Consider the following 72,089-nt stretch of genomic DNA (forward strand, 5'->3'; position numbering starts at 1 on the left):
TCAAAGATGGTAACTAATCAGAGCAGGAGACCCAAAGCTGTCAGCGCATGGCTCTATAAATAGAGCCTTGACGCCCAAGAAAAAGGGAAAAGGGAAGGACAAGATGGTTGAGGCAACTCCCACCAAAGAAGTTATAAGGATGGGGAAGAAGGCATGCAATGACATGCTATTAGAGATGAGATTCTTCCCAGAGCCAGCACCTTTACTCGAATACATCACCAACATAATTGTAAATATTAGATGGGAAGATTTCTACCAAAGCTAAGCCATTATGATTTCTAAAGTTGTGTGTGCCTTCAACCATGGTCGTCTACATGATAACAAGGATGGTGACCGTTGAGGGTTGTAGTGTGCCTTTCTGAACCCAAGACATAAACGAGTTATTCAAGCTAAAGGACAATCTCGATGCATCTGGCAATAGAACGATAAAGGCACCAAACAAAGAGCACATGGTTGATGCACTAAAAGTGTTAGCCAAACCTGGCTCCGACTAGATAATCTCTCCCACGAGAATAAATACCTTGGCTTCTGAATGTTTAACTCTCGAGGTGAAGCTGTGGGTCTATTGGGTCAAGAAGAGGTTGATCCCTACAACATATGACAAATCGGTATCAAGGGATCGTGTGATGGATGCCTATTGCATAGCAAAAGCCTTCCCCATAGATGTTGAGCGCATCATTGCAGCTCAAATCAGGGGATTGTTTGGCAAGCCCCGAGGCTAGATCTTTTTCCCTTGGACCACCACTAGCCTTTTCTATATGCATTGGCTTGGGTGTTGAAGAAGAGCCTCTAGAGGAGGTGAACAGAGTGATCAGCAACCAAGTCCTGTGGCGATTGTTGAAAAAATCCCCCCTACTAGCCAGAGCCAACCAAAGCCACCAAGCGTCCAACCCTACTCATTGACCTAAATTCTCTCTAGCCTCTAAAAGCCAAACGAAAAAGGACAAAGTCTAAGGTTGAGGAAGTGGTCGCTAGGAGCCCTGAATAGTGCCGCTGCACAGCTTCACCCTCGCAGTTCTTTACTTTTGTCCCCTTTGCTTGATCCCCTTAGAATGCTTCCCCTTCCCACTGATCCAAAAGCAAATTCTCCCTCATCGTAGAAAACCCCTTTCGTTGCATAAATCCCTGAAAGCACCCAAAATGTGCTATTTTTTTTTTTTTTTTTAATTCTAGGTCGTTACTATGTTTAATGTGTTTATTTAATGATTTTATAGGCATCGAGCATTTTGGAGATAAAATTAGTCACTACGAGTTGTTCGGGATTAATTTGGAGCAATTAAGAGCTAATTTGAGCAATCAGACTTCAGAAGGATGTGAAATGACAAAAATGCCTCTGGATGGAGCGCTGCAACGCTACAAGATAGTAGCCTCCATAATGCTAAAAAAACAGGTAGCGTTGCAAAGTTACATGTAACAATGCAATGCTCCGAGTTTTGGTGGAGGCATGCGCAAGGCCTCGCAGCGTCGAGATACTACGACTATTGTAAAACATTTCTTCTTCGTTTTAGGGTAGAAAAAGAAAATAATTGACCTCCCAATCAGCTCCATCTGATTTCTTCATCTTCTCATCTCTCCCACTTGTAATTTTCTCTAATTTATTCCTTCCTCTCATGTAATTAGTTGAGATGGATCCTAGATTTGTTTTCTTCATCCCATGGGAATGTAAGTTTTAGGGTTTTCTCTAGTTTAGAGGATTTTGGATTGAACTCTTGGTAATTTTAAGAGGTTTATTTGAATGCAATTTTATATATCTTGATCATGGGTTTCCTTTTTGATTAAATCGCTTTATAATCATACTTCTTTTGATTGTCTGACAAACTACTTCAAGATTTGTGGTTGAATGCTTGAGATTATCTAGCAATATGTGACATGAAATTGTTAGTGAATCTATATAAAAAAAAAAGGTTAGATAGGCTTTCGATTTGTTGTCTATAACGAATAGCATTGTTCCTATTGACCTAGGGAAAACTGTATCGAATTTTTTATTAGACGATGGAAACTAAATATTCATCCTTGCATAAGTCCTAGAGCATAATGCGGCTAGGTAAATGTGTTTAGTATGGATTCATCTAGCATGTTTAACTAATTAGGTAATTAAGACCATTGGTTGGATGTTTAATCAATTGGGCTAGGTATAGTTAAGAACCACAAGATTGCATTTGAATAATGCGACAAACAAGATTACATTGAGTTATTCTGATATTCGTCCTCTAAGCTAGAGTGTCTCTGTTAATTGCATTTCTACCTTTTATTTTCTTGCAATTCGACTTATCCAATCCACGCCAACCCTTCTTTCCCCCTACCACTTTAACTAAAAATGTGCTTCAAGGAATTAATCTTCTGTGCTTTCTTTAGATTCGATCCCAGACTTGCCACTTGTACTGCAAGTTAGTATAAGTAGTTCGTTCGATGATTAGTTATACTATTATTAACTAGTTGGGGAAGCCAATTGGCGTCGTTGTAGGGGATATCTAATCATCAAATAAACTCCGAACTAATCATCAAATGGGCAACGATAAACTCCGAGCTTATCAAATTGGCGTCATTATAGGGGAAGCCAATTAGTTCTTCTTAGTTCATTTTTAGTTAAAGTTTCCTTTGTTTTGATTGATTTATTTATTTTTCTGTGTCAGTTAAGCATGACATAATTTCCAAACCAATCTTGGATGTCAGAAGTTCAAGTTACAGATCTTGATGACAAGGTAAGTGGGCTTGACCGTCGAATTACCGAGTTGACTTTCTTAGTTGGCTAATTAACGAGAAGGAGTTTATAGCAGGCCCAAGGTTACAGTAGAGTCCAGTACCATATGGTCATTCTGAGGAGGGATATTATGGCCATTTGGACTACGAGCCTTACAATTCTTGGTGGGAGGAGTCCTTTGACCATTGATACTCAAGATGGTGGAAGAGCTTGGATAACCAAGATTTCACAGCGCTACACAGTTGACGCATGCTCAGTCTTTAGGGTCAGGTAAGTCTTTAGAGGCTTTGGTTATAGAGCTTGCTGGAAGTACTTTTGAGTTTAAGTAGAACACCCTTCGAAGGTAGCAGAAGTTCGAGCGCTTCCAATAGGATAGTCTTTGCCCCGAGGCAAAGGCCAAAACGGACTTCCAAATTCTGAGTGACTTTGTTGTTTAGCTTGCAAATTCAGTTGGGAAGTCGGACAAGCCATTTCCAGACCATTCCTTGGATTTGCCAGAGGCTCAGAAGTTTGAGGTAGTCCACGTCGACGCGGTGGAGGAGGAAGAACCACTTCATGGAGATTCGAGCCTAGGTATGACTTTGGAGTTCTTAATTTCTGACTTTGGAGTTCTTAATTTCTGAACTTGCTAATAGCTCTCTTCAGTTTTAGTAGGACATTCAAGCTCAGTTGCAAATCATGACCAACCATGTTGCCAAGCTAACAGAGGTCGTGTAGAGATCAAAGAGCATGTCAGAGCAGCCTATCATTGTACCTCAGAGGCAAAGTTCCTTATGGAGTGCTACTACTCTAGTGAAGATAAGGATTTCATGCATGCTTCCTAGTTTGTGAGGCTAAGGAGGATCTCGAGCCTAAACCACACGACATCCAGGTGATAGAGTTAGAGATCGAAAGACCTCGCCCTGTTCTAACTCCTGGTATGTCGTATATATTCGACTTTTGTCCTTTAGTTCTCACGAGTCTATTGAGTCTTTTGTTTGTTTTGATTCTTTTGGGTCATTTAAGTCATTTGATTCTTTCTTTTTCCCTTTTTTGCCATATACTACAAATACCAAATTTGACCCGTCAGGTTCTCTTTAAAAGATGAAGAGCCTTATAGCCTTACCGAGCTATATTGACTCATCTAAGAAGAGACCAAATAAATACGAGAATTTATTTGTACCTCGACAGGGGATAGGTAAAGTCGAGTAATTGACCTTAAAAAGTTTTCCTTCCTGGAAGGAATCAGGTTATAAAATTAACTACTTTCCTTTACCGCTTTCTAGTTTAACTTATTGTTTTTCTTTTGTAGGTTCTTTCCTTTTGCCCTAAAAGAAGAAGAAAACCAATTAACAGTAGCCCTCTTACCACCATCTCGTGTGCGAAAACGTCATTAGGGGAGGTTTTTTGTTCTCTTGACTCTTTTATTTTATTAGGCTTAGATTAGAGATAAATTGGTGAATATGTATCATTTTAAGTTGGGTGGTGGGATATGTTGTGATAGCTTGGGGTTCTTGAGTACTGTGGTCGGACGATGTTTGTGTGCTTGATTTTCTTTCTTGCTTTCTTGCTTGGTTTATTATGATGAATAGTTGATGACACACCCTCTTTGTGATTAGGTTTGCATGAAATTATGTTTGAAGAGTATGATCATGATTTTTAGCCCGTTTGAAAAAAAAGTTCTTATCTCTCATGCATCTTTAAGTCATTTGTCCAACGAAATTAGGTCTTGCATGCTTAGAATTGTATTATGTGGCTTATGTTTTTATTGTCACCTCTGAAGGCCTAGGTGATAGGTGTTAAGTGACTGAAATCTCAACCTAGTATGTCTAAGTTTTTGGCCGAACTCTTATTTTGTATTGTAAAAGCCAGGTGTAGAGCATTTAGTTGGGGGTGTGTTAACACAAAATATGTGCTATTTTTCTCTTCTTAATTCTAGATCGTTACTATGTTTAATGTGTTTATTTAATGATTTTATAGGTATCGAGAATTTTAAAGGTAGAATCAGTCGTTACGAGCTAATTTGAGCAACTGGACTTCAAAAGAATGTGAAATGACGAAAATGCCCCTAGATGGAGCCTTGTAACACTACAAGACAGTAGCCTCCATAATGCTGAAAAACAGGGTAGTGTTGTAACGCTCCAGTTTTGACGAAGGCGTGCGGGAGGTCTCGTAGCATTGCAACACTGCATTGCAGGGTAGCGACACTGGGATTGCTCTATAAAAGGTTTCTTCTTCATTTTAGGGTAGAAAAAGAAAAGAAGCGACCTCCCAATCGGCTTCATCCGATTTCTTCATCTTCTCACCTTTCCCACTTGTAATTTTCTCTAATTTCTTCATTCCTTTCATGTAATTAGTTGAGATGGAGCCCAGATTTGTCTTCTTGATCCCATGGGAAGGTAAGTTCTAGGGTTTTCTCTAGTTTAGAGGATTTTGGATTGAACTTTTGTAATTTTGATATGATTATTTGAATGCAATAATATATATATTGATTATGGGCTTCCTTTCTGATTGAATCGCTTTATAATCACACTTTCTCTTGATTGTCTGACAAACTACTTCAGGATTCTGTGGTTGAATGCTTGGGATTATCTAACAATATGTGACATGAAATTGTTAGTTACTCCATAAGAAGAAAATGGTTAGATAGGCTTGCAATTTTCTATCTATAACAAATAGTATAGTTCTTATTGACTTTGGGAAAATTGTATTGACTATTTGATTAGACGATGGAAACTAAATATTCATCTTAGCATAAGCCTTAGAGCGTAATGCGGTTGGGTAAATGTGTTTAGTATGGATTCATCTAGCATGTTTAACTAATTAGGTAATTAGTGTTGGGGTTGATGCCCTAAATCTCTAGGGTCCTATAGTTTGTAAACATTGTATGAACAAATATTTTAGTGATTATATGATATTTTATTCACTTTTGTCTATGAAATATATGATATTTCAGTTGCATTAATCACAAACTAATAAACTAACATCCATGGTTATTGTTGTAACTTAAACATGTATGTGGAGACATACAGGTGGATCTTGTTTAAGTGATAACCTAAATGTTGGGTACCTTATCCGGGTGACACTACGAGTATGGCCTGCTTTGTTGGTGTTACAAATCTTGTAAAGTGCTATAAATGATCTGATCTTGATCATTCATGTATTAGACATGCGAGCGGAGATATTCTATACAAGGGTGTTTGTATAAGACCAAACCACGAAATGTTTAGTCTCGCTATATAACGCTGTTCATAATTGAGACTTTCATTTCACTAGGATGACCATAAGTAACATGACCTTAATCCTGAGTGAGTTGTGAACTCCTACTTATGAGGGCAGTCCTTTGATTTGTATGGGTGGGAGTGGCCAGATTGCCGACTCAACAAGCCTACCATTTTGAGGATTCGTCTGATTAGGGAGCTGAGAACTCAGCTACATAAAATATAATTCACTCATTCCCCGAAGCAGGGGTAAGTAGATAAATTGCTCCCTTAAGGGCTAATTTCGAGTCTTGAACAATGTGGCGCCACACCCTCTCTTGGCCAGAGAGGGGTTAGTCATAGTGAGACTATGATCTATTGTTCATTAGAGGGATCAGTGGTACTTTAGGAGTTAGATGTAACTACAGGAACAAAATGATAATTTGGCCCAACTCTACTTATGAGCAATTTGTGAAGGGTCATTGTACTGTTGATTGGTTATATCCAATGAACACTGAAATATATCTGTAATGCGAATAGTGCAATTGTTGGTCTTTAGTGGAGTCCCTTACAGTTAACAGATGATAGATAATGTGATTAAAGAGTTTAATCAGTTATTCACGGACCATTGAAGCTTCAAGCCACAAGTTCATAAGGTCCCCTTGGTAGCTCAATGGATTCAAGTTGAGAATCAATTTTTGGGTTAATTTGAAACGTTCAAATTAATAGGAGGAAATTTAGTTATATATGATATAATTAAATTAATTATATAATTGATATAATGTATTTGATACATTATTGATTAATTGGAGGAATAAGTATTTGAATATGATTCAAATATATTTTCTATGAATAAGATTCATAGTTGTTAAATTTAATATAAATATGATTTATATTAAATGCCATAAAATAGAGAAAAAGAACTATGACTTATATATTGTATATTATGCAACATTAAAACTATAGGTTATAAATATAAAATGATAAGTTGATTATCATATTTATTTATAATTTATTAATTATTTGATAATTAAACCATTTTTCTCTCTAACCACCCTTAATGGGAAGTTATTTAGTTTTTTGGCAATTGGGATAAATAAAATGTGATTTTAATTATTCCAAGAGACAAATATTCACGATTTAGAGATCTTATAGACGATAGACTTTGAGAGACTATACGATAGCCTCATCGCCTAATCAATCAAGAGTGTCTTGCTATACGATAGCCTTGCTTCCTCGATCATCTTTCTCCTCCAATTCCAAACTCCCCTCTAACCAAAATTAGCCAGAGCTCACCACTCCTGGATTCTCACACCAAGAATACCAAGGTCACCAAGTGGTCATGTCCTCCTTTGGTTCGAGTTTTCTATTTTCAGTTTGGAGAGTTCGTGACTTGTTTGATGCATTCGTGAATGAGTTTGTTCGAGGGATTAACTTGAAGAACAGTTCTTCAAAGGTATAATCTCTTGTTTATTATTTAGAAAGCATGTTGTAATTTATGTTTATGATGCATAGTCTGTTCTCTTGATTGTTAACGATGCGTTTAATCGAAATGGAATTTGGATGATTTGCTTCCACTCAAAGGTTCTCTGTCAAAAGAGTTCCTTCAATTAGGACTATTGGTTGGATGTCTAATCAATCGGGCTAGGCATAATTAGAACCACAGGATTGCATTCGAATAATTCGATGAATAGTATTACATTAAGTCATTCTGATATTCATCCTCTAAGCTAGAGTGTCTCTATTCATTGCATTTCTATCTTTTATTTTCTCGCATTTTATTTTCTTACAATTTGACTTATCTAATCCACGCCAACCCCTCCCCTCCCTCCATTTTACCACTTTAACTAAAAATACACTATGAGGAACTAATCTTCCGTGCTTCCCTGAGGTTCAACCCCGAACTTGCCGCTTGTACTACCAATTAGTATAAATAGCTTGTTTGGTGATTTATAAATATTATTTGACTAGCAAAGGTTTATGGGCGATGATAAACTCTGAGCTTATCAATCCCCGCAACCCTCCCACAACCAATTTCATGACCCACTCGGTTTGGGCACTGGCCCATCCAACCAGTCCCAAAATGCAGATGGTGAGAATTTGGACATTTCGCCACACCATTCTCCTCGCCGCTTCCCATCACTGCATCATTTCGCACCATCCGTGAACTTTGATGAACTTAAGGACTTCCATCATACAGAGATTAACTACAAGTTGTGGCTGATAACTTATAGAAATACAAGTTATTATTCTCTCAAAGTTAGAATAATTAGGATTTTTAATGATGTAAACACTTTCATTGCAAAGAAAAATGCATGAAACTCTACATATGTGATAAAATCGTACAAAAGTATCCTTTTAAGTAAAAGTTGCTTCACTAACGCACTTTGATGTAGGAATCAGAAAAAATCCGCCAAATGTAACAAACGAGGCTAATGCATGAGGTATGCATCTGAGGCTACTCGACGCATGAAGGATTCATTTGGCTCGTGCATTTTACGTCAAATTACAACTTGAAGGCATGTGGATCTGACTAACACCATCTGATTGAATCAGAGTGGTAGACGGCTATCTCAGAGTATGGAATTTAATGCAATCACATCACCAAGTTACTGAGAGATTGCCCTATTGAGTTTTATGTCCTAAAACTTATGGTTTGTAAACAACGAACTTATTCTGTTAATCAATATAGATGTTATTAAAGTTTGATTCAATAAAGTTGTTATTGAATGTTTGAATTGCTCATTTCATTTTAGAAATAACTTAAATCCAATAAACTAAGATTCATGGCTATTACATGAGTACTTGAACTTTATATGGAGATATGATAGTGTATCAAGTTCGAGTAAATAGTCAAAATGGTCTATAGTATACGGATAAGGTTCGGTACCTTATTCTGGGGATACTATTGGATGCGGTTCGCTTTGTAGATGTTACAATTGTTGTAAAATACTACAAACGAAGTGTTCCTGATTTGTTCATGTGGAGACATGCGAGTGGAGGCGTCCTATGCAAAGAGTTTGTATAAGATTGGATCAAGAAATATGTCACTCTTACTTTACAACGCTATTTACTGTTTAAGACTAACTATTTCAAAGTGATGACCTAGGTAACTTGACTTTAATCCTGAGCTAACTATGAATTCTTGTTTATTCAGGATTATCCTTAGAGTTGCATGAGTGAGGGTTGACTCAACAGTGTCGGCTCAATAAGCCACCCATTTCAAGGGTAAGATCGGGTAGATAGCTGGGGACATAAGGTGCAAGATGGAATTCGCTTCTACCTGCTTTTAGAGATAGTAGATAGGTTGTTCCCTTAAGTGCTGACTCCGAGTCTTGAATAAGGGGCCCCACCCTCTCATTGACCCGAAAGGGACTCGATTTTGTGATTGGATAAAAAACCAATTGTTCATTAGAGGATCAGTGGGACTTAAGGAATAAAATGTAATCTCGGGAGTAAAATAACTTTTAACCCAACCGTTATTACGAACAACCTGTGAAGGGTTGACTTATTGACTATGGTTATATCGAGTGGACACAATTATATCTACAATGAGGGGAGTGCAACTATTGGGCTTTAGTGGAGTGACTCGGTAGTTAACAAATTTTTGTTAATTCAGGTTAAAGAGTTTAGTCGGTTAATCATGGATGGTTTGAACCCATGATCTGTAGGTCCATCAGGTCCCCCTACTAGCTCACAAATGGATTAAACCTTAGAATAACACGATGAGAGAATTTGAAACGTTCAAATTCAAATTAAGGAAATCAGTAATTATATACGATACAATCACATGTTTAATTATTGAATTAAAAAAACTGGAAAACTGGAAAATATTTAAAATTAATAATTAATTAAACAATTATATTAATTTTATTCTTCAACTCCTCTACCAAGTTGGTTAAAACAAGCCAAAGAGGACAAGAGATTGAACTCTGCGACTTGACTTCTTCCTTTTTACTTCACCTTTCCATCCACTATTCCATTCAATTAAACTAAGATTGTTTGTATCAATACTTATTATCTTTAATTAAATATTATTTTTTTACCATTCTTCACTTCTCCATTTGTTTACTTTCAATTTTTTTTGTGTTTGCGAACCTTCTGGCTTGATGAATGCATGAAATTTGCTACTTGAGTCTTCTTGATTAGTATAATGAAGTGAAATAGTGGTTAAGTCACTCGGGAGAGTAGTTTAATTGTTGAATGCATCAAGTCAGGGCATAAAGTAATTTTAAAGATAAATTTATTCATATCTTTTGCTGTTCTTTGTAACTAACGCATGCACCTTAGAGATAGGAATATGTGTGGTATTAACATCGAGAGATGTTGAACATAAAAGGAACTAAAGAATAGATTTCCAACGCATAGCCAATACACTTATATTGTAAACAAACATCTGTACCATCTTCATTCCATTATCATTATGCTCATATAAGCTTGTTGTTCTTACTAGGAAATCAACGCATAGCATTTACACTTAAAACCACTCATCCACGAACCCCTTTTCCCTCTCAAAACTCCTATTTCCCTCTTGCATGCGTGCCATTAGCTTAGTGTAAATAACCAACACCTATCAGCTAATTAGGAAACCTTTGCATTAGATCCGAAAACAAATTCTACGTTAGTATACTTCAGAATATTGGACATGCTTGATAACCTTTTGTACTCCACCCAGATAGGTCACTGCATGTAGAAAAGTCATTAATAGTCCATAATAAGGTGGCATATAGTTGAAAAAACTCACTAGTAACAGAATCATAAGTTCGCATACCAATTGTCCATAACTCTTTGAACTCTTCGATCAACAGCTGCAAGTAAACATCAATTTCCTTTCCAGGGGATTTTGGACTAGGTATGAGCAAAGACATGAAGAAATTTGGTTCCTTTATGCATTTTCAAGGGGGCAAATTATAAGGAATTATCACCATAAGCCACATACTATAAGAAGTACTCATATTTCCAAATGGATTGAATCCATTTGAAGTTAATTCCAAACGAACATTTCGGGGATCTAAAGCAAACTGAGAAAATTCATGATCAAAATTTTCCACCCTTCTGCCTCAGCTGGATGTCGCAATACATCCTCCGTTTCAACTCACTTATCTTTATGCAATCTCATGTCAGAAGCGCCTTGTTTTGATGCAAACAATCGTTTTAATCTCGGTATCAATGGAAAATGACACAATACCTTATGTGGTATTTTTTTTACCCTTGCAATGATTAACATTGTATCGAGACTCACCATCAATGGGGCATTGTTGCGAATCTGCAAATTCTTTCCAATACAATACACAATCATATTTGCACACATGAATAGACTCATAATCTAGGCCTAAATCATGCAATTTTTGCTTAGCTTCATAAAAGGAAGTAGGTATAGTGGTGCCAACTTGAAACACTGCTTTAACAATTCCAACAACATGTCAAACGATTTGTTACTCTAGCTGTTGAGAACTTTGATATGCATCAACTTCACTAAAAAGTTCAAGGACGAAAATTGCGAACAACCAAGGTATAGTTCCTTATGTGCTTCGGTCATTAAATCCTCAAATAAGTTCGTGGTATGTCTTTCTTAACCATTAGATGAAATTTCATTCTCAATCCCTTCTTCATTTGCATCTTTGTTTTCAATTGGAACTTGTAGATCATTTATAAGATTCAACATCTCATTTTCTTCGACAACATTACCCTCTATACTATCTACTTCAACATTATGTATTGAATGTGTTATATGACTTTCAAAACCTCTAGATAAGTTTACTAGCTCCACATGATATACCCATTCACAGTATGGGGGAGATATTCCATATATTAATAGATCTCGTTCCACGATATCTAATTTTTCCTAAATTGAATTCATATAATTCTTGCTTGAACATCTTATTCGTCTGGAATCATTAACATGAAACTTCGCCATATCTAAAAACTGGGATGCTCCTTCTCTATACTCCACTGATAACTTCGCCATATCTTAGTTTAGAGGACAAAGTACAAAGTCTTTATTAAACATCAATTTTGATTAATCTAATAAACAATTCCATGTTTGTTCAGATAATTTAAAATTTTAAATAATCTCTAATAGGCGATTTTACTTTTTTTGCTCCTAATGTTATTGATTTTTTTTTGCCCCTAAACTAAGTCCAAAATTAAGTAATAAATAAAAGGGGTCCATTTTTTTGCCTCTAATGTTATTGATTTGGTTTGAAAACCAAAGTGTTTTTAGGGGTATAGAGTTCAATTTTCCTTCATTAAGTTAGTTGAATTTGTTGAGGATGATGTCCTAAACTCTCGTGTCCTGTAGTTTGTAAACATAGTTTTGAACAAACGCTTGTGATGTATAATATATGATATTTTTTTCACTTATTGTCTATGAGCATCGGATATTTGATTTGCTTTACCACAAACCAATAAACTAAAATCCCTGTCTGTCATTATGTAACTTAAGCATGTATGTGGAGACATACAAGTGGCCCATGTCTTATGTGATAACCAAAATGGTCTGTAGTATATGGATATAGGAGGGAAACCTTATCCTGGTAACACTACGGATGCGGCCCGCTTTGTAGAATAGTTACAAGTGTTGTGACTTGCTACAGATGGTTTGATCCTGATCACTCATGTGGGGACATGTGAGCGGGGGCGTCCTATACAAAGAGTTTGTATAAGACTGACCATGAAGTGTTAACGTCTTGTTATATAACGTCGTTCATGACAAAGATTTCACTTCACTAGGATGACCATAGGTAACATGACCTCAATCCTGAGTGAGTTGGGAACTCGTGCCTTTGAGGGTGGTCTTTTGATTTGCATGGGTGCAAGTAGCCAGACCACCAACTCAAACCTACCATTTTGGGGATTCGTCTGATTTGGGAGCTGGGAACTCAACTACACAAGATGGAATTCACTCCTTCCCCGAAGCAGGGGTAAGTAGATAGATTGATCCTGTAAGGGCTAATCCCAGGACTTGAGCGATGTGGTGCCACACACCTTCTCATGGCCCGAGAGGTGTCCACACATAGTAGGACTATGTTGTATTGTTCATTAGAAGGATGAGTGGTACTTAAGGAGTTAGATGTAACTATAGGGGCAAAACAGTAAATTGGCCTAGCCGTACTTACGAGCATTTGTGAAGGGTTATCGTACTATTGATTGGTTATATTCAATGGAAAAAAAAATATATCTGTGGTAAGAAGAGTTCAGCTATCAGTCTTTATGATGGAACTCGAGACATACGCAGCGGAATTAGGATCTAATTACACTCTAATTGCTTTTAATTAAAAGGAAATTATGCATGCAATTGAAGGAAAAATAGTAATTAAAAAGAGATGAGATACAACCTTTGTAGCTCCCGAACAACGCTTTTCCTCGTCGAATCTCGACCCGAACTCTTTCGGATCACCACTAGAGTTGACCTACTATCCTCTAGACTCAGAATTGGGTTGTGGGACTCGATGGATGAAGAACCCTGAGAGAGAGAAAAGAGATGGAAAAAAAAAGAATGAATTTGGGTTTTGGTTTGGGCTTTTTTTTTTTCACTTCACACAAAGAAAAGAGGTTTTTTCCAGCCCAAATTAAAAACAAAATTGGCAAATTTTAAAAAGTCTTTAATTTAAAACCAAAAGCCCATTTTATAGAAAAACCCAACATCTATAATCCACTATCTTAGTGGGCTTAATGTCTCCACTATAAACCAACATCTAGCCCACTATTTTGTTAATAGAATTATCCAACAAAAGTTTGGATTTTCCCACTAACTATAGTCAAAGGGCAAAATAGTCATTTGGTCAAAGTCAAACTTTGACCAAAAGGTCAACATTTTGACTTTTTATGAATTTTTCCGTGTTGACTAATTTTGACCTCCCGAACATGAATCCGCATTCATTTTCTCAAAATTCAAATCACATTTGAATATAAGGTCGTTCAAAATTTGACTTTTCAAAGTCAAAAGTCAACTCTTTGACTTTTTACATCTTTCACCATTTCCATTATTTCCGAGCTTCCAAATATGAACATATTCATATTCTTGATATTTAAATCACATTTAAATATTAAAGTTGTATCTCTAAACTGAAAATCCGACCACTATATCACATATACTTGTCGGTTTCTCTCTCTTCACCTAATTCGAACAATTCGAATAATTCTATCATACTGTTCTAAGTTTATTCCATATGAGCTAGTAGGGAAACCTAATGGACCTATAGATCATGGGCTCCAACGATCCGAGATTAGCTAGCTAAACTTTTTAGAGGGCGCTAATCAACATTCATTAACTAACGGGTCATTCTACTATAGTCCCGTAGTTGCACTCCCCTCACTATAGATATATTTGTGTCCATTTGATATAACCATGATTAGTAAGCTAATCCTTCACAGGTTGTTCGTAATCTCGGCTGGGTCATAAAAATCGTTTTACTCCCGAGACTACATCTTGTTCCTTAAGTTCCACTGATCCTCTAATGAACAATTGGTTTAAGGTCATTATTATATTTTGCAACGATATTTCAATGGTTTAAAATAACCTTCACTGAGGGGTGATCGACTATTCCTCCGTTGAACCAATACTATCTTGACTAGATACTATCACCAGAATAACTTTTATCCCTATAGTAACTCAGTTATCCCTACTTTGGTCAAGAATTTACTAACACTTAGTAATTCTCGTAAGTGTGACCCTCCATTTTCAGACCTCAAAGATCAGAATCATTATGCCCGAAGTGGAAAGACAAGAACAAAAACGGACCTGAGAGACCGTATCAATTTCTAGAGTTCGCAGAGTTTTGAATCCTATAATACAGCCCTTCGATTGGTAAGGTCACTCCAGGGCAGACATGCAAGCGTATTATAGGAATCTCATGGTGCGACCTAATGGAAGAGACCGTAGGATGTGTTGACACACTTCCTTCTCCCACTTACTATGAACAACTTCCCCTATTCACCTTGGTATTGACTCATGCAAACACTCTCCGAATGGAGTCCGCTCCCAGGGCGGCCCAAAGCCAAGCATGAATCTCACGATGTGAACTCTTAGGGACGCTAGAGCTAAAAGTACATTATTTCTCTCGAGCTGAAGTGTTCTAGATGGTTAGGGTATAAAATAATTAGCGATACATTTCGGCTAACTAAACATATCCTAAGTCTAGGTGATTTATCTGAGTATAACTTTATACTGGATTTTTAACCTACAATGTCTAGGTGATAAACAAATTTTATTACCTGACACCGCTCATGCATGCTCATAAAACCGGTTTAACCTAACTCAGATGCCGGCTAGATTTCCAGGTAGTAGGTGTTACGTGCACTGTCAATTTAAAAACCTTCAACCTTAGTCATCTTATCTGACTTTTTGCCAAGATCTTGCCGGGTGAGTTTTCTTGATACTTCAGCTTTACAAGATATCGACCTATTTTCTATGAAAATTGGGATTGCTCGATGGTTAACCCTAAATGAGCATGCATCTTATTTTTGTTATAGATTTTAGAAGTCTAAGTTATTTTATAACAATTATAAAATAAATTATAACCTTAGAGCATTCATCTATAACATGCTTCCTTCAATCAAACATGCTTTAATATAACACTTATATTAAAACTAAGCATGCATAGTATATATTTTATAACACTTATAAGATATAACAAATGCATGTCACATGTTTTTCCTATAGTGGGGTTTTAAAACTATATGGCATACTATATGCACACATAATCAAACAACATTATACATCACATGCATAATAGGTAAATAACCCTAAAGTGGACCAATTTTGGCATTAAAAATAAACAAATAACTAATTTATTACAAAATTCAGCAACCAGCTTCCCAGAAGCGGCTTCAAACACTTTGAACCATCTTGAACCGACCAAAAAACTCTCGAACCGGCACAAAAACTCCCGAACTGACCCAAAAACTCCAAAAACCAAGTTGAACCAGTCAAATGGACTGGTCCAGAACATCTGGATCGGCTGGTCAACGACCGCTGGCATAGTCAACGAAGGCGTGAGGCGGGTCGGGCAAATGGAAATCGTGGGTCGCGAGCAGGCGGCGAGTCGGATCCACAGAACACGTGGGTTGCGAGCAGCGGACGAACGCGTGAGGCGTCTACCAACCGGGTTGGACGGAGCGGGGCGGCAGAACTGGGTCGGGTTACGGAACGGACCGGACACTTCATTGACAACTGGCGTGCATGGACTTCTCCGAATCGGGTCGGATCTGGGCTGGCGGGTCGGGTCTGGAATCTTCTCTCGGGTCTGGAGGCTAATTCCGGGTCTGTGAGCAATTTTCTTCAACCATTAATGCTGTCCTCTCTCCCAGAATCAAGAATTTACAGCCTAATTTCAACTCTAATGACTCCATCAAATTTACAGACCCTTTTTCACACATTAATGCTCATAAACAAGTGAGCAATTACAAATTTCCACAAGAAATTTAGAGAAAAACAATGCCAAAATCATAATAAATCCACTTTAGTCCACATTTCATTCAACACTTAAATAGATAGATAAAAAACACCCACCAAAAGCAATTGAGCATAATTCTAGCATGCTCTGATACCACATGATGGAACTCGAGACATATGCAGCGAAATAAGGACCTAATTACACTCTAATTGCTTCTAATTTAAAGGAAAAACAGTAATTAAAAAGAGATGAGATACAATTTTTGTAGCTCCCGAACAACGCTTTTCCTCGTCGAATCTCGACCCGAACTCTTTCGGACCACCACTAGAGTTGACCTACTATCCTCTGGACTCAGAACCGGGTTGTGCGACCCGGTGGATGAAGAACCCCGAGAGAGAGAAAAGAGATGGAAAAAAGGAATGAATTTGGGTTTTGGTTTGGGTTTTCTTTTTGAACTTCACACAAAGAAAAGAGCTTTTTTCCAACCCAAATTAAAAACAAAATTGGCAAATTTTCAAAAGTCTTTAATTTAAAATCAAAAGCCCATTTTATAGAAAAAAAAACCATGTAACAATTGGATGAACCAAATCCATAAAAACCCAACATCTATAATCTACTATCTTAGTGGACTTAATGTCTCCACTATAAGCCAACAGATAGCCCACTATTTTGTTTGTGGAATTATCCAACAAAAGTTTGGATTTTCCCACTAACTATAGTCTAAGGGCAAAATAGTCATTTGGTCAAAGTCAAACTTTGACCAAAAGGTCAACATTTTGACTTTTTATGAATTTTTTCGTGTTGACTAATTTTGACCTTCCGAGCATGAATCCGCATTCATTTTCTCAAAATTTAAATCACATTTGAATATAAGGTCGGTCAAAGTTTGACTTTTCAAAGTCAAAAGTCAACTCTTTGACTATTTATATCTTTGACCATTTCCATTATTTCCGAGATTCCGAATATGAACATATTCATATTCTTGATATTTAAATCACATTTAAATATTAAAGTTGTATCTCTAAACTGAAAATCCGACCACTATATCACATATACTTGTCGGTTTCTCTCTCTTCACCTAATTCGAACAATTCGAATCATTCTATCATACTGTTCTAAGTTTATTCCATATGAGCTAGTAGGGAAACCTAATGGACCTATAGATCATGGGCTCCAACGATCCGAGATTAGCTAGCTAAACTCTTTAGACGGAGCTAATCAACATTCGTTAACTAACGGGTCATTCCACTATAGTCCCGTAGTTGCACTCCCCTCACTATAGATATATTTGTGTCCATTTGATATAACCATGATTAGTAAGCTAATCCTTCACAGGTTGTTCGTAATCTCGGCTGGGTCATAAAAACCGTTTTACTCCCGAGACTACATCTTGTTCCTTAAGTTCCACTGATCCTCTAATGAACAATTGGTTTAAGGTCCAACCTATAAACCGAATCCCTCTCGGGCCAAGGAGAGGGTGGGGCCTTTTGTTCAAGACCTGAATTTAGTACTAAAGGGAACAACCTATCTACTATCCCTATAATGGGTAGAAGTGAATTTCGTCTTGCACCCTATATTCTTAGCTATCCACCCGATCTTACCCTTGAAATAGGAGGCTTATTGGGCCAGCGATGATGAGCTGCCCTCATCTATGCAGATCTAAGGATAATTTCGAGTGAACAGGAGTTCATAGTTAGCTCAGGATTAAGATTAAGTTACCTAGGTCATCAATTAACGAAATAGTCATTTTTATACATAAAACGACATTTAGAACGTAAAAAGTGACTATTTCATGGTTCAGTCTTATGCAAACTCATTGCATAGGATTCCTCTACTCACATATCTCTATATGAACGATTCAGGATCACATCGTTTGTACTAACTACAAAGTGGGCGGAGGCGGAGGCTAGGTTTACAATTTGGGTTAATGGGGAAGAAGGGGAAGGGGAAGTGGAAACAATCTGGTGTATACCAGATTGGATCTTCCGACACCCATCGATGGGCGTCGAGAGATCCGTTTGGAGTTCGTAAGGAACTCCCGACGAGTAAAAACGACATCAGGAGATGGTTTATATCTCTCAAAGGTCCCTTAGTGCATCGGGAGATAGGTACTATCTCTTGACGCCGTTCTTTACTCGTTGGAAGTTCCTTAGGAACTCTCGACGGGCCCTTATGTCGTTGGGAAGGAACTCCCGACGATCCCTTATGTCATCAGAAGAGACCCGATCTCCCGACAACCAAGCTTCCTATGATAGATTTAAGTGTCAGATGAGCTCCTTTTTTCTTATGGTGTTACCAGGAAACTAAGGTTAGATTTATACTTGGGTCTAGCTTAAGAGAACTTGTACGCATTAACAAAGTTTGCACGCATCAAATCTATCATCAACGCATCACATTATTTTTATACCAAAAGAGATCAATCTGACATTCATCATAATCATTCATCACCATTTACATTCATCATCATAAGCACCATTAAGAATAAGAAAGACAGAGAAAATTTTTTTGGCTATTGGGTTTTATGTCCTAAAACTCGTGGTTTGTAAATAGTAGAACTTATTCTGAAAAATTCAATAAGTTGTTATTGAATATATTGTTTTTTAGAAATCCAATAAACCAAAGTCCCTTGACTATTACATGAGTACTTGAACTTTATGTGGAGACATACAAGTGGATCAAGTTCGAGTAAATAGTCAAAATGATCTATAGTATATGAATAAGGTTGGGTACCTTATTCTGGTAACACTATTGGATGCAACCTGCTCTGTAGTTGTTACAAAGAGTTGTAAAGTGCTACATATGAAGTGATCCTAATTCGTGCATGTTGGGAAATGAGGAGTAAGGGTGTCCTGTGTAAATGGGTTTTGTGCAAGATCGGACCACAAAACTAGTCACTCTTACTTTATAACGATGTTTATTATTTAAGACTAACTATTTCAAAGCGATGACCTAGGTAACTTGACCTTAATCCTGAGCTAACTATGAACTCATGTTTATTCGGGATTATCCTTTGATTTGCAAATGGTGAGAGTAGACTAATTGCCTCTGCTCAATAAGCTTAGCATTTTGGGGATAAGACCGAATGAATAGCTGGGGACATAGGGTGCAAGACGAAATTCACTCCTACCCAATTAGAGTCAGTAGAGAGGTTGTTCCCTTCAAGTACTGATTCTGGATCTTGAACAAGAGGCCTCACCTTCTCATTGACCTAAGAGGGATTCGATTTGTTGATTGGATCACAAATATTTTGTTCATTAGGGGATCAGTGGGACTTAAAAAACAAGAGGTAATTTCGAGGGTAAAACAGAGATTCGACCCAACCATTATTACGAACAACCTGTGAAGGGTTAACTTACTAATCATGGTTATATCGAGTGGACATAATATATTTACAGTGAGGGGAGTTCAACTATGGGCTTTATGAATTTCGAAAAAGGAGAATTTGAAACACTGAGCATCACATGGGAGAGATGTAAAGGGTTAGTCAAAAACTGTCCTAACCATGGACTACCTCTACTGCACAAATAGAAACCTTCTTTAAAGGATTAAACAGACCTTCCTAAATGGTAGCAGATATAACCGTCGTAGGCGACATTATGGATAAATTGTATAACGAGGCCAAGGAAATTCTAGACCAGATTGTCAAACACAACATGGAACGGGTTGATGACGCTTATGAGTTCAGAACAGCCAGTAGGAGGCGACCACAAAATGTGATTGACACTAATATAGTAAACACTCTTTCAGCCCAAGTAGCTTCAATGAAAAACATACTAAAAAATCTAATGATGAACAATGCAGCACAAACGTAGAGTGTGCAACAGATAGACGCATTCACACAACCCATGGCAAGCTATGTGGGTTGTAGGGAGTCGCACACCTATAACATTACCACAAAATTCGCAATCAGTCTGTTTAATAAAGAATAACCCGTTCTCAAACACCTATAACCCTGGATGGAAAAACCATCCTAACTTTTCTTGGGGAGGTCACCAATAGGATCGGCACCATTCTGGAACACATCAACAACATAGGCAAGGGTCACCGCTTGGATTCCAGCCCATGCAGCAGTAGCCTCAACATCAATCTTTTAACAGATGGGGAAACACGTCGAGCTCATCATATCCGCTTGAAAACCTGTTAAAAGAATATATAATCCAGAACGATGTGTTGCTGAAATATCAAGCGTCATCGATAAGAAATCTAGAGATGCAAGTTGGGCAGATTGCTAGTAAGCTGAAGAGTCAGCCACATGGATCATTGCTTAGTAATATGGAAGCACAAGGAAATAATAATGGAAAGGAACAATGTCACACGGTGACATTGCGCAGTGGTAAACCGTTGGTAGAAGAGAAGAGAAACCCAATAAAACATCATCATCCTTGGATGCATGAAGATACACCACAAAAAACTATGGAATTTGAGAGAGATCAACCGAGTACATCTAATGTAGGGAAACTTGAGGTGCGTCTGAGTGCACCATTTTCCCGACGCCTGCAGAAAAAGAATGACGAAGTAGTTTAAATGCTTCCTTGAGATTTTTAAACAATCACATCAATATCCCTTTCATTGAAGCGTTGGAGCAAATGCCTAGTTATGTGAAGTTCTTGAAGGATATTTTGTCAAAGAAAAGAAAGATTAGCGAGCTTGAAGCTGTGGCATTAACACAGGAATGCAACACATTGAATAATGGTAAAAATCCTAAAAACAAAGAGATCCAGGCCGTTTCACTGTGGGATATGCATTGTGTGATTTGGGAGCCAGTATCAATCTCATGTCTCTCTCAAATAAGTTGGTATTGGTGAAGTTAGGCCTACCACGGTAACGCTTCAACTTACTGACAAATCAATCACTTACCTAGAAGGGAAATTTAAAGATGTTCTAGTGAAAGTTGGCAAGTTCATATTTTCGGTAGATTTTATTATTTTGGATTATGAAGCTGATAGAGACATCCCAATCATTCTTGGACGCCCATTTCTAGCCACTGGAAAAGTGCTAATGGATGTGCAAAGGTGAACTAACGATGCGTGTGGATAATTAAGAAGTAAAATTTAATGTGTTAAACACATTGAAGTTCCCAGACAACGCAGAATCTTGTCAACTCATTGACTCAATTCAATTATCTAAGGAAGAGGATCAAGAAGTGGACCAAGTCTATGAGGTCCATGCGTTGAGTGAAAGCACGAAAGTTGAATGCATCGACTAAGAAAGACCACTTCTCACTCCCTGCATTGACCAGATGCTTGATCAATTGGCCAAAAAAGAGTTCTACTGCTTCTTGGATGGGTATTCTGATTATAATCAAATCCTAATTTCCCTTGAAGACTAAGAGAAAACTACTTTCACATGTCCCTTTGGAACGTTCGCGTTTCGACGCATGCCCTTTGGGCTATGCAACGCACCAAGGACATTTAAATAAATGCATGATGCCTATTTTTCTGATTTTCTTGAACACTTCATTGGAGTATTCATGAACGCATTTTAGTCTTTGGAGATTCCTACCTAACCTCCTCAATAACCTAGAAGCTGTCCTTGCTAGATGCGAGGAAACAAACTTGGTATTAATTGGGAAAAATGTCACTTTATGATAACAGAAGGCATTGTTCTTGGGCACAAGGTTCCCAAAGCAGGGTTGGAATTGGATGAAGCCAAGATTGCCATAATTACAAAATTGCCTGCACCTGTGAATGTCAAGGCCCTAAGGAACTTTCTAGGCCACACAGGCTTTTATAGAAGGTTTGTAAAAAGATTTTCCCAAATTACACGTCCACTGAGCACGTTATTAGAAGTGAAGAGGCCATATGTATTTGATGAAGATTACAAGCAGGAGTTTGAGACTTTAAGGTATGTGTAAATGACAGCACCGGTATTGGTAGCTTTAGATTGGACGCAGCCTTTCATCTTAATGTTTGATGAAAGCGATGTGGCAGTTGGAGTGATGCTAGGCCAAAAGAAGGGAAACCTAATACATCCTATTTCTTACGTGTCCAAGACACTCACTGAATCCCAAGAACACTATACAACTACTGAGAAGGAAATGTTGATGGTAGTGTTCACGATTGAAAAATTTAGAGCTTATCTTGTTGGTTTGTCAGCAACCATTTGCATAGATCACTCCGCCAATAAGTTCTTGATGGATAAAAAAAAAACACAAAACCCAGACTCATTCGTTGGGTATTACTACTAAAAGAATTTGACCTAGAGATCAAAGATAGAAAAGGAACAAAAAATTAGGTGGCTACCACCTATCGTTATTGGAGAACAAGGAAATACAGTTGGGTCAGGCTGAAATGGAAGGCGCATTCCCTGATGAACGCATGCATAAGAATGAAGATTGGGAATCATGGTATGCTGATATTGTTAATTACTTGACCATAAAACAGTTTCCAGAAGAGTTCAATGCCCAACAGAGGAAATGGCTTATGCATGACAGTAACGTCTACCTTTGGAATGAACCGTTCCTCTACAAGTAAGGCTCAAATATGATTATGTGTCGGTGTGTCCCTGAAGTCGAGGTATAACATATATTATCTTAATGTCATGATTCTCCCTATGGAATTCATATCGAAGGACAAAGGATAGCTGTAAAGGTTCTTCGGAGTGGATACTTTTGGCCCACTCTATGTAGAGACGCATGAGAATATGTACTAAAGTGTGACCTATGCCAATGCACAGGCAATATTTCAGCAGGGAATGCAATGCCCTCAACAACATACTCGAAGTTGAACTCTTTGATCTTTGGGGCATTTTCCTCCATCATGTGGTCAACAATATATTCTAGTAGCAATAGATTATGTGTTTAAGTGGGTTATGGCAGCGACTTGTGCAAAGAATGATGCATTAAAAGTTTCAAAATTCCTTACAAAGTACATCTTCACGCATTTTTGAACACTCAGGGCGTTGATAAGTGACAAAGGTATGCATTTTATTAATCACATTATTTCTAAATTACTTGCTAAATACAATGTCAGGCACAAAGTGACTACCACCTACCTCCCACAAACAAACGGGCAAGCTGAAATTTCTAACAGAAAAATCAAGACAATCTTGGAAAAAGTGGTCAACGTGTCAAGAAAGAACTGGACATAGAAACTAGATGAAGCACTTTGGCATATCGAACTAAATTCAAAATGCCAATAGGTATGTCTCCGTATGCCTTGGTCTTTGGAAAAGCATCTCATTTACCATTAGAATTGGAGCACAAAGCATATTGGGCAGTTAAAAGCTGAATTTAGACCTGGAAGTTGCGAGAGAACATCGAAAGCTACAATTCAACAAGTTGAACAAATGATGACTAAACACATATAAGAACGCAAAGATATACCAGAAAAAGGCTAAGCGGTGGCATGACCAACACATTGGTAAGAAATAACTTTTCATTGGTGAGAAAGTTTTGCTATTTAACTCGCGTTTGCAGCTGTTTCAGGAAAACTGAAATCTAGGTGGTCCGGACCATTTATTATCAAGGAAATCTTTCTTCACTGAGCCATAGAGATTACTCGAGAGGATGGCACAAATGCCTTCAAAGTAAAAAGATAGAGAGTCAAGCCATACTTTGAAGGGAGTGCTGAATGTTGCAAAACATCCATTGAGCTACGCGAGCCTGCCTAAAGTTCACATCGATGTAGTCCCTGTGTGCAAACAAACATATATTCTAGGGATGCTTCCTCTTTTATGTTTTCTTCTTGCTTTATGTATACCATGCGTTGTTTATATTCTTATTTAAATTCTTGTTTGGCAGTGAATTTGTTAAGTTTGTTTCATGTTCATGTTTACCATGCATCTTTTTGAATGATTGCTTTAAAAATCAAATGTGGATTCTGAGACTGAGGCGCTAGAGTTAGCCTAATACATACCCATACATTAGAAATAGAAAAGACGTTACATGGAAGACGAACCATTTGAGTATTTGGTTGGCCCTAGGCGCGTCTCTTTAGTTCACATTTAATGTGCAGCCATAACGTCACGTGCAACTGACAACTGTCACATCTGCCCCTTTCTCTCCTTATGTGTTTCTTTATAAAAAGGGGTCAGAACCCCACTTTTTCTTCTTCTCTCTTTGACCTCTTGAACCCTAAAACGTTCTCCCATTCCTTTACCGTCCGATCACTCCACACCTATCACCTTCTTCGGATTTGTCAAGCTTTTTCAACCAGAAAACAATGTCAGATGCTTCGGATAGCCAGTTGGAGTCACTAAGCTTCGTCGGAGACAGCTCGGTAAGCTTCTTCCCCTCTCCATCAGTTTCCCCTTCACCACCATCATTGCCTTCCCATCCTTCGAAACACACTACCCCAACTAAAAAAATAGTTGTTTCATTTTCCTCCCAGAAAGCCACCGACCGATCTAAACCATCAACCTAAACAATGCCGACAAAACATTCCCAATGACCGTCCACCTCTTTCAAAACCCTCTTGAAACCCAAGCCTTTCAACTCCTCAAATGCCAAAAATCTTAAGTCTTCAACTCCCTCCAAACTGACATGACAACTCGCGTCAAAAGGCCCTGCCAAAATAGCTGCCACAAAGCCTTATAAAAAGCCAGTCCCTCTACCAATCATCCCAACCGTTACACCTAACATATCGACGTATGACCCAATTCCTAAACACATTAGAACCACTCCATTGCCTACCATGCATTTGGCAGTTCCCCTAACCGTCGAGCCCTTAGCCATTATTTTCCTTATTAAGGTGGCTTCTCCTTCCCCTTATCCTCACTTGGTTTGCCGCATACACCTTCTGACCCTCCCCCTGTCACTACCACCATCCAGTGAACCTCCAAGTTCCAACGACCCTACGTTGGAACCAACCACACAACCCACTGAACAACCTGACCTCAACGAGATGGCTCAAAGAGATGAGCAAGAGGTCTTTGGAACAATTTTAGCCAGCCTTGACCAAAAGTAATTTGTGGAAATGGAGCAAATGATGAATCAAGAAGCTTCTGACGCATTGGCTAAGAACAAGCCTGAAAGAGTGAGGGTTGAAAACGCCTCAGAATCAGTAGAAGAGATGGATGAGGCTGACCGTTATGCCATAATGTTAGAAGAGGACATGGATAAAGAAGAAAATGAAAAAAGGATGTAAGGAATTAACCCTGACGCATCATTACAACAATTGTCAGATGCGAATGAAGGGCCCTCAGTACAACCATCATGAAGGAAAAGAAGGTCTATAGTTAAAGAAGAAGAAGAAGAGGAACAAAATGAAGTTGCAACATGTCCTATGGTTGCAATGCAAGATGGCAGCTCATCTAATTCGAGTGCCCTTGAACGTAGGTTGGAGGAATATGGACCTACGCAACAAGGACAAAGGAAAAACACCTCCTAAAGAGAGTTGGAGGAGGAAGCAAGGGTGTTGGCCCGAGAGGCTGAGAGATACAAGACAAGTGAAAAGAAAGGGAAGAGGGTAACAACTACGTCACCCAAACCAACAAGGGGAAGGAAGCGACAATTCAACGATATCCTTGTAGAGAAGGGCTTCTTTCCAAAACAAGGCCCTTTGCCAGATTACATTATTGACACCATCGACGTAATGGGCTGGTGCCAACTTTGTGTAAGCCCATCAGGGATCTGGCCCTACCTCGTCCGCAGATTCTACAACAATGATTTCGATGAAGAAAGAGACGCAATACTGGTGGAAGATAGTGTTGTTCGCTTCTACTCCAAAATTATCAATGAACTGCTTGACGCATAAGAAACCTAGATGCAGAGGGTAACTGCATCCTTAAACAACCAACTCGAAACAAATTGGACTATGCGGTACACGTAGTAGCCAAGCCTAGGAGTTCATGGAACATTTCCAGAACGACCATCATGACAATGGCTCTTAGAAACCTTCTCCCTAATGCCAACCTATGGCTGTATTTGATCAAGAACCGTATTATACCCATAACGCATGATGAAACTGTATCAAGGGAAAGGAACTTGGCTATCTGCTACATAATGAAATGCATCCCTCTTAACGTAGGAAAAATCATAGTATAACAAATCAAAGCTATCAAGGGGAAGCCATGTGGGCAACTGTACTTCTGGTGGCTCATCTATGCATTATGCAAACATGGCGACATCCCTCTAAGGATGACTTTGAAGAGGTCGATGGGTTAATGGATATTAAGCTTATCAGATGTTTGCTTCGAGGCTCACCTAATCAGCCAAACCTGCCTCTCAAGCCTAAGGCTTCGAGACCTCAATCTTCAAAGCGTGCAACAAAGAAGAGATGTGTCGAGACTTCTGAAGAAGAACCAAGCAATGAAGCTTCACTAGAAGAGCAAGAATCTGAAGCTGAGCTGGCGTTAGAATATGAGGATAGCAACATTATGGACCTCAACTTACCTCTCCCTCCATTAAGATTAACATCTCCTGTTAATGAACCATTTGATCTAACACACCAAGATGAAATCATAGGGATCAGGTTGACGAAACAGAAAGCTCGTAACACTCCATTCTCTGCTCACCCTTACCTTCCACATTTGATCCTCCAACTGTTGAGGTTGATGCCCTAAATCTCGTATGGTCCTATAGTTTGCAATTGTATTGTACAAACATTTTATTTATGTAATAAAATATGTGATGTTTTATTTCAAAATTAGCTGCATTAAACACAAAGCAATAAACTAACATCGAAGGTTATTTTGTAAGCTTAAACATGTATGTAGAGATATATAGGTGGATCATGTTTAAGTGATAACCTAAATAGTCTGTAGTATATGGATAAAGTTGGATACCTTACTAGTGACACTATAAGTATGGCCCGCATTGTAGATGTTACAATTGTTGTAAAGTGCTACAAATGATTTGATCTTGATCATTCATGTGGAGACATATGAGTGGAGATATTCTATACAAAGAAGTTTGTATAAGACCAAACCACGAAATGACTAGTCTCATTATATAACACCATTCATACTAAAGACCTACATTTGACCAGGATGACTATAGGTAACATGACTTGAATCTTAATTGAGTTGTGAACTTTTTCCTATGAAGGCAGTCCTTTGAGACTAGCCAGATCACCGACTTAATATTCTTACCATTTTCTATTATGTAACCTTTGTTTTAAAGCATGCTACAATTATCTTTTAAATGCATAATCTGTATGTTTTTGCTGTAAAATTTATGTTTTGTAAGTTCTGGGTTTGGGTCCGATCCCATGTTCCTCTCAAGGGCCTTCATAGGATCCTTCACCAACAACCATCAATGAGCCAACTAGGTTGGGAACAAGCAACACCCACATCACTGACAGCCTAGTTGGGAAGATGCGTTAACCTCAACCACTCCAACCAAACGCACCTACACCTCCTATCTCACAGGCCAACATGGATGAACTCAAACAGTTCATTCAAGCACAAATCAAACCCCTGGCCACATCCATGGAAGTGCTACATTTGCAATTGGCCAGTTCAACTTCACGGTGCAGTACATTAACCAAGTCTTGATGGGAATGTCCATGCTTCCTCCCCTACCACAACACTTGAGAAATCCCCTTAGATTCATGGATGAAGACCCTGCACTTCAACGCAGAGACAACGCACCAGACTCATAGATAAATTTGAGGGTGTTGGCCTTTTTTTATTTCATATTTATTTCGAACTTTTGTATGCATTTGAACATTTTGAATTTCATGTATCCATCTTTTCCAATGAATGAAATTATATCATTTTGATCCTTGCATTTGTCTTCAATATTTCTCTTATCTTTCCTTTATTACTTTTGTATCTTGCGTTGAAGCTTTGATACCTCAATGATAACACTAATATTTAATAACTTACATGTCTAAGATAAGCATGACACCCATGGGTCTAAACCAAAACGAAGGTAGGGAACCAAGACCATCTCGTCCCAAACTCCGTTATCTAAGCCCAAGGAAGAGAAACATAATGCTTAAACGCTTAGATAAGAGTTTAGTTGTCAAGGACACTTGCTTGTAGTTGGATGTCTGTATGAAACCCGTGGGGGCAAGCCAAAACGAAGGTAAGTTATCTGAATCAACGCATGGGTAGTCCTAAAAGAGAATAATAACTTGCACTTAAAAGAATTTTTATAAGAAAACCTTCTAATGCATTACTGGATTTGAAAGATGGAAATGTTATGGAAAGTAAAAGAATTCTTTAAGAAAGTGCTTGTTGCATGAGAGATCAATTATATATTTCTTTGGGAAGGGAATAAACCTATATTTTAAACGCCAATCTCAAACACTTTTAGTTTAAAAGATATGATGAGAGGTGGAGCTAGTGCGTTAAGTTCACGAGAGTATGTTGAGAAATTATTTTAGGAATGCTTGAGGACGAGCATTGTTCAAAATTTGGGGATGTGATAACTTGTAGAAATACAAGTTATGGTTCTCTCAAAGTTGAAATAATTAGGATTTTTAGTGATGTAAACACATTCATTGCAAAGGAAAACGCATGAAATTCTACATATCCGATAAACTTGTACAAAAGTATCCTTTTAAGTAAAAGTTGCATGACTAATGCACTTTGATGTAGGAATTAGAAAAAATCTACCAAGTGTTGCAGACGAGGCTAACGCAAGAGGTATGCGTCTGAGACTACTCAACCCATGAAGGATTCATTTGGCTTGTGCATTTTACGTCAAACCACAACTTGAAGGCATGGGCATTTGACTGATGACATCTGATTGAATCAGAGTGGCAGGCGGGTATTTAAGAGTATGAAATTTAATGCAATCACATCACCAAGTTGTTGAGAGATTGCCTATATAAGAAGAAGTCACTTGCAAGAAGAAGATTTAGATAGTTACAATTTAGATAATAGACAGCAAATAGTTGGAACTTTTTCACCTCTACCGTTTGCAAGAAAGGAGTAAGAGGGACGACCACCATTTTTCCACCGTTGATAAAGAGGTGCTACCAAAGAAAAGCATGGGTGATATCTTCTTCAACTCCTCCACCAAGTTGGTTATAGCAAGCACTAAAAACAAGCCAAAGAGGACACGAGATTGAACTCTACGACTTGACTATTTCCTTTTTACTTCGTATTTCCATCCACTATTCCATTCAATTGAACTAAAATTGTTTGTATCTGTTGGGGTTGATGCCCTAAAGTCTCGTGTCCTGTAGTTTGTAAGCAGTATATATATGAACACTTGTGTTGTTAATATATGATATTTAATTCACATCTTGTTGTTTTGCTCGGGTACGTGTTTTATTTGCTTTACCACAAACCAATAAACATAAAATCTCTGGTTATCTGTATGTGACTCAAGCATGTATATGGTGACATACAAGTGGATCATGTCTTGAGTGATAACTAAAATGGTCTGTAGTATATGGATATAGGAGGGAAACCTTATCTTGGTAATGCTACGGAAGCGCCCCGCCTTATGGCATGGTCACAAGTGTTGTGACTTGCCACAGATGATCTGATCCTAATCATTCGTGTTGGGGACATGCGAGCAGGGGCATCCTATACAAAGAGTTTGTATAAGACCTGACCACGAAGTGTTAATGTCTCATTATATAACACCGTTCATGATAGAGACTTCACTTCACTAGGATGACCATAGGTAATATGACCTCAATCCTGAGTGAGTTGGGAACTCCTGCCATTGAGGGCGGTCCTTTGATTTGTATGGGTGTGAGTGGCCAAGTCGTCGATCCAAACCTACCATTTTGGGGATACGTCTGACTTGGGAGCTGGGAATTGAGCTACACAAGATGGAATTCACTCTTTCCCCGAGGCAGGGGTAAGTAGATAGATGACTCACTCAAGGGCTAATTCCGGGGCTTCGAGCCACAGGTCTATTAGGTCACCTGGGTAGCTTGGATAAAGTCGAGAACCAGTATTTGGGTTAATTTGAAATGTTCAAATTGACAAGAGGAAGTTCAATTATATATGATATAATTGGATTGGTTAATTATATATGATATAATTGGCTAAATGTATGAGATACATTATTTTGGAGGAAATTAGATATAAAAATGATTTATATCAAGTAGAGAAAAAATACTATAGTAGATATATAATATCAAACTATAGGATATAAATATAATATGATTATATTTATTAAATAAATGAATTGATTAATTATTTAATAATTAACCAATTTTTTTCACGTATGAACGTGGGAACGTAGGCCGCGAAGGTTAAGGTAACCGCGGGTTGATATTTGAAAATCATTTTCATTTTTGAAGAGAATTCATTCGTACAATTAGAGACCCCGTGCCCCAAAAGAAACCATGAAAGATCGATCGTTGAGAGCCTATACGATAGATTCTCTTTCGTCTAAACGATTGTATAGTTCACGCGTTCCCTAAACGATCGTATACCACTTTTCTAAATGATCGTCCAGTTTTTCCTAAACGATCATGTAGCTTTACTATACGATAAACATCCCCACTATACGATAGCAGCGTTCTTCTTGTGCACGCTTGTCGTCTACACGATACCCTTTCCTCCGTCCTCAACCAAACTCACTAGAGCCCACATTTTGGGTTTTTGACGCCGAAGATACCTGGGTTTCCCTAGTGGTGGTGTTGTCCCTGAATCCTTCTTCGTATACATTCGGATCATGCAGTAACAGTCGAGAGACTCGCTGGGTGCTGGTAGATCGGTGGAGTTTTCCACTGCTGTGGGTTCACACAAAAGAAGATCGTCTTCCTCTGGTATGAACCCCTTTCTCTGTATTTTATTGTACTTTGAGCATGGTGTTGATAAGTTTATTATGCATAACTGTTAGTATAGAATGTATATCGTTTATATTCCGGTCACTGTGAAATCGGAGCGATCTAAGCCCGATCATGGAACTCTCATATTGAAATCCTTCAGTATTAACACTTATTATCTTTACTTCAATCTTATTTTCGACCATTCTTCACTTCTCCATCTGTTTACTTTCAAAAATTTTTGTATTTGCGAACTTTTTGGCTTGATGAATGTATGAAATTTGCTGCTTGAATCTTCCTTATTGATAGATTGAAGTGAATTAGTGGTTAAGTCACTCGAGAGAGTAGTTTAACTATTGAACGCATCAAGTCAGGACATGAAGTAATTTTAAAGGTAGAATTGTTCATTTAAAGATAGAATTGTTCATGTCTTTTGTCCGTTCTTTGTAACCAACGCATGCACCCTAGAGATAGGATTATGTGTGGCATTTGCATACAGAGATGTTGAACATAACAAGAACTAAAGAACATATTTCCAATATATAGCAAATACACTTAGATTGTAGACAAGCATCTATACCATCTTCATTCCATCATCATTGTGCTCATATAGGCTTGTTATTCCTACTAGGAAATCAACGCATACCATTTACACTTAAAGCCACTCATCCTCGAACCCATTTTTTCCTCTTATAACTCTTATGTCCCTCTTTCATGCATGCCATTAGCTCAATGTAAATAACATGCCTATCAGCTAATTAAGAAACCTCTGCAATAGATCCAAAAATAAACACTGCATTATTATATTCTAGAATCCTTACGTTCGACCTTGGGCTTGGCAGAAAACTTAGGTTAGATTTATACTTGGGTCTAGCTTAAGAGAACTTGTATGTACTAACAAGGTTTCCACACATCGCAATATTTTCATACCAAAAGAGATCAATTCAATTCTTCATTCACCATAATCATTCATCACCATTTACATTTATCATCATAAGCACCATTAAGAATAAAAAATACAGCGAACAGTGGCCCCTTTCCAAGTCTGTTCATCAATTGTAGCGCGACGTTTCCATGGTTCACCATCATATGCACCACTAGAACTAATGCACCCACGAATACTTCGAATTATTAATTTCCTATCTCCAAGAGGTATTAGCACACCTGATTATTGGCCTAACCATTCTATCTCACCTTCGCGAGCCTCTGCACTTCCAAGATGAAGAAGGCCCTGATCCTGAACGCAAGGATGATGACCCTCCAGTGCAAACTTAAATTTGGGGGTGTAATTTTGGGAGTTGTATTTATCCTTTTTTTTTATTTACTTTTGTATTCGACGCACTATATTTTCTAATGCCATGAATTCTCTAGTTGATTGTGCTCACGATTTTTCATTTATCTTCCTTTACTTGTTATCCTGTATGCTTTGTCCTTTTGAAATTCTTTTTTATTTTATGCCTTCTTGTGCATTGACGAATTAGCAACTGTGATGATAATTATGTAATTTCACTAAGTCCACTCACTAAGAGTCGCATAGTTTGCTTAGCCTTAGTAGCTTTTTCATAGTTTAACAGTCTAAATTTTGATGCGCGCAAGCCTCTACTCAAACATCTTTACAAATTTTTTTAAATGATTTTGTTTTTAGCTTTTAACAATGAGGACCTTGCTACTTAAAAAAATTTGGGGGTGGGAGAGGTCTGAGCAAATGTATTTAACTTAAACATTGTGTTTACTTTCATAAAGAAAAATTACATGTACAATCACAAGTTTACACTAATAATGAAATCCACTGTCAACACAAGGGAAAAACCCAACCTGATAAGAATTAAGTTGAATACTTCGCATGAAATCCGTGCAGGAAAGCTAAAACGAAGGTAGGTGACCAGGACCAACACATTTTAAGTAACATTAAATAAAAACAAATCCAATGTCTGACAAAGGTTAAACTTGGCTAAGATAAAAGTTGAGTTGAACTTGGCACGCAATCGTAGTTTGATGTTTGCATGACACCCGTGGGGATAAGCCAAAATAAAGGATGTAACCAAGTTCAACACCCTGCTTACAAATTTGAGTAAGTAATCGCAAGATTTTAAAATTTTCTTAAAACAAACGCATTACAAAAAGAGGAAACAAAAATGTTTAAAATGAGTAAAAGATTTTTGAGTGGATGCTTGTCTGATTTAAACTTAGAAAATATATCTCAGAAGAAGTGACTAAGCGTAAGAGAGTAGTGTTGCTTGAGAAAGGAGTGCAAGTGTGCAACATTCTAAAAAGCTAGTCAGTGCAACTTAGAAGTGTAGAATAAGTTTGAATTTCCTTAGTAAAAGATATTGTTGAGGACAAGCATCATTCTAAATTTGGGTGTATGATAGATTGTAGAAATACAAGTTATTATACCTTTTACTTAGAATAAGGAGGTTAGACAGGCTGAATATGCATTGATAATACTAAGAATTCATGTTTAAAACTATATTTGCGCTAAAGTACATTTGAAAACCCTGCTGACTGTCGTTCGATGATTATATGCATTAAATATGGTTATGCGCTAAGCTGAATGTGCGTTAATGTAGCTTGTGAAGGAACCAGTTAATTGAGAGAAAGTGGATCGTCCCCATTTTCCCAAATTTCACAGATCTAATAATTTACAGTAGAAGAATAGAAGATTATGCATTTAAGTTATAAAATACAACATGCTAAAAAAATATAGAAGAATAAAATTTTAAGGTTCAAGATCCCTTACTTTTGAAGATCTGATCTTCACATAAAAACACTCAAACTGAATGGATCACCACCACTTGATTTCCTCTGTAATCTTAGGATGAGAACCAGAAATTATGGGTTCTGGCTATTTTGGTGAGAGAAGGGATCTAAGAGAATTTTTCTTTTAGAAAGTAGAGTGAGAGAGCGGGAAAAATAATACAAAATTGTTCTATCACACCTTGGATCTAGAAGGATGAAGATGATCATATCCTCTTTTGCCAACTCCTACATTAATATAATATATATCTATATATAATAATTAATTTAAATTAATATAATATATATCTATATATAATAATTAATTTATTATACATACACACACACATATATATATATATGTATGTTATATCTCATGTAACATATAACCTATAGTTTCTATATTGTATCAAATACAATATAGCCTATAGGTTAATTCTCTTAACCATGATATTTAATATAAATCTGATTTATATTAAATTAATTATATGAATCCAATTCACATAACTAATATTTGTATCATATTCAAATATTTATTTCCTCTCAAATAAACTTTATATTATAATATATCAAATACATTATAGTAATTATATCATATATAATTAGAATTAAATTAATTATATCATGTATAAATAATTCCCTCAATTAATTTGAACAATTCAAATTAATTCAAAAACAGTTTATCATTTATTCTCGTTGAACTACTGAGGGAACCTCATGGACCTATAGCTTGAAGCTCCAATGGTACGTGAATAATTAATTAAACTCTTTAATTAAATTATTTACTATCCATTAACTGTCGGGCACTTCACTAAAGACAGATAACTACACTCTTCACACTACAGATATATTTCTATGTCCATTGGATATAACCAATCAATATTACGATGACCCTTCACAAATTGCTCGTAAGTACAGTTGGGCCAAAGTTATTGTTTTGTCCCTGTAGTTACATCTATTTCCTTAAGTTCCACGGGTCCTTCTAATAAACAATAAATCATAGTCCAACTATGATTAGACCTTTCTCAGGCCAGGAGGGGGTGTGGCACCACATTGTTCAAACTCTAGAATCAGCCTTTAAGGGAGCAATTTATCTACTTACCCTGATGTTGGAGAAGGAGTGAATTCGCTCTTGTGTAGTTGTGTTTCTAGCTCCCCAATCAGATGAATCCCCAAAATGGTAGGCTTGTTGAGTCAACGATCAGACCACTCTCACCCATATAAATTAAAGGACCATCTTCATTGGTAGGAGTTCACAACTCACTCAAGATTCAAGTCATGTTACCTATGGTCATCCTAGTGAAATGTAGTCTTTATTATGAATGACGTTATATAATAAACTAAACATTTTGTGGTCCAGTCTTATACAAACTCCTTTGCATAGAATATCCCCACTCATATATCTCCACATGTATGATTAGGATCAGATCATTTGTACCACTTTACAAAAATTGTAACATCTATAAAGTAGATCATACTCATAGTGTCACCAGGATAAGGTATCCAGCCTTATCCATCTACTACAGACCATTTAGGTTAACACTCAAAACATGATCCACCCGTATGTCTCTACATACATGTTTAATCTACAAGATAACCTTGGATCTTAGTTTATTGGTTTGTGGTTAATGAAACTAAAAATGAAATAAAACATCATATATTTTATTACATAAATAAAATGTTTATACATTATAATTACAAACTATAAGACCTTATGAGATTTAGGGCATCAACCCTAATAGTTTGATCATGCGCTCTTGTCACAAATTTTCTTGTTCTCTTGCCGAGCATAACAAGATCACAAGTTTCTCGAGATGATTCAAGGTCCAACACAGGGACTTGCAGCTAAAGACAGTTGTAAAGTAATGTGTTTCATGCAGAATCTAAATGACTAAAATAAAGAAAGTACGAAGCATGTGACTAACTAGTATGTGATGAATTAACTAATGCGACTAAACCAACTAAATAAGCAGTGAGCATTTGATGAATAATTATGAGAGTCTTTAGGGAAACAACAGCTTTAACGCATAATAAAAATGCATAAGAAAAGCAGGGTTTAAGGGAAATCAATGTCACATCTCTAAGTTTAGCTTTAAGTAGAATCCTGGCTCGCATCATCCGTTTGTCGCACACCTTTCGGTGGCTAGCCACACTTGTCTTATCTCTATGATGCATAATGATGATGCATTGAGCATAAGGTTATTTCTATCTCTAGAAACACTTCTTACGTTGCTTAGTGAGTTCCACAACTACTTACCCTCCCAGATAGTTGGTCATAGCTGCTTGAGTCAATGAGTGATCAAAGGCAAGCATTCAAATAATTATACATTAAGCAAATAGGATTGACCTCTAAAGGTTCAACTTAGTTCACAACATTAACCTTCCCCTAACCCTGTGAAGATTAACATGGTAAATGAGAAAGCGATGGTTAAGATAAGGAAGATAATGAAGGTAAACGTGATGATATATAGATAAATGTGTTGGTTACAAGATGTATTAATGTCTTAAGCCAAAATGCAATGCAACAGTAGAGATAAGATAGAAAGATGGACAACTAGTTTTTAGTAATTTCTTGCTTCCAACAAATGTGTGCCAAGGCTGCTGGTGATGGAATGTTAGCATGAAATGGAGAAGGCCTTCTCAGACTCTTGCTCCAGTGTAGTTCCGGTCATCAATCGGAGGTGATCTATGGAAATGAAAAACTCTTAGAGAAACTCTTGAATGTGTTATCGCCTGTGAACACAAGATTCTACCTAAGGCAGAGTTCCTAAATACTTTGCCATTGATGTGAAGGCTCTATTTATAGAGCCACCCTCTGATGACCTCGGGGATTTTGTAATGGATAGTCACCATCCTTAACAAGAAGGGTGAGGATGTCAGCATTATTATCATGTGTTTGGTTTTATGTCCTAAAACTCTTGGTTTGTAAACAATAAACTTATTTTGTTAATCAATAAAGATGTTATTGAACTTTGATTCCATAAAGTTGTTATTTAATATATGAATTGCTCATCTCGTTTTAGAAATAAATCCAATAAACTAAAGATCCACGGCTAACACATGAATACTTGAACTTTATGTGGAGACATAAAAGTGGATCAAGTTCGAGTAGGTAGCCAAAATGGTTTATAGTATACGGATAAGGCTTGGTACCTTATTCTGGGGACACTATCGGATGCAACCCACTTTGTAGATGTTACAAATGTTGTAAAGTGCTACAAATGAAGTGATCCTGATTTTGTTGGGTTGTATATCCTAAAACTTGTAGTTTTGTAAACAGTAAACATATATGAAGTTTACTCAGATAAGTGTTGTTGATTGTTTAATAACTCTAAATCCAATAAACTATGAACCTTTGGTTATTTTCATGAATACTTGGACTATATGTGGAGACATAAACTTTATCAAGTTCAAGTAAAATAGCCTAAACAATCTATAGTACTTAGATTAGGTTGGGTACCTATTTCTGGAGATAATATTGAATACGACCTGCTTTATGATTGTTACAAATGTTGTAAAGTGTCTTAAACGATGTGACTAGTTCGTTCATGTAGAGACATCTAAGCAGGGGTGTTCTATACGATGAGATTGTGTAAGACAGACCACGAAATAATCATTATTACGTATTAACACCGTTTACGATTAACACTTAATTTCACTTATTAATGACCTAGATAACTTGATCTGAATCCTGAGCTGTCTATAAAATCTTGTTTATTTGCGATTGTCCCTTGATCTACATAGGTGAGGGTAAGCTCAACATCGCTGCTCAATATGCCTCCCATTTCAGGGATAAGACCGGGTAGATGGCTGGGACATAGAATTTGCAAGATGGAATTCACTCTTACCTATTTTAGGGATAGTAGAAAGGTTGTTCTCTTAAGGGCTGATCCGGGGTCTTGAACAAGGGGCCCCATCCTCTCGTTGGCTTGAGAGGGAATGGATTTAGTGATTATGATCCTAAATAAATTGTTCATTTGACCTAGCTGAGGTTACGAACAATCTATGAAGGATCAACTTATTGATGACGGTTATATCAAATGGACACATAATATATCTACAGTGAGGGGAGTGCAACTACAGGTTATAGTGGAAAGTCCTGTTAGTTAATGAATGTTGATTAGCTAGGTTAAAGAGTTCGACCAGTTAGTCTCAGATCATTGGAGTCCATGATCTGTAGGTCCATCGAGTCTCCTTGCAAGCTCAATACGGACAAAATTGAAAAACTAGGTGAAGTAAGAATTTGAAATGTTCAAATTTGGCCTTTAGGAAAAATTGTATTTTATATGAGATATAATTTATAATTAAATAATTAATTTATTAATTAGTTATTTTTTAGAGTATACTTGATCATTAGCATGAAAGTGTTTTTTTAAACTTGATTAATGTGATTAATCAAAGCTAGGAGTCAAAGACAATTTAATATGTGATATAAATTTGTTTTATTTATTTAATTGAAATTGTTTTAATGAAATAATTTTCTAAAATTTGAAAATTGTTTTTCATTTTTTAATAAAAAATTAGTTAGTGGAAAAAGTCCAATTGTTGGATTTTTCCACTAACTAAGTGGGCTTTGAAGTGGCACTTCCCAAGCTTAACACCTAAAGTTTACAAGCTAGTGGAGTCTGAGGTGGAAGACATGCAAGATAGGATTTTGCATGTATTTTTTCTATAAATAGTTTGATTTTTGAATTTTGAAAAATCTAATGCTTCTTTGACTTTTGACCAAAAGTCTTCCACCTATATCTCTTTACTCTCCTTTTATTAAAGTGATTTTCCCTTTTTTTCACTAATAAAACGATCCTACCATCATGTTCTTCAACTAGAGAATAGTGAAGATTTATTGTTGGTGGTGTCGATCGAGCTTGGGAGAGGAAGATTGTGATGGATTCTATAAAGGTTGTAATTTCTATCCCTTATGCATGCTTATTCTTGTTTTTATGTAATTAGAATGTTATTGATCCTTGCTTCTGTTGTGCATGTGTTCTTTATATTCCTACATATACGTTCATGTGGAGACATGAGGAGTGGGGGCATTCTATGTAAAAAGTGCATAAGATCGGACCAAGAAATAAGTACTCTTACTTTATAATGTTATTTACTGTTTAAGTCTGACTATTTCAAAGCGATGACCTAGGTAACTTAACCTTAATCTTGAGCTAACTATGAACTCCTGTTTATTCGGTATTATCCTTAGATTTGCATGGGTGAGGGTTGGCTCAACTGCATCGGCACAATAAGCCACCCATTTTAGGGACTCAATTTAATGATTGGATCTCAAACCAATTGTTCAATAGAGGATCAGTGAGACTTAAAGAACTAGAGGTAATCTCGGGGATAAAATAGCTATTGACCCAGCCGTTATTACAAACAACCTGTGAAGGGTTAACTTACTAATTATGGTTATATCGAGTGGACACAATATATCCACATTGAGAGGAGTGCAACTACTAGGCTTTAGTGGAGTGACCTAGTAGTTAATGAATTTTGTTTAATTAGGTTAAAGAGTTTAGCTGGTTAATCTCGGATCGTTGGAACCCATGATCTGGAGGTCCATTAGGTCCCCCTACTAGCTCACAAACAAAATAAACCTTAGAATAGCATGATGAGTGAATTTGAAATGTTCAAATTTAAAGTAAGGGAATTGGAGAATTGGTTGATATTTAAATTCCATTTAAATATCAAATTACATGAATAGGGATTCATAGTAGTGGAATTGGTGTTTACTTAATTTAATATTATATTAAATTAATTAAATTATTTAATTAATTATTAATTTTATTAAAAATTTAATTATTAAAATTTCAGTTTAATTAAAGGAATTAAAACAGAAATTATTTTTAATTTTTAAAATAAATTTCAGTTTTAAAAGAAATTGGGTGTTTTGGAGAAACCCACTAAATGTGGGATTTTCCCACTTTGAAAAACATCTTGCATTCCACTCAAATCCACCTAAATTGGGGAAGTAGGTGGTGTCTTCATTTGATGAAGACTCTTAGCATGCTGAAGATGAATAAAACACACAAGATTGAGTTGAGAATTTGGCATGCAAAAGCTAAAATTTTTTGTTTTAGAGATTGAAGAAGAGGTTATTCGAGTTTCTGCAGAAAACATCTTATCGTCTAAAATTCTTCCCTAATCTCAACCCAATTTGAGTCCCATAACTCAATCTATGGTCCTAGAGAATAGTAAGGAAGATCTTCTGGTGGTTCACAACCTGTAGTTGAGGAGATTGGTGTTGATTTGTGAAGATCAAAGGAGTTCTTCAAAGGTATTTCCGAAACCCTCTTCATATTGTATGAACATGCTTGATTTCATGCTAAAATTAATGAATTAGAGTGCTTAATGATCTTGAAGTCTTCTCCTGTATGCTTGTTTAAACCAACATCATGGTCATCCTCTGAAGTTGCAGCAGGAAATCCGTTGGAACAAGATCAGATATCTCGAGGCATGTGATTAATATTTCTTCATCAAGATCAATGCATGCGATCAACTCCTGTGATAACTTCAAAATATACACATTAACGCATGTTAACTCATAATATGCAGTTATCAGGGTTTTTTTGTGCACTTCAGCGCAAGTATCATTTTTAGCATGAATTCCTAGCATTATTGACGCATGATCTGCCTATCTACCCTCATTATTCTAAGTAAAAGGCTACAATAACTTGTATTTCTACAAGTTATCAACCACATATCATGGGTTAACCTACGCCGAAGTGTTATATTTTGCATTTGATCGCAGGATCTGTCAGTATGCGTCGAGCTCTTTGTAAACCCCTAAACTTGTTTTATTAGCTAATTATGTTTGTCCTCTTAATTATGTATTTAAGCTCTTGTCAATATGTACTTATGATGTTTGTATCAGTTGAAGTGTATAGGAAGCTTAATGTGTGTGTATGTGAGATGGAATAAGGAAAAATACTCTAAGTGTTAGAAATTCATACCCTCAGGTACTTAGAGGACAAGAAAAATATGCTAAATGTGGAATGTTAAGCTCTCGGGTGAAGTAGAGATGAGTTAACACTTAAAGGAAAGTAGAGGCTTTTATGCGATGGAGCTATGACACGTCATGCAGCTAGTTTTGTTGAACTATGTGGCCAGAAGTCCAAGAAGGGGACATTATGGCTAAGTACAGCTATGTAGTATGTGGAAGATCGTGGAAGAAGTAATATGGCTCTTGGATGAGGAAAAATGGTCGATGTTGGTATAGAGGAAGTATGTGACCAATCTCGTATGCAAATGGTGAAGGCTAATCGACAAAGAGGCGGCTATGAACCAATGCGTTGAAGATGCCGTTCAGAGGAAGTGATGAAGGCTAGAAGTATGTGATGACCATGAAATGGCTTAAATGGCCGCAAGTCCATGCAATGAAGTTAAGTTAGAGTGTTCAACTTAAACAATTAGTAAGTGGGTTAGGTGGTGGTCTTAGAAATGTTAATTATGGATTAGTATATCAGGTGGCATTTAATTAAGTAAGATGATTCATGCAAGCCTAAGTATAAATAGGCCTTATAAAGAAGGAAACTGTTTTACCAAAAATTTTCTACGCCTAAGGGCCATTTAATTAACTGTTTTACCATCTGAAGCTCAGGAAGTATTAAAAAACCCTCGGGCAAGCTTGGGAGAGAGTTGAGGGTTTCCAATCGATCCAAAGGAAGTTGATGCTCAAATTCTAAGATAAGAGAGTTAAGATGTCTATGAGTGAATTCATTAAAGGAAGTCTAGCTAGTTAATGGCTGGAGTTAGAGTAATGGAATCTAGAAGATTGAAATCTGAAATGGTATTGTGGATGAATAAGCAGGCAGTTGCATCTAGAGAATAAGCAAGCAGTTGACCAGCCGATGATATGTGATAATGCGTGTAAGCATTAACAAAGTGTTCATAGTCGAGACGCTTTGAGTGTGTCATATAGTGGACGCTCATCGCATAGGCTAAAAAATGTGTTCTAGTGCCTACCCGAGCACCGTGAGTGAGGGATTGCCGCCATTCAGCGAAGTTGTAAGGTAAAATGGCTAAGAGTAGATGATGCGATGAGATGGGATAGGATGTAGTGGACTTGTTCATGGTGCGATGAAATTACTAGTAAGTTAAGTTTATGCGTTAAGCTTGAAAATGGAGCTAATTATATTGACCAAGGGACCTTTTCTTATTTCAGGACAAGCGCAAATAGGAGAAGCTTACAAACCCTTGAAAAAGTAGCTTAAGACAGTGAGTGACAAGTTTTTATAAATGTTCACTAATAATCAATTTTGCAGATGGTTTCAATGTATAACTAATGCAACATGCTATTTAAAACCTTAATTTTTACAATGCATGCTTTACTCATAGGTTGGTCACATGATCCATGTTTTCAAATAAACGGGATTTCATATGTGAATTTAGCATACGATTTTAGTAACTTTATGCCTATGATTTATACTTATTGCTTAGAAGGCACTATGTGATGATATGGAATTTATGAAGTATGATTAACTCACATGAGTATTCTGTTATTATATTTGTAGTATGTTTTAAATGTTTTGTGCCTTGTATGGTACCAAAGGTCTGGTAAGGTACCCAGAGTTGGTACTGAAGGTATGGTAAGGTACCCAGAGTTTAGTTACACTAGTGATCCTCGACACCGAAGGTATGGTAAGGTGGTCAGGACCCAATCCAGCCTAACGTGTACGTATGACCCATATTGTTGACGTTGATGAGATCGAGCAAAAGGGCTCTCTCTCAACTAAGGTTAACATGGATTGAGCAAAAGGGATTTTCCATATATTCAGACAGAGGAGTAGAGGTGTTTTATAAGAATAATAATGAGCTTCATCTCAGGGTTTAACATATGATATGTTTTCGTGTTCTCAGTTTTATTTCAAAACCCTGAAAATGATCATATAAATGCTTTATGAGAAATCATGTCTATGTTATTTATGTTAAAAGCATGTTTTATTTTAAATAGTCACTCACTGGGTATTTTAAGCTCATTCTTTTACATTTTTCTCTACCCAGGTAGCTATTGACGTCCCAAAGCCGAGTAGATCTACTAGTCAGTCACTATGAGAATTTTCCAGTAACTTGAAGTTTAGGTGATCTACTTGTCCTGTTTAAACCCTAATTTTGTCTGTACACATTTGGGTTTCAAGGTAGAATTTTGGAGACAAATGTGGTACATGTAAATATTTGTTATTTGGACGACTATGATGTAAATGGATGTAAATATTCTAGACAGTAGCACCTGTGTAGTTAAGTGATAGACTAGATTATGTATGTAATTGTGATAAGATTTTCTTTAACTACTATCAGGTCAACACGTGCTAAGGATACAGGTTTGTAGGAACAGGTTGGATAGTAGTTGTCATAAGATAGTTGTCAACTGCTATCTTCACATCATTTCTTGGATTAAGAGGGTAATCTAGAAAGGTGTGTGACACTCTTACCCGATGAAGGAACATTTGACTACATGCCTTGGGATCTTTGACACAATCCCAGTGGATCTTCTGCCACAACTTTAGAATGTTGACTATGATAGTAGTGCTAAACTTCTCCCCAGCTAAGTCAAAGATGGTGACTAATCAAAGCGAGAGACCCAAATCTGTCAGCGCATGGCTCTAACAATAGAGCCTTGACACTTGAGAAAAGAGGTTCGAGAGTTCGGACGACAGAGAGGTGAATCCTTAGTCGAAATCTTTAGACCATGAGCAACAGCACATTTGAGAGCATTCTAGAGCATTCTCCACTTCCAAAAGACCCTTCGATTTACCACCGGAAGAACTCGCCAGAGCAAGTGCTTGAGAGAGCCTTCTCCATATTGCATTGCCATCAGCCTCACCAACAGCCTTAGTACCTCATCAGATTGAAGCAAGAGATTGCTAATAACTGCACATCACTTCTTACTTCTCGTTTTTCTTTATTGTATTACATTTTGTTATTAAGACATTAATTCATTTTGTAATCGGCATCTTCTACTTCTATATATTATCATGATTATTTTCATCATCTCATCTACCTTTACCATTTCTTTTTCCTTTGCCATGGGTAGCTAAATTCTATGGGGTAAAGGGGAAGATTAATACCATGAGCTAAGTTTAAGCTTTGAAGGTTAATCCTGTTTATTTAGTGCATTACTACGTCAATTCTTGCCTATGATCACATAGAGTTGAGTAGCTATAACCAATTGCCCGAGAGGGTAAGTAGTTGTGGAACTCACTAAGTAAAATAAGACATATTTCTAGAAATAAAAATAACTTTATGCTCAACACAACATCATTCATGCGTCATAGAGATATGACAAATGTGGCTAGTCGCTGAGAGTGTGCAATGAACGAATGTTAGAGAGCCTAGATTACCCTTGATGTTAGATTTAGGAACTTGGAACTGACTTCCCCCAACCCTGCTTCCTCCATTCATTTTCCACTACAAGCTAAAGCTACTGCTTTCTTAGAATTCTCAAGATCATTCTTAAGTTGCTCATCGATTGCTTAGTTAATTTCATCGAGTAGGTTCATGATCACAAGTATTTTCCTCCGTTGTACTTTGATTAGCTCTCGTCGAAAACACATTAACCACACAAACACTTTAGTAAAGAGTCCCTGTGTTCGACCTTGGTACTTACTGAGAAACTTAAGAAAACTTGGACTTGATATAAGAAAACTTGTGACAAACGCATAGCTGAACGTGTAACATAGCTACAATTCAACGCATAATCTATCTTAGCGCAACATTATTCATAACATGATAGGAGTTGATTCCCTTCACCCCACTCTCTTCAACTACCCTATAATTGCAGAGGATTTTTATTTAATTTGATTTTAAATTAAATCAAATTTAATTTAGTTAATTAAATAATTATTACTTAATCTAATTATTTAACATTAGTTAATAAAATATCATATATTTAATTGATATTATATTCGAATCATATTCAAATGTATTTCTCTCTCATAACCTATAATTTTAATGTGTATCCCATTCACATTAAATTTAACCTTTTTTTTAATATAAATCTCATTCATATTATTTAATATTTGAATCTTATTCAAATACATTATTCTCTCATATTATATAGTTTAATTTTGAATCTCATTCGAAATTAACTTTATAATATAATGTATCTATATACATTATATTAATTGTATCGCATACAATTAACATATATTCCCTTGTAATTTGAATAATTCAAATTCTTTCAAAACTATTTAATCTTTGTTTACCCTCAGCGAGCTAGTAGGGGACCTAATGGACCTATAGATTAGAAGCTTCAATGATTCGAGATTAATTATTTAAATTCTTTAATTAAATAAATCAACATTCATTAACTATCGGTCACTCAACTACAGATACATAGTTACACTCTTCGCATTGTTGAATATTTCTGTGTCTATGGATATAACCATTATCAATAGTTTGATCCTTCATAAGTCGTTCATAATTACAGTTGGGTCAAATTAGCATTTTACTCTTGTAATTACCTTTTGTTCCTTAAGTCCCACAAATCCTCTAATGAACAACCTGTTTATAGTCCTACCATAAACAAAATCTCTCTCTGACCAATGAGAGGGAGGGGCCTCATTGTTCAAGACTCAGAGTCAGCACTAAGGGAATAACTCACCTATTTACCCTAAAGATGGGAAGAAGTGAATTCCATCTTGTGTAGCTATATTCCCAGCTCTCCACTCGGTTTTGTCCCCAAATGTATTGAGTCGATGATACGAGCCACTCTCACCCATACAAATCAAAGGGCAAGCCCTCACAGGCAAGAGTTCATAACTCATTGAGGATTGAGATCAAGTTACATATGGTTATCCTATGAAATATTAATCTCTTCAGTCAACAGTATTATAAAGAGGGATTAATTATTTCGCGGTCCAATCCTATACAAACTATTTATAAGGATACCCTCACTCTCATGCCTCTACGTGAACGAATTAGATCAAATTATTTGTAACGATTACAAAGTGGGTCGTGTCCTCAGTGTTGTCAGGATAAAGTACCCAACCTTATCTATATACTATGGACTATTTAGATTAAAACTTGAACATGATTCATCTATATGTCAACCACATACTGTTTAAGTTACATGAAATAATCTTGGATCTTAATTTATTGGATTGAATCATACAAGTCTAAATGTCAAATAAAATAACTCGTTATTTTATTAAATAAATAAATTTTGTTTATACATTACAAACCATGAGATTTAGAGCATAAATCTCAACACATGTTTATATATTTTTTGTGAAAAAACTGAACATGTAAATATAACCCTAATGGAAATCTTATTTTTTATGCATGTTCAACGCATACGTTCCACGACCGTTAAAGTATATTGTAGGGTTGTTGATTATATAAATATTAGTATTTTGTCTACATTAAGTGCAATAGTTACATGTAGAAATTGAAAAATATAATTTTATTTATTGAGTTCACATCTCAAAAGAGTGCTAAGAATTTGGGAAGGTATGTGTAGTTGAATGGTAGCACAAAAAGTTAAGCAAAAAAAAAAACACAATAATACAATAACACAACAACAACAATAATAACAACAATCACAACAACAACTAGACTTCTAAACCAACTCAGTTCAAATCTACACTCAAGACACAGACAATTATTACCAACTCAGCTCAACTCTGCACCCTAAACACGGACAATTATTACCAATTCAACTCAACCCAACTCTATACGCCAAACGCACCCTAAAAGTTTTTCCAATCCCCCTTCTAAATAGTCGATTGATGCAAGTCCAAATATGAACTTTTTTTAGACATTTTCTATTCAAAACTTTCAATTTTAATCATCAGCCACAATGTTCCATAAAAATATCTCAACCTCAATTTAATTCAAAGATAGATTTAAATCCAATTGATAAAGGGAACTACCTCAATTACGTTTGAGATCTTCTCTTATTCAAGTTGAACCCCTACAATGATAAAAGAACATACTCTTGATAATTAAATGATAAACAACCCCTCAGAAAGTTAAACAGATTTGGCTTAAAAAGATTGGTCAAAGAACAAGAAAAAAGGAGAATTTGTTCTTATCTTCAAGATTTCGAACTCTCCACAATCTAATTGATCAAACTAGATTAAAAGTTCTAAAACATGCATTACAAACACGAGAATACAAAGAAAGAATGAAAAGCTTGAGAGATTAAACTCTATGAAAAAATCATTCAAAATCGACTTATACTTCAATATCACAAAGAACCAAAGTACAATATTTATACTAATTGAAAAGCCAGTATAGAATGACGTAACATTTCATTTATGTAGTCTAGATTTAGCCAAAAGTTTTCAACTCCATACATAAACTTTCATAAATGTAAATAAATTAATTTAAATTGATACATAATGCATTAAGAGTGTAGATAAATCTGAATTCTCATATTCATTATGTTTCTTCGGTGACCTTGAAGCTTGAAAGGTTACAATATTTCACCATATGCTAGAAACTTAGTTTGGAATCAAGCATTTAATCCTTCTTGAAATCCTTTAACTCTAGCTCTTGTTATTGTCACTTTTTTTTTATCACCAATAATTTGGAAAAATAGTAAACTAGATGCACTTGGAGCTCGATGCCCTATAATGAATGTTTAAAATATTGAAAGAAATTTAGTTCTATTTTTCCATGCAAACATATGCTACTTTCAAAAGATTTAGGGAAATTAGAACAATTATCATCCATTCTGAACGAACAAGTGAGTTCTTAGTCAAATTTAAAAAATGAAAACAAGTTTTTAGTATCATTTTTAAATCTAAATTTAGCTTGGTTTTTAAAGCACTTACAAAAAAAATTGAGTACATAACAAATAAAAAGCTTATTTTAAAAGTTAAAAATCAAATGATTATTGTTAAAAAAGATACAAAGAGCATACTTGTTTTCTGTTGTAACCTCCAAGCTTACCTTCAACCTTCTTTCACTCTTGTAAATTCTAAATATAAATAAGAACAGAAGTAAGTTCGGAGGGGAGTGAGTTCATTTTGTATATCTCTATAAGAATTGAAAAGGCAATAAAGAAATTTACCCCCCTTGCATAGTGGACGTAGGCTATTTTGTCGAACCACTTTAAAATTGTGTTTTTTTCTTCTTCCTTAACTCTGATCTTCATCTTCTCCTATCTTTCTTCATGATCTTCATCTTTTTCAGCCTTGATTTACCTCCATCCTCATCCTCTTCTTCAAGTTCTTGAAAGAACAAGAGAGAAAGGTTGAGAATTGTGGAATTTTGCATGTATTGAGAGTAGAAGATTAATTCAATTTGGGTTATCTTCTTTCTAAGTGCAATACACGTGTGTGGTATTAAGGGAGACTACATGGAAGTATATTCTTCACAGAAGTTTCTTTTCAACCAAACTGTTTGGGCTTTAAACTAAATAAGTGTTATCAGAGCCAAGAATAGTCCAAGACCAGACCAAGACCAAGATTCAGATTCTTAAAGATCAAGATTCAAAGAACAGTAATATTGAAATTCAAGAATGGTTGCAACAAGATCTGAAATTGAAAAATTTGATGGAAGATTAGACTTTGAGTTATAGAAGGCAAAAATTAAAGCAGTTCTTGGATAACAGAAGGCTCTTTTGGCCATCTCAGATTCGACAAAGCTACCAACCACTCTAACGAATATAGAAAAAGAGACTATGGAGGTAAATGCTTATGAACCATAGTCTTAAATTTTATTGACAGTGTGCTAAGTCGATAGTTGATCAGAAGACTGACTATGATCTTTGGAACAAACATAACGAGATATATCTCAATAAAGATTTACCAAACAAGGCTTTCCTATGGGAAAGATTCTTTACCTATCGAATGGACACTGCTAAATCCCTTACAGAAAATCTAAATGATTTCAAGAGATTATCTTTAGAACTCAAGTCAATAGAAGATAACACAGATGAAGAAAATGAAGCTTTTATCTTGTTGAATTCATTACCAGATTCATTCAAGGATGTTAAGGTAGCTATGAAGTATGGAAGAGAGAAAATCAAAACAGAAGCTATTGTTTCAGCAATCAGAGTTCGAGAACTTGAGTTGCAAATGACTAAGAAAGAACAATAAGGGGGTGAAAGGCTATTTTCAAAATGGAAGACAAAGAAACACTGGTAAAGGGAAACAAAATGGTGAAAAAAAATCGAAGATCAAGTGAAATTTTTGCCACAAAATGGGACATATGAAGAAGGATTGTTATTCCTAGAAAAGGAAGTTGAACTAGAATAATAAAAGTGGAAAACAGACAGAGACAGTTGTGGGAGAAAACTTCTTTGTGTACTCAGATGCTTTGGCAGCCACTCATGAGTGTGCAAGCTAGAATTCTATGGAAACCCAAAATTAGGTGATAGACTCCGGATGCTCAATCCATATGACACCATCTAAAGGATGGTATTGCACTTATAAGAAGTGGGATGGAGAATTGATCTACATGGTAAATAACAATACATGTAAGGTTGTTGGAATAGACTTTGTTTCTTTAAAAATGAAAGATGGTTCAGTAAAACTAAGGCATGTCCCAACCTTGAAGAGAAGCCTCCTATCATTAGGGATGTTTGATTCCATAGGATGTGAGTATAGAAAAGTTGGAGGAACTTTTGAGATAACAAAAGACTCAAAAGTGGTTATTGTGGCTACAAAAATCAATGGCATGTATATCATCAAAGATGTTTAGATGACACAGTCAGCTTTAATTGCTTCAGATGGAGACCTTACACAAGATGAACTATGGCACAAGAGATTGTCACACATTAGTATGAAAGGATTGCAAGTCCTATCAAAATAAGGCATACTTCCTAATGGAGTTGGAAATAATTTGCATTTATGTGAGCATTGCATACTTGGAAAGACAACAAGGCAGAGTTTTCCAAAGGGGCAATAACACTACTAAGAAAATTCTAGAGTATGTGCACTCTAACCTTTGTAGTCCAGCTCACTCTCCCCCTAAGTGGTGCAAGGTATTTCCTATCATTTATTGATGATTATTTAAGAAAAATTTGGGCATATTTCTTAAAAACTAAAGATGAGGTTTTTGGGAAATTTAAATAATGGAAGACCTTAATTGAAAAACAAACCTCTAAACACATTAAACATTTGAGAATTAACAATGGTTTAGAGTTTTATGGAGAAAAATTCAATTGGTTTTGCAAGAAAAATAGAATTATAAGACATAAAACAGTGAGATATATACCTCAACAAAATGGGATGGCTGAAAGACTTAAGAGAATAGTACTTGAAAGGGTAAGGTGTCAGCTTTCAAACACACTCATACTTGAGAAATACGAGGCAGAAGCTGTTTCCTATACAATTTATACCCTAAACTGATGTCCACACCATTCTATTAAGCTAAAATCACCTGAGGAGAAGTGGACAGGACATCTTCCCAAATTAGAACATTTGAAGATATTTGGGAATGTGGGATACATATATCAAAGCCAAGGCAAGTTGAAACCTAGGGCAGTATAGTGTATGTTTTTTGGGCTTTACACCAGGAGTCAAAGGTTACAGGTTATGGCACCCTATTGAGAAGATATGCATCAATAGCTTGAATGTTGTGTCCAAAGAAAATGAGATGTTTATGTTGATTGAACAACAACCTACAGTCATGCCAAAAACCAGTAGTACAAGGTTTGTAGTGTTGCCACAAAATGCCTCTGAAACCTTTACTTCAAAACAAAAACCTAGAGATTGAAAGTGAAAGTATAGTAGAAGTTGGGGAAGATGTGGCTAATGAACAAGAAGAATCACAGAGGATCTTTTGAACTATTCATTAGCAAGAGACAAATCGAGAAGGACAATTATGCCCCCATGCTAGATATGTTGAATCAGACTTTGCTAGTGTTGCTTTAAGTGTTGCTATTTCACTAAGTAACAATGAACCTACAAGCTTTGAAGAGGCTACTAATAGTCCTGATGCTAGATAGATTAAGGCCATGAATGATGAGATGAGGTCACTCAATCTGAATGATGTGAAGTAACCTCAGGGTTATGTAAAAAAGGGAGAAAAAGATTTAGTTTTCTTATTAAATAAGTCAATCTATGGTCTTATAAGGTCTTCTAGGTGTTGGTATGATAGATTTGATTATATGGTATACAAAATTAGATTCAAGAGAAACTCCTATAACTAATGTGTTTACACTAACACCAAGAGTTTTGAAGGTGTATCTACTTCTATATATAGATGATATGTTACGTGCATGGAACTCTCAGAAAGTCCTTAAACAAGTCAAGACTCTTTTAAAGCAAGAGTTTGACATGAAAGATTTGGGAAAATCAAGAAAAATTCTAGGTGTTGAAATTTGTAACTCTATTTTTGTCAATATTTTTCTAACTACCTTATATTTTTGTCAATACTTAATTAAATAACATTATTTAAAAAAAAAACATCTAATAAAACAACATAATATTGTTACTAGGGGTTTGCATTTTGATTAATATGATAAGTGAGAGGAATTGTTTCGAGACTTGCGAATAACATCACATTCCAATAAGGACTTTCTAACCTATAACCTAAACTTTTCTATTTTTTTACATGAATAACCTAACAAGTTATATTTTACACAAAACTTTGACCCATTTTACATTTTCATCTCTTCATACTATTTAGTTTTTTTAATATATATATATATGTGTGTGTATGTATATATATATATGTATGTGTATATATATATGTATGTATATGTATGTGTATATATATATGTATGTGTATATATATGTATGTATATGTATGTATATATACCAAAGTAAGGGAGGTTTCTCGCAATTGTGAACTTCCTAAATGGTTTTATCTTTAAAATTTATACCAAGAAAATTCTTCAAAAATCCAAAAATTCTTATCCTTATATATGAAGCAAGAATCGACAATAAGATTTGAATGAGAAAATAAAGTATATTTGATATATACAGCACTATATATTTAAATATTTTGACATAAACTAAGGTCTATTTGATAAAAGCATGAACAAGACAATTTGTACAATATAGTATGTGATGTATATTTATATTTTTTAGTATATTTGTAAACACAACAAAAAAAAAAAAATAAAACATGATATATACGATGTATATGTACGTTTTTTAGTATATTTCCATTATATTCGACATATACTTGAGATTTCAATGAGAAATGATAGATTTTCAGCAAGAAATATGGAAGAAAATAAATGAAATCTCCTAAAATGAAGAAAACCATCATTTGAAATATCATGCATTAAATGAATATCTACCAAAATTAATAAATAGCAGAAAAGTTAAGATTGAAAAATGATGTTAATAAGGAAAGAATTAAACACTACAAAAAAAAAAGAGTCCCGACGTACAAAATAACCATAGGGAGTTTAGGAGTCAAGAGAGAGGTTGTCTCCCGAAGTCATAAAATGGGCGACGGGAGTATATACTAGCTTTGGACGTCGTATATATCCCATCAGGAGCTTATACCAACTCTCCACTCGTTGGGAGTTGGGGAGATGAGGTTTAAATTTTTCAAATCGTTTCAAATCTAGAAATTGACAAAAATCTTAGGGTTTGTCTGATCTCTTGGCACACCTCTCTCTCTGTCTCCTCTGTTTGATCGTCCACCTATTTTCATCACTGATCCGTCTCTCTATCTCCGGCCGACTACGTCTGTCTTCATCGTCGGTCGTATGGCGTCGCATCTCTGTCTTCATCTGTCTTAGTGTCTATCAGCCAACTTCGTTGTTGCCTTCAACTTCGACTTCCTATGTCATTCTCTTGGATCATTCGACTTCCGGCATCATCTTCGCATTAACATTATGAGGTACTCTTTTGGTTTTTTCGCCCAGAAATTTCATTTTTGTTTATAAATTTATTTTGAGGGGTTTCTGGATTTTGAATTGTCTCTCTGGTTTTTTACTTTTTCGATCAATTCTGATTCTTGTTTGTCTTTGTTTTATTTCCCTTTCTTGTTATGGGGTTGTTCTATCGTTTGGTTTGGATTGTGTAAGTTGTGAGAAATTTGAAATCTACGTTACTTGGTGTGTGATTTTCATGGCCTTAATTTTTGTACCAATAATTTCTCCCACAAGAGCTTTTGAATGTCAGCACCATTGTTTCTCTATTGGTAAAAGGACTAGGGTTTGTCTTGGAATATGTTGGATTCTACTATTAGTTTAGCTTGAAGACTATGGTACACCGTCATTTCATGTCTTTTTGTATTGTGAGTTACATTCCAGCCAAAAAGTTAGAAAGAAAGAACCAAAACTGTCACATTATAGAGAAAGTTGTGAAATCTTCAAAGTGGTACTATGTTCATTCTATTTTGGCATGATCCTTGTAAAAATTTACATGTTTTTCTCTTTTTTTTTTTTAAAAAAAAAAAAAGAGAAAAAATTCTATAATCATCCATAAGCATTATCTATTCATCAAGGTTTGATTGGGGTCGTTGGTGGATTTGAATTAATTATTGTAATTGTTATGTTTATGAAGTTTGAATGTTGTGTGGGATGGGTTGAGAATTTTACGTACGTTTAATCTTAATATAATAGTGTGCTCTAATGTCTCAACTTGATTGAATTGTAGGTAAATTTAATGCTTCAGAGATGTCTTTTGGAGTCACAAGCTCACAATACATGTCAATCAAACTTTCTCCTATATGTTCCGCAAGACATATTTTGTGTGGACCACTATATCATATATGTAAACATTATTCTCTAGCACACTTCTCTCTCTTTTATGTAAATTTAGTCATATATGTAAACATTGTTTGATTTGAATTTATGTGAAAACTTTTGAATTGCTTAATTATTATGTTCTAAATTTTAGGTTATTGAGATTTAAATTTTAGAAAAAATTAAAAAAGCAATAATAGAAATGCCAAAAAAAAAAATCAATTTCTAAATCAAACTCCTAACGGTACAATACACCAAAGAGAAACATTCACTCTCGACAGTTTCTCCATGACGTCGGGAGTCCCTACCTTCTGACATCGTAAGAACTCCCAATGCTAAGGTTGCATGTGTCAGGAGATCATCTCCCATAGGGGATTCCCTTACTATTCTCCCAACGATACTAACAACATGGAGAGATGATCTCTCCACGAATTTTTAGCTATTTTTCGGCGATTTTAGGCGTCGAAAAACTACCCATTTTTTTATAGTGAAACATTTTACAAATTTATTGTTGAGATAATGCAATTAATGATTTTTCAAAAAATTAAATTCTTATATAATTAATAATAAATTTAGAAATGATATATTTTTTGTTTTAAAATATTATGAAATTAAAAAAGGAGAGAGAATCTATCTAAAGATTAAAAATGTCCTAAAATGTTGCAAAAATCTAATGATGAAATAATTCTAAATTTTAAGATATTTTTTAAATACTTATTATGTTGTAGGCTAATTTTCTAATTTTTCTTTCAAAACAATATCAAAAGAATTATCTGGCCAAGAAAAAGATTTTCAGCAAAAGTGTTTTGAAAGAAATCATAAACAAAGATGCAAGTATGTTACTCCAACATCCTTGTCTGGCTGTAGAAAAAGATTATTCAATCAAAGGGGGGAAAAAAACCAAATTATAAGCATTTATTTCGTTTTGTACTCTGAATAATGCATTTTATGTCAAAAATACGTTTTGAACTTCAAAAGATATGTTTAAAAAATATCATTACCATTAGTTTTAGATGGAAACCATTATTACTTTTTTTTAAAAACACTCATGAACTTTCAAAATTACCTTTAAACTCTTTTTTTTTTCCATTTACAATATGTAAGATGGGGGAGTCAATTCTAACGTTAAGATTAATGGTACAAACATTATGTTAATTGAGTTGTGCTTATTTTGGCTTTGTTGTTAGCTAGTTGAATGTGCGATAATATGTTATTTGAGATACATAGAGATTTGATCACAATTTTGAAGACAATAGTAGGAGGGAAAATGAAGAAAATATTTGTATTTAACAATTTTGTCATGATAAAGACTTTGTTGATCCTCTTTGCCCTTTAAGTTGATCTACTTATTGTGATTAGTTAAGTATATTAAGTGTTCAAATAAGTACGCTTTTATCAGTACTTTTGTATTTGATTATTCATCATATTAGTGAGTTTCAAAATGAGATTTTTTATTTTAAGAATTTTATGAGATTTTGTTGGACTTTATGTTTTTAACTTAAAGTTTGGTTTATGTTTGCTTGTTAAGAAAATTGGCATAAGAATTAGACAAGTGGAAGAAAAATGGGTGGATCTATATGAAGAAAAAAGCTCCGATTGTACAAATAGCCAAAATAGAATGACATTTTAGAAAAATAATCAAACTTTTTCTTTGTAAAAATGAGTGGCTAATTTAGATACTATTTAAAATTTAATAATGGACAAAAATACTCATGCTGCCAAATCCCTATAAATATAGTGTAAAAAAAATCTAACAGTGTCAAACAAGATCTAATCAACCAAACTATCCTAAATCTCCTAAAATTGAAAATTTGAACATACGTATTATGAAGTAAATAGAAGAATAAAACTGCTTAAATCAAATAGTATATCAAACCTAACGGTAGTTCTTAAAAAACAATATCTAAAATACTATCAATTAAAACAAAACTATTCTAGAGCCATAAAATCTAAAAATGATGATTATAAATTAATGGTTGAAAACTAAAAAAAGTTATACCTTTATGTATTTAGATTTTCACCAGCAGATTTAAAGTTAATCATAAAATATATATAATTATAGTTTAACTAAAAAATTTAGATACAAAATAAGTAAATATCTTATATTCAAAATAGCCATCAAATGAAGTTAGCCTCATACTAAGTTCACTAAATGCCTTTTACTCATAAACGATTAAAATCTTCGTCACATGTTGTCATACATACTAAAAGTAACTTCAATCTTCATTACTATGAGTCATGCAAATACCTTGTATTAGTAGAATCTTCATCATAACAGATTTCATCTCGAACCTGGTACCATTCGGCGTTGGATATATGATTCCTGGAGAGAAATCATACAATACAGGGGACGCGTACTCCCTCATGAGACGCGTGTTGCTATTCGCCATCAGGATTGGATTCTGTGCAGCACGAGCTAGTTGTTGATTTGCCTGTTCTTCCGCCATTGCTTGTTGCCTGTTCTGTTGTCTGAGAAATTGCTGCCTCAACCTTCGACGACAGTTGGATCAGTTCCTATGCCGGAAGGTCCTTTCAATCTTGGGGTCGTATCTGAATTCAGGAGTGCTCTCCCTACTTATAAACGTTTACAAGCTTAGGCTTAACTCATAATACTCCCTCAACCGAAGTGTTCCTACAACAGATATAAATGAAATTTATGGTTAGTTCTTGTTTCTAAATCCCCAGCAACGGCGCCAAAAACTTGTTCGTTACTACCGTAATTTTCTCTAGGAGTGTATTGTATAAAATAAATTAAAGAAATAAGTTCCAAGTATAAGTGATGTATTTATACTTCGATGCGTTTAAATAATTGTAACGCGTTGGGCGTTACATATATGCACAGAACGCACACAACTCCTTCTAATGGCCTTCAAGTTTTCCTAAACCAGACCCAAGTATCTCCTCGTAAGTCCAAGGTCGAACTTAGGGATTCAGTTAACCAAACGCAGACCTTGCGTTGTATCTACTGTAGAGGTTTTCCTAAATAAATGTGAGAAATAAGTTATTTACACTAAATTGTTGTGCCTGTACAAGAGATGCAAAAGAGTTGAGTGGTGAATAATGGATCATGTGAGAATGGAGTTTAATGTAAGTGGACGCGTCAGTCTAAGATGTGTACATAAACTAGGATGTGATATGGATGAGATGGAGTGATTTGCTTATCTTTTGTTCATGCGTTAGACTTTGTTCAATATTTCTCAATGCGAATAACATACAAAACCTATCTCTAGGATGCATGCGTCTAACACAGAATGCAATAGACACTAGTAAGTCTATCTCTAGCTGTACTAGGTGTCTTACTTGATGCAGCTTAGTTATTCTTTCGAACAATCTAAGTTAAAGATGTTTTTACCAATTTCTCAAGTTGGCTTGAGCTTTAGAATGAAGTTGTGCATAAAGTATTAATGCATTCAACATAAACAAGAAATAAACAACGGCAAGTATGATGAATCAAATATATGAATTTTATAAAGAAACTGAGAGTCTTTACAAAAGCAATATTTAATCAAATGGAATGAAAGTGATAAATGAGAAGAAGGAAACTGAGTCAAGCCAAAGAATACAATCTTTTGTATTTCTTTGGCTCAATCTCGTTGTGTACAATCACTTGTTTAGGAATTGGATGAAGTGTCTTTCTCAAGATTAGCTTCCTCCGCTCCCTGACCAGCGGTAGTGATGGTTCTCAACCCTTTTGATCGTCTAACACCACAGCACAGCCTCTACAGAACTAGAATTATGACTACAATATACAGAGAGTAAGGATCTTTATAATTTTTTAGCTTCTTAACTCTGGAGGGACTTCATCTATTTATAGGTGTTGGTCACGTCCACTTGGTGAATGGGCAGCATTAAAGTCCATGTCCTAGTCAGCATTAAAGTCCATGCCCTAATTAGTCGCCTGATTCTCGGAAGCTTTTCAGACGCCGCCTGCTGCAGATGCCTATACTTGCAAGTGGTGATGTGACACAATCAACCTGAAGCAATGAATCTTCTCTGCGTTGAACTCCCTCCAACGCATCGCCTATGCATTAGAGATTTTCCTGCGGCACTTGTCTAATGCGTTGGCATTAATCCTTGCGTTAAAATCCTGCAATACAATGCGTTAATGCCGCGATATTTAGTAATAAAACTTCTTTTACATGAGTTTGCTAATGTTTGAATAAATCCATGCGTTTCTTCTAAAAATGAGGAAAATCTACCATTAAAAACCTTAGTGTTCCAACTTAAGAGTAAAAATAACTTGTATTTCTACATGTTATCAATTGTTATCAAGGAATATCTTTTCCTCCGACAAAATGCCCTAGCCCATTTGGATTTGCTAACATCCTCTAATTCAAGTCTAATAGACAGAGCAACCTCATCTAACTGCCTCATGTAATACTCAAATTCTATGGAAAGTGTCCTCGATTTGACATGACTTATGATTCTTAACAAAGTTCTTATACAAATGAAATGCACACAACCAATGTTCAGGAAAATCATAGATAGAACTAACATCCTTGGTGATACTTTTATGACCATCAGACACAATAACATGGTTGTTAGAATCCCAAAAACAACTTTAAGATTACGAAAAAACCAGACCATGATGCATCATTCTCAAAATCGACAATGGCAAATGCAAAAAGTACAATCTGTGAATTGGCATCAAGTGTGCAAGCAAACAACAATATCCTAAAAATTTTATTCTTTAGATTAGCACACACAGCTGACATAATAGGAAAACAAAATTTTCATGCATCTATGGAAGCAGAAAGAGACATAAAGTAATACTTAAATCTACCTTCATCATTAGATTCTTGTGTTGTATATGTTCCTGTAAGAAATAAACATTCAGGTTGATTATACAAGACAAAGTAGACTATATAATTGCTTAAACTAAATATAAACCAGAAAAATACCAGGATTTGTTTTCAATCAACGCAGTTGAAAATTATGACAAAACAGCATATAAGGACTCAGGAGTTCCCCTGATGGAATTGAGAGAAATTTCACTTCTCCAAACTTTACTATAACTTATATTTGCACTATGTTGTCTTCTCATATAGCTTACAATATCACAAGGCCGACATGGAACTTTTTCATTCACTTTAAAAAAGAACTTTGTACACTCAGCAACAATCCAAGATGTTACTTGTCGATGACCATCTTTAACAATGTCAATAGAACATTGATGGATACAGATAACATGGTTGTTAGAATCCCAAAAACAGCTTTAAGATTACGAAAAAAAACCAAGACCATGATGCATCGAGAATGGAAAATGCAAGAGGTACAATCTGCGAATTGCCATCAAGTGTGCAAGCAAACAATAATATCCCAAAAAATTTGTTCTTTAGACTAGCGCCATCAACTGACATAATAGGAAAACAAAATTTTCATGCATCTATGGAAGCAGCAAGAGCCATAAAGTAATACTTAAACCTACCTTTATCATTAGATTCTTGTGTTGTATATGTTCCTATAAGGAATAAACATTCAGGTTGATTATACAAGACAAAGTAGACTATATAATTGCTTAAACTAAATATAGACCAGAAAAATATAAGGATTTGTTTTCAATCAACGCGGTTGAAAATTGTGACAAAACGATATATAAGGACTCAGGAGTTCCCCTGATGGAATTGAGAGCAATCTCACTTCTCCAAACTTTACCATAACTTATATTTATACCATGTTGTCTTCTCATATAGTTTACAATATCACAAGGCCAACATGGAATTTTGTCATTCATTTTAAAAAAGGACTTTGTACATTAGCAACAATCCAAGATGTTACTTGTTGATGACCATCTTCCATCTTTAACAATATCAATAGAACATTGATGGATATTCCAACCACAAGACAGATCCTTGCAACGAATTTCAAATAAAGCTTTGTTTAACCTAGTAATAGTAAGTTCAAAACTGTTTTTAAGAGCAAGCAAATAAATTGAAAATTAATTATTTCAGTGTTGCCCTTAAGATGTTGAGAAGAATGATCAATTTCTGCTAATTCATTATTCAAATACAGTGTATTTCCAATGTTTAGGGCAACATATAAGACATGGTTAACCATTACACATAAATCAATTTGGGAGACTGATAAAATTGACATCAACCACAAAATATCTTTATCTTCAACAATCCTAATAAGATTCAAATTGGTAGAACCAATTCGGTATGGGAAAAGTTTACCTTGAATATATTCCACAAATTATTGGAACGATGAATTTGGTAGAATATATGCCTCAAAAACTCAAAAATCATGATAATGAAAATTCTCATCCCATCAGTCGTCAAAGAGAAGTCTAATCGCTGTTATAGCAAGAACAATAACTTGTAAAAAAACCACAACAAAAACTAAATCGATGAACACTTTATGTAAGTAACCAAAGTGATGACTATTTTTTTACGATAGTAATGAATATTCTTTTTTTCAAATCGTTAAAATAATATAAAACAATTTAAACCTTTAAGGATATAAAAAAATATTCAACTAATTTATTAAGAATATGTATAAAATTATGAAAAACAATTCAAAGATTTGAATAAATTTGAAATTTGATTAGATAAAATAAAATTTAATCATACACGAATATTTAAAATATAAAATTAGTAAAAAAAAATCTAGATATTTAATTAAATTGAGATTAACTCGAAAAGTGGTAAACATAATCTAAATTAATAATAAAATATACAGATTACATTAACCACATGAAGAAAATAAAAAGGAAATTGTTCTTAAGGAACGTTGTTCTCAAGGAAAATCAACAATTAGCCTATATACAGAACTCGACCTTGTTTATGATTCTACACTTACCATATATTTGTAATTTCATCAATAACAAATACGAACTAGACAAAGACAAATCAATGATTTAGAAATTTATGGTCATATGCATATCGCGTGAGTTGCCATAAATCTTATTATTGGCCGATTCTGCCATTTTTCATATCAAAATCCTAAATTTTGCCATATACTCCAATTCAATTCCCATAAATAATATGGCAGTTTAGGCACCTTTCTAATTAGCAAGCCCAAGTTAACGAAACCATCAAGAGAAGGAATGTACATCCCTACAATCTGCAATCAAATTCACGATGTGCATCGAGGGAGGGAAAGGAAGAAGGGGTTGGATAATACACAAAAATTGATTTTATCAACAAATTCTTCCGTTGGGAGGGGGTTGGATTGAATACATGCAGGTTGTTCAGCTCGGTTTGAGGCTCAAACCAGCCGAACCAAACCGCTTCACCCTAATTCAAACGGAGGGTCCTCACTAGTCTTCACCTTCTCAGTTACTCTCAATTTTAACAGCAGTAGCCTTTCTCGTCGCTCTCCTTTTGCTTTGTATTTGGCGAACGAATTCAGCTACCAATACATGGAAATCTGGACGAAGCTTACTAGTCGAGGAGACGTTAAGACCTGCTTTTCTTAAATCTCGAGCTAAACACTTCTCACCTTTTTGTAGATGACCAGGGCAATAGCAGGGAACAGTTGATCTTAAAACGGGCTTTGAACATAGAAGCGGCCCTGACTGCATACTGTAAATGGAAAAGGGTTTCTTGTTAATGGAAAACGAAAAAACTTCATATTGCTGCAATGGAAGGTTGAGCTAATCAAAGTTCTGGTTAATAAAATCACAAGTCAGGCACCAACTTATAGTTTCCTCAACACAAGACATCTTTGCCCACCCAAAGTACAAAATGTCAATATGCATTGCCCCTAATTCCAGAAAAGGCTTCAAACACAAAGGCCCAAAAAAGAAAAATAAAAGCTCAATCGAAGGTTGTGAACATCAACTTTAGATCGATGCAAAAGAAGATGATGTGACAAATAATTCACAGCTCAACAACGTTACCTACTTTTCGATTATAAAAATATTCTTAAAATACACAAATAAAACCCCTAAACTAGCTTCTTTCCTTTGTAGAATCCACTAAAATTATTGGAGAGTTCTTTGGAAGGGAGCAGACCCTATAGGAGGCTGCCTTTTCATTAATCAGATTCAGCTCTCACTTACCTTGCATTGATGATATGGGATTGAGATACACAAAACATTAGAGGCCTAGGGGACAACAAAATTTCCTGTAAATATTGTAATGATAAGTTTGCTTGGGTTCTTACCACATGGTTTTCACTTGGTCAATTCAAGCAGTAGATAGATGACAACCATTGTTCATGTTCTTTAACTAAGAGGATTGGGAAAATGGTGCTATATTCTACAATGGGAATTTGAGAGGACTTGAACATTAGAAAAGCCTTTATCCTTAGCGTCTACTCTGACCAACTCTATCAAGATTTCATCTTAGGCCATCCAAACAAGAACAAATAGAAGAAATTCAAAGATTTATTTATGAAAGAAACTGTTAGTAAAGTTCATAGCAAGCAAGAACACATCATAAATCATCATACTGATACCAATAATAGGTAAGCATTCTCTATTCATTGCTATTGCTAATCAAGTAGAAATTTAACATTTAATAGTACTACTAAGCAGCGAAAAGAAATGATCAGTTATACAGAATGCAAACCTCTTGATTACAAAGGTACAACCCTTGTAGAGCCTCTGCTTTTTGTCCGAGAGGATATGAGCATGACAGTATTTTGTCAACGCCATTGCCTTTGCCTTGCAACCTGTGACATCACACCGTCTAATCTCATCACTCCCGGTCACAGAACCTAATCCTAGCTTTCCATTTTCCCCAATACCCTCTGGATAATCACCAATGCCCTCAGCCTCCTTCTCGTCCTCCTTAAATGGACTCTTGCCATATGTCCAATAATATTCCCTGTATTTGCGCTTGAGTTCCTCCAACAAAAACCAGTACACTTGCTTTAAGATTCGACAAAGTTGTTTCACTCTCCGGGACCGGCGCTCAAGTACTTCTCGACGAGCACAGACCTCAGAAGCGGCAAGTGCTCGATCGCGATCCGCCCCATCAATGAGAATAGGAAGTGGGGTAACAGGAGGAGGTTGAAACGAACCAGGCGAGCTTGATTCTGCCATGACCTACGAAGTTATCACATCCAAGACGATTATTCATAATGTCTGATGCAAGAGTGAAGAACAATTATATAGAAATGTATAACTACATAATCCACTGATATTAAAATAATAATAATAATAATAACAACAACAGTTCTTCCGATCTCTGATCATCCTGTTATGTTCTTGAAGACTATGGAGCACCAAGAATCTATCAAAAGCTTTACTCAAACCCCCATTTCATGTACCATCAATTTTATACTAAATTAACTTCAACTACCAACTAAAAACGATTGCATAGAACAAGAGACTATCCAGCACACAAAATTCTCATGTAGAGCAATCCAAATAAGGTCGAATTGGGCAGGATTTTAGATTAACTTTGACCCTATTTAGAAATTGGTTGAATTGTAGAAAAAAAAAATAATCGCAGCACCTCAGCAACGAACGACTGAGAGGGGGTGGTGTTGCGGAAGACAGAGTGTGCACCTTGGCGACGAGAATGCGGTGGGCAGTCGGCGACGAGTAGAGGAAGGCTGTGCAGTAGTGGGTGCCGGCGAGGTTGCAGCAGAGAGGTAGACAGAGAGAGAAGGAAGAAACGGGCGTTTGCCGATGGAGGGTGGCGGCGTGCGACTGCGGCGGAGAGGGTTTGCCGGCGTAGGCTGTAGCGGAGAGGGGGATATGGAGAAGGAAAAGGGGAAAAACAAACCGGCAGAGATAGCTGTGTGGCGGCGGCAACGTGAGGGAGAAGGAAGATAAGGGTGGGAAGGGAATAGAAACTAGGGTTTCTTCTTTTAAGTTCATAGTGGTTTTTTCTTTAAAAAAAATAATGTATTATAAATATACGAATATGAATGATAAACATGGAAAATAAGTACTCAGGAAAATATTGAAAAGAATGGGAAAATTGCTAAGAATAGATCAAAATTAGGAAGCCCAAAGAGTTTTGGGGGAAAAGCAAGTAAATTTGTTCTATTTGACTTCCATCTCTCCTCTCTTAATCGTGGAGTTAATACGTTAGAGCTAGTAAATTTGTATAAGAGTCTAGAATTGTAATTTGTATAAGAGTCTAGAATTGTAAGATAAAGTTTTAAGATGATGGTAGAAAGTAGATTAAGAGAGAAATATTGAAATTCTCGATAAATGTGAAAAGTAGAAAAAGATGGAAAAATAAAATTACTCCATAAATGTGAAAACATTTACGATTGAATTTGAGTTATTTATATCAACTTACAAAGTTAAGAAGTTTGTGGACCAAATAGCCCCAAAGAGTTCTCTCTCTCAATCTTTCTTTCTCGTCCTTGGTAAACTTCTACGCTTTATTTTTATTGTTATAGATTGTCTCCTACTCTCATTTATAGTTTGGTTGAGTTATGTTGAACTTTTTTTTTCTCTTTTGCATTGTATTAAAATAGAGTTTTTTTTCCTAGCAAAAAACTTTTCAATTTTTTTATCTTGTGGGATCTATAAAACATGTGATCTTTTGAAGGTGTGAGACAGATGCAAGATAGGTGCAATATAGTTGCAAGATAATCGCGAGATAGCTGCAACATATTTCCAAGATAAAAATTAGCACCTAAAATAACATTAAAAATCATCATACCATGTGTATACCTATCCTAAATCGTCTAAATCTTGCATATAAATGTGTCACAATGAGTTAGAGGTAGTGGCAACAAGTTTTTGTGTTAGGAATATAGGTATTAAATATTTGCTAGATAAAAAAACAACACCTTAGGACTTCGTCTGGTAATCATTTGGTTTTCTGTTTTTAGTTTTTTAAAATTAAACCTACAAACGCCCCTACCAACTCTAAATTTATTGATTTGTTATCTACCTTTTACTCATGTTGTCACACCCCACTACTTTTTGAGCCTAGGAAAGGATATGACTGCAGCAGTTATCAACCCTTTTGTTGATACTTACTACCTAATAATACTAATAGAAATAACTCTGATACCAACATACAAACTCATACACAGCGGATGCCTCTATGGTAAAAAAGCATTAAGTTTACATACAAAATATTTAGAGAGATTACATTACTAGTTTCATAAGTCCTGATACCCAAAACCCCATATCCCTACATGAACAACTGTAACATGTGTACAATATTTATGGTAACCACCTAACAAGCAGGTTACAATAACTTTCATCCTTGAGTGACAGAGCAGATGTAGAGCTACCTCCTAAGGATTTGACCGCTACCTGGGGAAAATAAAAATGTTTGAAAATGGGGTGAGCTTACTAGCCTAGTGAGTGACTTAAGAAAGAAAATTGATTCTCATGCAAAAATCTCAATAAAGAGATTAAACTGAAATATAAATTTTTACAGTAACCTTGTACTGCAGTATAAACATTTTCCTAGCATAAAGCATATAAAGTTGTTTTCATCATAAAACATTAAATTGTTCCTTAGTTGAGAATAACCTTATTGTGGTTTAATCCCAACGTCAACTGCTTAGTCAAGAGAGAACCCTTTTGCTCAATCTCTGACTTTAACTACCAACGTGCACGTGGCCATAACTAATTACCGTCATACCTTAGGTACTTTTGCTCAGATACTTTCTCAAAATGTTCCTCAGTATTGAGCTGCTCGGATACCTTCTCAAATGACCCTCTGTATCGAGTTTCAAGTAAAACTAGTCATACAATGACTTTCTCTTTAAAGCACGTAAAGCAATACGCATAGAAAATATGTCTTTAAAGATACTAACACATGCTTGATGTAATTAAACACACATAAACAGTTTTCCAATAAACTTTCATACATAGCATATGCGTATAAAACATTACTCATGGTTTGCTTGGAAATTACTTTGTAAAACTAGCTAGCATGAGAATAATCTTTCTTTAAAACATGGTTTCTTTAAAACATTGTAAACATTTAGTCACTCACAACTTTTAGAACTATTCCTCAAAGGTCGATATGCTTCTATCACTGGTGTCAATCCTGTGGACATAAAAGCACATATTAGCTACTAGCATAAGTCTCCCTTTTGAGACTAACCCTTAAGTAAGCTTTGCGTTTAGCCTTCCCTTTTGAAGACTTTCACTTAACACACCTTGCTGTATACCTTAACACTTAGGAATTTCTTTGAGATTTGGCTCATGCAAAGCTTCCAACCACTCTTCACAAACGCAACACCACTTATGCAACCAACACTTTTCTCTCTAAGTGTTCTTGCGGCTGCGTATGGTCATTCTCAAGGCTGCTTATATGTCCAAGACTCCACTGCAAGCTCTCCTCGGCCTACACAGCAGGTCCAATGCACAGAAAAGCTCAGCCCTTGGTCTATCTAAGCATTTCCTTCAAGCTGTCAGCTTACTCCACTCAAGCAGCTGCCTGCTTGTTCATGAAATTCCATATTCATCTTACGAAATTAATAACTCGAATTCTAGACCTTATCTCAAGAAATTTCCTTCTATAAACTTGTTCAGAATTGTCTCAAAAAGCTTACATCAAAATTTCAGCTTCATACTTCTTGTGATCTATCCTAGAGACTCAATTCTTTAATAATGGCCCGGATTCACCCAAGAACAGAACCTCTAGACCTTTTTCTCCTTCTCCGGCCTTAATCCGATGAGGACTTCTTCCAGCAGTGTCACCTCTGAAAGTAGACTCTTAAAGCTTTCCAGCAACACTAAGAACTCTAAATTTTCATGGAGGAATTGATCAAACTGATCGTTTGAAGTTCGTCCTCCCCTTTTTATACTGCTTTCCACCGCTTCTCATTAAAGCATAGCATGACACTTCATTTTTCATGGAGTTAAATTTGGTGCCAAGGACATCTGGTGCTTTTAATCGGTGATTAATGTCGATTAATACAAGTCCAATCATTTAGCTCACTGCCTCATTGTTTAGCTCATCGTTCAGTGATCTCACGTTGATGCTTGTCATCCGACGATCTCGTTCTCGCCCAATACATAGTACACAGCCTATCACATGCTCTCATCCATTGTGCAGATCTTGCTGATGCCCATCCTGTAGCGCTAACGCCCATCGTCTAGTGCAGCACGACTATCGTCTAGCGCCATCGCCCAGTGTCATCGTCTAGCACTGATGCCGATCGTGCAGTACCAACACCCCATCACTTAACGCTATCGTCCATCGCATAGCGCTATCGTTTAGCGCAACTCTTCGCATCATCTAGCGCTGCACATTGCCGCACGATCGCCTACTGCATCGCTCCTTGTTACACAATTGCCTACCTCATCGCATAGCACTGCACATTGCCGCACGATCGCCTACCGCATCGCTCCTTGTTACACAATTGCCTACCTCATCGCGTAGCGCCGCTCACTGCTACACGATCGCCCAACGTCCATGCTCGCGCACACTTGAGGTTGTCGCATGCTTGCTAACCTCTCAAGACTTTGGCTGCTGCATGCCTTCCCACGCATAGATTTTCCTTTTGTCCACACTTTGGCATCCTTCAATGCCCAAATAACCTCTCAAATGAGCAAGGCTAATGCATGGCACAACACTTAGCCAATTTTCTAGCCTCCAACGCATGGGTTACACTTAGCCAATTTTTCAAGCTTTACCCAAAAGTCAAGTTTTCAAATTCAATTTTCTTCTAACTTTTCACCCTTTTCTCTACCATTACACATTAATTCTCACATCAACCTACTCACCACACTGGTTTCAATAGGGAACATATACAAGTAGAGAAATTAGGGTTCAAGGTTCACACATGTTTTCAAAAATTAAGCCAAATTCTAAAAACTAAAAAATAGTTTTTAAAAACTTATTTTTGTGTTTTGGAATTTTGCTAGGAATTCAACTTTTCTATTTAAGAAAGATGCAAACCATTGTCAGAAAATGAGAGAAATAGGTTTAATTTTTAAAAACCAAAAACCAAAATCCGGAAACAAAATGGTTACCAAATGACACCTAAATGACAGTAAAACCTTCCTAACAAGTTATATACCCACCTCAAATCAATTAAAAAATGTATATAAATGTGCTATAATGAGTTAGAGGTCGTGGTTACAAGTTTTTAAATTGGAAAATGGGTGCGAGATATTTGCAAGATAAAAAAAAATCAATACCAAAAGTTACATTTAAAACTGTCCTGACATGTTATATAACCACCCTAAATCACTTAAAGCATACATATAAATGTGTCACAATAAGTAAGAGAGAATTGTTGCAAGTTTTTGTGTTGGAAGGTAGGTGTGAGTGATCGACCAAATATGTATGAGTGGTGAAAATAAAAATGGATGAGGTCTAAGTAGAAGCATACACTATTGCTGAAGTAATAAACTTAGAGTATTCCAAGAATAGAATCCCATAGGATTAGGTGTAACAACCTGCCCTAAAATTTTCTTGTAAGCAGTAATAATTTATTTTGGATTGTTTGGATAGATTGGAATTTGAGATTTAAATAACTTGCCAAATAAATTTCAATTTAATTATTTTCGGATTAATTGGGATTTCATTTGGCTTATGGTTAAAATTAGATTATTATATTAAAATAATTAGATTTTTATTAAAAGTTGGAAGATTTATTGTTGGGTTGTATGTCCTAAAACTCGCAGTTGGTAGAGTTAAACATTTTATATTATCAATAAATATGCTATTCAATATTTCTTCAATAAAGTTGCTATTGAATTTGTAAATTGCACTTGTAAAGACTAAATCCAATAAACTAAGATCCATGGCTATTATATGAATACTCGAACTTTATGTGAAGACATAAAAGTGGATCAGGTTCAAGTAAATAGTCAAAATGATCTATAGTATACGAATAAGGTTGAGTGCCTTATTCTAGTAACACTATTGGATGTGGCCCACTCTGTAGTTGTTACAATTTGTTGTAAGATGCTATAAACGAAATGATTCTGATTCGTTCATGTCTTGACATGAGGAGTGGGGATGTCCTATCCAATGAGTTTGCATAAGATTGAACCAAGAAATAAGTCACTCGTACTTTATAATGTTATTTGTTGTTTAAGACTGACTATTTCGCTTAGATGACCTAGATAACTTGATTTTAATCCTGAGCTAGTTATGAACTCCTATTTATTCGGGATTATCCTTAGATTTTCATAGGTGAAGGTTGACTCAACAACACCGACTCAATAAGCCTCCCATTTCAGAGGTAAGACCGGGTAGATAACTGGGGACATAGGGTGCAAGACAGAATTCATGCCTACCAAATTGAGGGAGAGGAGAAAAGTTGTTCTCTTAAATGCTGAATTCGGGTCTTGAAAAATGGGCTCCACCCTCTCATTGGCCCGAGAGGGATCCGAATTAGTGATTGGATCACAAACCAATTGTTCATTAGAAGATCGGTGGAACTTAAGGAGTAATATGTAATATCGGGGGTAAAATAGCATATTGACCCAGTCGTTATTACGAACAACCTGTGAAGGGTTGACTTACTAGTTATGGTTATATCATGTGGACACAAATATATCTACAGTGAGGAGAGTGCAACTATCGAGCTATAATGGTATGACTTGATAGTTAACAAGTACTGATTAAGTCGGTCTAAAGAGTTTAGCCAATTAACCTTAATCGTTAGAGCTTATGATCTGTAGGTCCGTAAGGTCCCTCTACTAACTCGTAAAACATGAACACCTTGAATTATTAAATTGGGTGAATTTGGAATGATATCAATTTGAATTGTTCAAATTGAATTTCAATTTGGAAATGTTCAAATTGAAATTAGGGTTTTGAGTTTGAATAAATTCAAAATCGAATTAGGGTTTGTTTAATTATATTTGATATAATTAACGTTTCATTTGTTAAAATTAAACGAAATTGGAGAGTTTATAATGTTTAAATATTGATTTAAATATTAATTACATGAATAAAATTCATGTTTAAAATTAGGTGTGTGATTAATTTAATATTTGATATTAAATTATTTAATTAATTAAATTTGTTTAATTAATTAAAAATCAAATTAATTTCCAATTTTAAATTCAATTTGAGAACTTGAATTTTGAAATGTTGAATTTGATTAATTATGAATTAAATCAAATTGGTTTTAATTAATTTTGAATTAACTAGAAAATTGAAAATTAAGATATTAATTTGAAATTGCAAAATGGTTTTAGTGGGTTTTTCCCACATTAAACCAAGTAAGAGGTGTAACCTCCTTTCAATCCCACCTAATCCCACTTTAAGTGTTGAACAGCTGCTGGCCATCAATCAGATTGAAGGTGGTTGCATGTTGAGATTCAATAAAAACTCTCAGATTTGAAGAAGAAACTAAGGAACTTGAGCTGGAAAAAAGTTTGATGTTACTTCTTCTTCTTCTTCTTCCTCTTCAAACCCACAAAGAACACTTTCCCAAATTCACTCAAATCTGAGTTCCACCACTCAAATCCAAGGCTGAGAATAGTAGAGAATATCTTTTGGTGGTTCACGGTCGATTTGGAGCTGGATTAATGTGAAGAGCTGCTTGGAATTAGAAGAAATTATCAAAGGTATATTCATCTTGAAACCCTCTTCAATTTTCTGCAAATGCATGCTTTTAGAACTCAAATTAAATGTAACTAGAGTGCTTATTGATTCTGTTTGCTTCCATTGCATGCTTGTGTATTCTATCATAAACAAGAATGACTATAACTTGACTACCCTACTCATCGAGTTGCAGACTTTCCAATCCTTATTGAAAAGCAAGGAGAAGAAAGGTGAAGCAAATATTGTTTCATCTTCTAAAATGTTCCATAAAGGTTCGACATCTGGAACTAAGTCTATACCTTCTTTCTCTGGCACCAAAAAAGATGGAAGAAAAATAAGGGTGGAAAGGGGAAGGTTGTTGCTAACCCAAGAGTTGCTACTCCAAGGGGTAGACAACCAGTGAGAGTTGACAAGAAAAAATGTTTCCATTGCAACCAGAACAGGCACTGAAAGAGGAACTGCCCCAGATATTTGGTAGAAAAGAAGAAGGTCAAACAAGGTAAATGTGATTTGCTTGCTTGTCTGGGGCTACTAACCATGTTTGTTCTTAATTTCAGAGAATTAGTTCCTAGTGGCAACTTGATATTGGAGAGATGAAGATGCAAGTTGGAACCAGGCACGTCGTCTCAACTGTGGCAGTGGGAGGTCTCCGGTTAACTTTATAGAGCAAATTTCTCACTCTGAATGATGTATATGTTGTTCTTGATTTAAAAAGGAATTTAGTTTCAGTAAAGTGTCTTTTAGAACATTATTATCAATTAAACTTTTCTTATAATAAAGTGTTTATTATTAAGAACGGTATTGATATATGTTCTGTTAATCTCGAAAATAATTTGTATGTGCTAAGGCCATTAGCAACAAAGGCCCTCCATAACATATAGATGTTTAAAACTGCTATAACTCAAAATAAACAACTTAGAATTTCTTCTAAGGAAAATGCCCATCTTTGGCACTTAAGACTAGGACACATTAATCTCAATAGGATTGAGAGGTTGGTGAAGAATGGACTTCTAAGCGAGTTAGAAGAAAATTATTTATCTGTGTGTGAGTCTTGCCTTGAAGGCAAGATGACTAAAAGACCTTTTACTGAAAAAGGTCATAGAGCCAAAGAACCTCTAGAGCTAGTGCATTCAGACCTTTGTGGTCCAATGAATGTAAAAGTTAGAGGAGGTTATGAATATTTCATCACTTTTACTGGTGATTATTTAAGATATGGGTACGTTTATTTAATGCAACATAAGTCCGAGTCTTTTGAAAAGTTCAAAGAATTCAAGGCAGGAGTTGAAAATGCATTAAATAGAACGATTAAAACATTTCGATCTGATCAAGGTGGAGAGTTTATGGATTTAACATTCCAGAACTATATGATAGAACATGGAATTGTATCCCAACTCTCAGCACCTGGTACACCTTAGCAAAATAGTGTATCAGAGAGAAGAAATTGAATCCTGTTGGACATGGTTCGGATGATGAGTTACGTTTTCTTATCTTACTCGTTTTGAGGCTATGCAGTGGAGACTACAGCGTATATTCTAAATTGCGTTCCCTCTAAGAGTGTTTCCAGGACACCTTTGGAGTTATGGAATGGTCGTAAAGCTAGTTTACGTCATTTCACAATCTGAAGTTGCCCAACACATGTGTTTGAGGCTAATCCTAAGAAATTGAAACCATGTTTTAGGTTATGCCTATTTGTAGGCTACCCCAAGGGAACGAAAGTGTAACTAAATTTTTGCACATTACAACAATGGATGGATGGTACAAGCTCATGTCCCCATTACCAGTTCCCCGACAACGGCGCCATAAACTTGTAACGCATGTATTAAGATATACAATGATTGATGTACTATGCTCGAAATGATGCGATACTACCACTAGATATGCGTTAATGATGGGTGTTCACGTAGTATGCCATGCGTTGTCACAAGTTTCCTTTCGATAGAACCAAGTGTAATTCCACCACAAGTTTCTCGTTTTGATCCAAGGTCGAACACGGGGACTGGTTTAGGTTATTGTGGTATGTTCATGATATATGCGACCGGGTTTTCAATCTTTAAAAATGTGTTTGTACAGGTATATAAATTGCGATAAAATAAAGTAAAGCGGTAAAGATGCGATAATAAAATGAAATATAATAAACCTAAGCTAGATGATACAAGATACAAGCTTCATGTACAAGATGTTGGGGTTAAGGCTACTGTGGAAGTTGTGCAAAGATGTGGAATGCGGCGGCAAGTCTTATGAACAAAATAGAAAGAGAAAGACAAATAATATAAACAACGCAAGTTCTCAATTGCGTTGAAGCTACAAATGTTGTTCCGCTCTTCTCTTAGCGTACACCTTTCAGTGATCGGCCGCGCTCCCACATGTCTGTAGTGAAACAGAGACCAACGTAATGAATGCAAGGTTGCTTCCATGTCTGGAAGTACTACTCGCTTTAGTTAACACATTCTTCTGACCTTCTCTT

The 72,089-nt window shown here is 35.8% G+C and overlaps 1 protein-coding gene and 1 long non-coding RNA gene across 3 annotated transcripts; both read right to left on the reverse strand.

Moving 5' to 3' along the window:
- Window positions 1-45,754: 45,754 nt before the first annotated feature.
- Window positions 45,755-47,896, reverse strand: LOC150033783 (uncharacterized). Its single transcript, XR_016532352.1, has 2 exons — window positions 47,499-47,896; window positions 45,755-46,544 (listed from the first exon to the last, which is right to left on the reverse strand). It is a non-coding gene; the product is annotated as an uncharacterized LOC150033783 (long non-coding RNA).
- Window positions 47,897-60,206: 12,310 nt separating this feature from the next.
- LOC120084404 (uncharacterized) lies at window positions 60,207-63,138 on the reverse strand. 2 transcript variants are annotated; one of them, XM_039040171.2, is made up of 3 exons: window positions 62,695-63,138; window positions 61,751-62,229; window positions 60,207-60,760 (listed from the first exon to the last, which is right to left on the reverse strand). In XM_039040171.2, the coding sequence occupies exons 1-3, from the start codon at window positions 63,007-63,009 to the stop codon at window positions 60,511-60,513; spliced, it is 1,044 nt and encodes a 347-aa protein (XP_038896099.1). In that variant the 5' UTR covers window positions 63,010-63,138; the 3' UTR covers window positions 60,207-60,510. The 2 variants fall into 2 exon arrangements, with proteins under 2 accessions (XP_038896099.1, XP_038896101.1); XM_039040173.2 differs by having other exon boundaries at window positions 62,642-63,096.
- Between the last annotated feature and the right edge of the window lie 8,951 nt (window positions 63,139-72,089).

Source organism: Benincasa hispida, chromosome 9 (genome assembly GCF_027475165.1).
Source record: "Benincasa hispida cultivar pf3 chromosome 9, pf3_genome.v1.1, whole genome shotgun sequence".
Lineage (NCBI taxonomy): Eukaryota > Viridiplantae > Streptophyta > Magnoliopsida > Cucurbitales > Cucurbitaceae > Benincasa > Benincasa hispida.

Coding starts and splice junctions, on each gene's coding strand:
- LOC120084404 (XM_039040171.2), bottom strand. CDS start 63,009: ATGAACTTAAAAGAAGAAACCCTAGTTTCTATTCCCTTCCCACCCTTA. Junction 62,230..62,694: donor ACCGCATTCTCGTCGCCAAG/GTGCACACTCTG, acceptor ATAACTTCGTAG/GTCATGGCAGAATCAAGCTC. Junction 60,761..61,750: donor TGTACCTTTGTAATCAAGAG/GTTTGCATTCTG, acceptor TTCCATTTACAG/TATGCAGTCAGGGCCGCTTC.